Here is a 57,564-nt window from a genome sequence, read left to right on the forward strand (position 1 = left end):
ACAAACTGAGTCTCCTGAATTCTGAATCATTCCTATAATCAGAATAATCAGAGAGAAATCCAGTGATTTCGGGACTGTGTTAATCAATTTGTCTTGTTAGAGACATTTAGTGAACAATGGATGAAAGACTTTGGGAAAAAAGTAACTGAAAGGATAGAGGTAGAGAGAGAGAGAGAGAGAGAGAGAGAGAGAGAGAGAGAGAGAATGGTATGCAGTATTTTGTAAGCCACTGTTGTTAAAGAACAGAAATACACGTGACACACACACATTCAGCACAAGCCATTATTAAGCAATTATTACGCTTTGATTGATTCATTACGTGCCGCAAAGACACATGAGCATAAATGGCACACACACACACACACACACACACACACACACACACACACATTCATTTTTGTACAGTCCACACCCACAAAACTCCATAAAAGGAAAAGCTCTAAGTGTAAAATGAAAACTAAAAGGTGAAAAAAAGCCGACAAATATTTGATGTGTGTGTGTGTGTGTGTGTGTGTGTGTGTGTGTATGTCTATGAGTGTGTGTGCTCAATAGGTTTGTTATGCAAAGAGACGAAGGCAAATCTTTTAAACAAAATAACTGCATAAGTTGTGTGCTTGCATGTGTAAGAACTATATTGTGTGTATTTTTTATGAGAAGTTGTGTTCATCCATAGAAGTTGTGTATTTGCGTGTGTGTGTGTGCGTGTGCAGTTTCGCATTCCTTCAGCCATTGAAACTCAACCCCTGTGCATGTGTGTGTGTGTGTGTGTGTGTGTGTGTGTGTGTGTGTGCGTTCACCAGTATTCCCTTTTCGAGGCCTTTGTGTCGACCCTGAATAAAACTGGACACAAACACGCAGGAATGAGGAAGAAAAAAGACAGTAAACACACACACACACACACACACACACACACACTCACACACACACACACACACACACAAAGAGTAACTATGGGGTTATTCTGAAACAGACAAAGATGGCACGAAAGACTGAGAAGCGTAACAGAACCGAACAGAACAGAACCGAAGCGAATGTGTGATGTGGAAGAGAATCCAAGAGAAACAGAGTGAAGAAGAGAAATAAAGTGAAAAAGAGAAACAGAGTGAAGAAGAGAAATAAAGTGAAGAAGAGAAACAGAGTGAAGAAGAGAAATAAAGTGAAGAAGAGGAACAGAGTAAAGAAAAGGAACAGAGTGAAGAAGAGAAATAAAGTGAAGAAGAGGAACAGAGTGAAGAGGAACAGAGTGAAGAAGAGGAACAGAGTGAAGAAGAGGAACAGAGTGAAGAAGAGGAATAGAGTGAAGAAGAGAAACAGAGTGAAGAAGAGAAATAAAGTGAAGAAGAGGAACAGAGTGAAGAAGAGGAACAGAGTGAAGAAGAGGAACAGAGTGAAGAAGAGGAATAGAGTGAAGAAGAGAAATAAAGTGAAGAAGAGGAACAGAGTGAAGAAGAGGAATAGAGTGAAGAAGAGAAATAAAGTGAAGAAGAGGAACAGAGTGAAGAAGAGGAACAGAGTGAAGAAGAGGAACAGAGTGAAGAGAAACAGAGTGAAGAAGAGGAACAGAGTGAAGAGAAACAGAGTGAAGAAGAGGAACAGAGTGAAGAAGAGAAACAGAGTGAAGAAGAGGAACAGAGTGAAGAAGAGGAACAGAGTGAAGAAGAGAAACAGTGTGAAGCTCTAGTGCTGGTTCTGTAAAACAGGGATTTTATAGTGCAGATTCTGGTTTGGATGTTCAGTGTGACGTCTCAGCAAGTAAACTGCTCACTGGATGACTTTTCATTCCTGTGTTTTGGCCGCAGTTGCAGCACATTTAGGTCAGGAATGAAAACTAAATCCAGAATGAGTATCACATGCTGCTTCACGTGCTACATTCAATATCCTCCTCGTCAAATACTGTCAAAAAATACTATTTGTGTATGTATTTGTATGTATGTATGTGTAGCATAGAAAATATACAGAATCTCCATTAACCACAGAAACTAAAAGGTTTACAAAATCTGAAAGTAGAAATTCATGTTTTGGGGAGGCTTCACTTTTTATTTTGGGACAATTTTGACATAAAATAGCTAGCTATAAAACTTTAAACATTTATACCTCAAAAATCCCAACACACTACGTATGCATTGACATTAAAAACTAACAGATTTAAAGATCTTTCCAAAAATTTCCTGTAAAAGTCTTATTGGTTTTACAGCCTGTAGATTTTTAGCGCTGGCCAAATATCTGTATTTCCTAAGATGAAACTTTGACGAAGATGATTCCCATCTCCCCAAAAAAAAAAAAAAAAATGGGGAGTAGCATTCAATCATAAAAATGTGTAACTTACACTAGTATTGAGACACATTACATTTTCAGCCATATTTGGTTCTTCTCCACACTGGTAGTAGAAACTTTGAGGTATACAACTCTAATTGGACGTCTGGATGCAGTTTAAACTAGGAGACCCAAACCATCTCCTGCTATAGAGTTCCAACATTAATGAACACCTTTGTTCACAGTGACCAGGCCTCCTCACCTCACCTCACCTCCATCAGTACCTGACTTTACCAACACCATTGTGGATGAATGAATCTCCACAAAATCTAGTGGAACATCTTCCCAGAAGACTGAAGCTTATTATAAGAGCAAATGGGGACTTAACGTGGAATTAAGAGTGTTTAAAAAAAAACAGACCAATTGTATGGTCCTCAAACTTGTCCATATAGTGTAGTATGATAGCTAGCTAATGTTAATTATATGCACTCGTTAACCATTTTAAACTATTGTTATTGTTAAAACCGATCCGAAATCATCTGATTCTTACCGTCATAAAACCTTCTAGAGACAAAAACGGGTTGTACGTCCACCGTCAACACGACCTTCTCTATTCCTTGTTCCTGTGTCCCGATTTAAAATCCAGATTCTCCACGTTCACCTAGAACACAGAGAAGAAAAGCACAGGATGTGTCCAGCGTGTATGATTTCGACTCTAAACATTTATATCGAACAGTATAATTATACGAGACACCAGATTATATGATGCTCAGCCTGAGCGGCAGAATTCAAGAGATTCAGGATTTCTGGGATAAAGTCAGCGATTATAACATAAATCTCGACGAGGATTTGTCAGAATATTATCCATGTTGCGCTGATTGTTTCATGAAACGCGTTAAAAGTATTGTTAATAATTTGTAAAAAAAATAATTGTAAACCTGCGAATTATACAGTATATAGCTATTAACCTATTAAAAGCACCATATGCAATATTTCCATGCAGGAAATCTTGACTGATTTAGATTTTTCTTATTTCTGGCACTAAAATGAGCTCCACCCACAGTGGAAAATTGTTCTGCACAGTTTCACCTGTTTTCCCTTTATGAATTTATGATAAACTTAGGAGGTCGCAATTATTGCAAACATGCCAATTTAATTAAACAAAAATTAAACCAAAAATCAGTGCATGTGGTTCAATTTTTCCATTGAGTGAATTATATCAAAAATATTGTGTTTTCGTGTTTGAGACTCATTGTTGATGTAACACGTAATTCAGCGAGCGCTATCGCCGGTCCTCTGTCCTTATGAATCATCAGCAACTACTGTAAATATGACTGACACACACACACACACACACACACACAATAAGGATGTGCATCTCCATAACTGAGGCTGATGTAATTCGGATCATAGCCAATGATACGATCCATTAAAATTACATATTAAGTAGCGACCGATACGATACGATACGATACGATACGATACGATTCACTCCTATTACGATGCAGTGCGATCCGATTTCAATTCGATTCAACAAAAAAAATATGATGCTTTGCAATTCCATATGGTACAGATTGTTCACAGATTATTTCTTTTGGTTCATACAGACAGCAAAATTCTGACTTCTAACTCATCAAAAACACGTAAATGCAGACAGAGCAATGGGGACAAAGGCAAAAAAACACAGGCCGATAAACAGTCCTTAATCCAAATACCAGGAAAACAGAACGATTAGGGGCAGAGCAGAAGCACAAACTGAAAAACAAATCCAAAGTCCAAACCAGAAACAGGGATCAGGGTCAGGAACATGAACCAGAGCAGGCAGGGTGGCAAGAAACACCTCAGGGACTTGGTGAGGTAATCTGGCCCCCGTGTAAATGTAATTCTGTCCTTAAACACAGGGTGGCGCAAGAAAAACGGCAAGACGGCTGCGGACCTGGAAGATCCTGACAGCTATGTTAATCTGTATTCTATGTGACTCTCGGAAGTCTCGTCTCGGCCGCCTCGGTCTCCGCAGTCTACCTCATGTTCACGTAGGAGCAGCAGTGCTGACAGAACGCGCTCGAGAAACAGTTTAGCGAGAAAAAATCTAATCAAATATTGGTCGCAAATTCGTTAACCCCATACACAGATGTGATTCGGTGATTCGTTCTTATTATCCTTAACACACACTGGCAAAAAACAAACTCCAGGTTTCCGTGTGTACTGACTCAATAATAGCACATAAATTAAAGTCCTCGTTATGTTACATTTCAAATTCCAAACCGCTCCATCGTCCTCACACTACCCTGGACTGACGATAGAGCGTTTCCATTGGATGTTCTACTAGGAAAAGCTCTCAGCCCGGTGTTGAGTGTGGCATATGCTACGAAGCTGCGGCCGTCGTTTGAAGTGTCCGATCAAAAAGGTCAAGGTCCTTGTGAAGCCGCGCATGACTGGGCTATCATGCGCTGATGTAATGCTGGGAATATGTTCCTTCTGTGTAACGGTTGTTCGTAAAAGAGTGTAAAGTGTTTCAGGATTAGCGTCAAGTTTCACACGGTCATTAGTTGGGGGGTGTTTGCAATGCTAGTATAGAAAGAGTAGGCTAAACAAAAATTAGCTGTGGAAATGGAATCATGAAACGAGTTCATCTCATTCTTTCCAGTACTAAACTTCATGTTAGTTTGCACAAATCTCACTTACCATACGCTACAAACTAACCTTGTTTACTAGCGATAGGATTAGATTTCTCTGCTAGCTATCATTAGCTAGCTTTTCTTAATTAACTACCAAATCCGTTCCTTAGCATTAGATTTCCAGGTAAAATCCAAGTATGTATATTAGTGGGAGATGTTCATCAAGATCCAGAGGACATGAAGAGTCAGAAAAAAGATATTACACAAACACATGCTGATAAACTTTTCTGCCTGAAGACACAAACTCACAACATAAAATAATAACAAGGTATTAAGGCATGAACTTGAACTTGAATTGTGGGACATGAAAACAGACCTAGATTCTAGAATTTGCTTTACTTGGCCAATCAGAATTCAATAGACATGTAAATTCTAGATATATTTATTTTCATGGTCTCCGAATGAGAACCTGATGTCTGGTCACTTTTCTGGCAACGAGCTTCAGAATCCTGAAGGTTGCCATCTAATGTGGTTTTATCACATTAAATTGGTTTTATCTGATCTAGAATACTTTATTTATCCCCTAGGTTGTGGTTTCTCATTAAAAAAATTAATTCAAGTAAAGATTAAAGCCAAAAAACAAAAAAGACAATTTAAATAAATATACATATTAAGTTATATATTAAGTGAAATGAAATTCACAGCAGCAAATTCACAAAAAATAAACTGATGGTCGGAAAAGTCAGACTGCAATAATAGTTATAAAAGTTAATGCATGTGTAACTATTATTATTATTATTATTATTATTATTATTGCACTGATTATTGCATATACTTGCTCAAGATATTAACAATAGTGTGGCATGAAAATTAAAATATAACCACATCGGTTATCTATCTTGTTTTAGGAGTTATATGGGGGGTTTTGATCGATTGATCAAATGAACAAGACTTTTCCGAAACGGTGAAAAAAATGGATGGATTGCACATGATTAGAGATAAAGCAGGCTACTGAGGCAACCAGAGAGGTTTGTGAGATCAGTTTGTTCTCACAGTGTTCAGTTTTCATAACAGCCAACCGTGTGGAGCTCAAAAGGAAAAACCAATTAACCAAATAAGGCTTAACAGTAGCTCAGGCATCTCGTCATTAAAGTGCTTCGGAGTTATTTTTTGCGACGACAACACACACACACACATACACACACACACACACACACACACACACACACACAGGGAACGTGTCGACATGATTACTCCAGGTTCATCTCAACACCCAATCCATTACAAGAGTGAATATGAGCTAAGTGTTCCTGGCTCAAGGAGTGACAGGTTATAAAAAGTATCGGCAGTGTGTCAACGCATAAACGTGCTCTCAGACACACACACACACACACACACACACACACACACACACACACACACACACACACACACACACAAACCTTAATAACAATCACATATACAATAACATACAAGGCAGAATAATCCAGGACAGTGTAAACTACTATACACTTCTACACCCTATTATTTAATACTGCACTCCACTTTAATCCCTACTGTAAACTACGATAAACTCCAGTATCCTGTACTTTACTGATGCATACTAATGTTTATATCAGAGTAATCTTATGTACAATATACTGTATTACTCTATACTTTTCTTTGCTGGACTGTAACCTGTTGTTCTTTTCTCCCATAAATTCATTTACTATATTGTACTTTACTTCGTTACTCTTCTAAACTACGGTACTGTACACCATTCTCTTCTGTACACCACCGTAAACTACTGTATTACACTCCACTGTAACACATGTTCTATTACTGTCAATTCTTCTACCCTACTGGACTACACGCAAATCTAATCTAATATACTCTTCTACAAACTCTCTACACGCTATTGCACTATACTGTACTCCATACTGTACTGCAAACTACTGTACAACATAATACAGCATACATTTCTATACTCTAAACTACTGCACCATTCTATACTCCACTGTAAATAAAATGACTATACTGTACGGCAAACTACTGTACAATGCACAACTCCATACCTTTCTACACTTTAGACTATTGTACTTTACAGTAAAGTATTTTACCGTTAACTATTTTACAATACTGAAGACTGGTGTACTTTAATCTAAACTACCATACTATATGGCAAACTAGTGGACAATATAGTACTCCATATTTTCTACACTTTTTTGTAAACTATTCTCTGCTGTAAAGTACTTCACTGTAAAGTATTGTACATTTCTGTACTACTCCATGCAAACTACTGTACAGCATAGCATGTAGTATGGCATACTCTTCTGTACTCCACATCATAAGCTATTACACTATACTATACTCCACTGTAAAGTACCTTGCTATAAAATATTTAATTGTACTGTACTTCACTCTAAACTACCATACTATACTGCAAACTAATGTACACAATAGTACTCAAAAAAATGCTACACACTACTGTAAACTACTGTACTACACTCCACTGTACCTTATATCTAAATTATTTTACTTTACTACAGTGTACTTAACTCTAAACTACCATACTGAATGGCAAACTACTGTACAGCATAGTACTATCTACCTACCTTTTACCTACTGAACAGTGTAGCATATAGTATGCTATCTGACTATTGCACTATAATATACTAAACTGTATAAGTACTTTCAACTGTTTTACTGTAATGTACTATAGTGTACTTCAGTGTAAATTACCGTGCTATGCGGCAAACTACTGTACAACATAGTACTCAATCTTTCTGTAATCTAAACTATTGAACAATATGATACTTCACTAAACTATATCACTCAAAACTACCATATTACATGGCAAACTACTGTACAACATAGTATTCTGTACCGTTCTATACAATGTTATAGTACTATATGATACTACACAGTAAACTATATTACTTGATTCTAAACTACCATATTATACGGCTACAACTACTGTAGAACAATACTTTTTTATACTCTACTATAATCTATTGTACTCCACTGTAAAGTACTTTACTGTACAATAGTGTACTCTACTTTACAAAAGTGTACTTCACTCTAAACTACTAATGTTCTGCAAACTACTGTACAGTGTAGCATTAAGTATGCCAGACTCTTTTGTACTCCACTATAAACTATTCTACTGTACTATACTCCACTGTAAAGTTCTCTACTTTACAATACTGTACTGTACCGCACATCTCGCTCAATAGTACTGCATTGTACTATACAGTAATGTACTGTACTGTAGTTCACAATCTAAACAGCTTTACAACAGTACTAATACAAATAATTCTTTAAAAGTACTACAAAATAAACGAAATATCTGTGTGTGTGTGTGTGTGTGTGTGTGTGTGTGTGTGTGGCCTGCACATTGCATTTAATGAATCTGCAGTTTGTTCTGGCCCATTTACAACCGCTAAGAACAGATTTTTCTGACCTGGGACATTAGCCAACTGTATGCACAAACACACACACACACACACACACACAAACACACACACGGTTCTATCCTTGGGGATTGAAAGATTTCTGCACAAAAACAAACAAATCGATATGCACTGCTATACCCGGGTGTGTGAAAATTACTTTTGCATTTTTCTAAGCTACTGCTGTAACTGTGTGTGTGTGTGTGTGTGTGTGTGTGTGTGTGTGTGTGTGTGTGTGTGTGTCTGATCAAAAAACCTAAACTCCGCCCCTAATAACTTTAAAAGGATAGCACTGGATGTTTAGGTTGGGCAGCTTCGAAATGCAGAACCTGAATATCGACGTTTCAATAACGTCCGAGGCCACAAAAGTCTCCTAATGTCCTTATGTGTGTATGTGTATGTGTATGTGTGTGTGTGTGTGTGTGTGTGTGTGTGTGTGTGTGTGTGTGTATTTGTGTTTGCTCTTTAACTTTGAGTGCTACCTCTGCTCCAGACAGACGAGGTCAGCTTTTCTGCTCCTTCCCTGATTAACTCCATCCTGATCACACATCTACTTTTAAATATGGACTGAAATCATTCCAGCTGTGCGGAACGCCCACACACATGAGGCACAGCAGCAAACGACTGTTTAGAGATTGTAGTCACTGTTACAGACATGATTCAGGCGTATAAATTCTAGCTGCTATCACATAGACGACTCCAGCATATAGACTTATCTTATAGACTTTAGCCTATAGACTCTAACTGTTATAACACAAATGACTGGCTTAGAGACGCTATTTATATACTTTAGTTTATAAACTTTATCTTATAGATGACTCTAGTTTAGGCTTTAGCTTATAGACTCTGACTTATAAATGACTCTAGCTTATATACTGTGTCTCAGTAACTATAGCCGCTATCACATAAGCGACAACACAAACTTTTTTCATAGCAGTTCTACAAACTTAAACATCATTATGTCAACTTCTATTTTTTTAAACATGTAAATACAGTTGGAATTGTCGTGAATTTGGTGTGACATAAGCGCGATAATACACTGCACAGTTATATAGAAAATAATCAACTTCAAAATTACTGTGTTTTTCGGACTATAAGCCGCTACTTTTTTCCCATGTTTTGAACCCGCGGCTTAAACAATGAAGCGGCTTATTAATGAATTTTTCCTGGGTTTTTCCCGGTTTTACAAACTTCAAGCCAAAAAACTGAACCCCATAACATTAGACCAATGAAATTTCCGAACGGAAACAAAAAAACGCACTTCACCTGTGTTCTGAGCTGCACGGCATCGGGAGAAAAAATGCATGACGATGACAAAAGATAAACTCCCGAGAGAAATAGTTGTGAAAGGAAGGAGGAAGACAGTGAACAATGACTTTCTTGGTCGGCTACTGTTTAGATACAAGCCACTGTAACTCGTTGAGTCAGGGTGAAGGGAGAGCTCGCTAACTCCAGTTACAACAGAAATCATATAAGCACAGACAGGTTTCCAAAACTCGTGCTTTTTTATTATTCTTATCAACAGCGTTATGGGTTAGTCAAAGAAACTTAGAAATGAGCATCAGAAAATAATAAGGACATATTCCTCGTCTTACACACACGCAGTAATAGCGGAAAAAGCAGTGGCATGCTATTTTCTGTTAGATGCTAACGTGCTAATTTTATGCTATTTAGATCGATGGTTATTCTTGCGACTGCTGTTGGAATGCGTGCAGGCGAAGTTTAGCACGAGATACTTACTATTTCTTTTTTACTGAAGGAAACTTCAGCATCTGGCTAACGTGTAAAAGGTCAGTAAATAACAGGGATTATAAATGATCATTATCACACACTAATGCTTTAATCCTGTCTCGGGTTTTGGATTCAGAAAGGTTTTTAAACAAACAAAAAAAAACGAACAAAAGAAAAGAAAAGAGAAGAAAAAATGCTGACAGGATGGGTTTAGTCCCAAACCACATATATACAGGACTCATTAGTGTCAAAATACCCAAAGCACCGGTGAGTGAGAGCCAGCTGACGTGCAGAACTTCATTATAGGCTGGTTATAGGGGTCACTGAAATCAGTTTCAAGTCTTGAAACTGTTTCAGATTAAATCTGAGCCCCTGCTGCCAGTCAAACATGGCCAGGTTTGCCTGGTTACCATGGCAACCCACCACCACTAACACCACCACCACCACCACCACCACCACCACTACAACTTCTAGCACCACCACCATCACCATTTCACTAACACAACCAACAACACTATAACATTCTACTAACACCACCAGCACCACCAATACAACCACCACTAATACCATCACCACCACCATAAATACCATCACCACCACCATAAATACCATCACCACCACCACTACAACTTCAACCGCCAGTACCATCACTATCACCATCATCACTAAAACCACCACCACCAGCACCGACACCACTACAACATTCTATTACCACCACCAGCACTACCAATACAACCACCACTAATACCATCACCACCACCACTACAACTACCACCAGCACCATCACCATCATCACTAACACCACCACCTCAACAACTTCCAACGCCTCTACCATTACCACCAGCACCACCACTACCATTATCGTCATCGTCACCACCACCAAAACCATCACAACTTCCACTACCACCACCACCACCACCACAATCCTCAAATCCCAGCAGTTGGTGTTGGTGTTGATGTTGGTGTTGCTTCTTCCTCCATACAGTGCGGTTCCGCGGCTTCTCTATTTATTATCCCGGGTTCGGGATGGATGATGACGGACAGCTCCGCTTACCTCCGCTGGTTTTCTCCTCACTCCGGCGCGTGTCCCGGTTCTGCGCGCAGCCTGTTTAATACACGTGCACATACAGAGAGATATAAAGTCCTTATAAGACTAAAGGCTTCTGTCTATTTATATACATACTGTACATATACATATATACATATATGTATCCGGGTCCCGGTGCACCTGCCTGCGTCTCGCGCTCTTTAAATAAAGAAATAAAAGAAAGAAAGGAAGAAAGAAAGAAAGAAAGGAAGAAAGAATGCGGCCGCAGAAGGGTGAGCGCACACTGTGTGTCTGCGCGCGCGTCTGCTTTGCGGTCCTCTTTCTGTCTCTCTCTCTTTTCTTTTTGTTGCACTCGAGAGGAAACGCCTCTCTCTTTCAGCGGATAAAAAAAAAACCGAGAGAGAGAGAGAGAGAGAGAGAGAGAGAGAGACTCGCACGCGCCTTACCGGTCGAGACGGGATGCCGGCGAGCGCGCGGAGCGCAGCGAGGGAGGGATGAGGATGATGTTGATGATGATGATGATGATGATGCTGCTGATGATGATGATGAGGGTGTGATCATCATAGAGATAAGATGCGAAAGAAAGAAAGAACGAATGAAAGAAAGAGCGCACCGAGTTTGCGCACGTTTCTTTTCTTTCCCCGACAGCAGTCAACAACGAACCGCATTGCGATGCTGCTGATGACGTCACGATGCGAAATCAGGGGACCTGATTGGTTACATCAGCTCCACGAAATGCTGATCGATATCATCGATGACATCAATATCATAAAAATGATTTGTATAATCAGTATCACCAATTACATTAATATCATCAATAACATCACTATCATCAATATCATCCATAACAATAATATCAATAACATCATCATTATCATCATCAATAATATCACTATCATTAATATCATCAATAATATCAATATCATCAATATCATTAATAATATAAATATCATCGATATCATCAATAACATCATCATCATCAATATAATCAATATCATCAATATCATCAATATCATCAATATCATTATCATCATCAATATCATCAATTATATCAATATCATCGATATCATTGATAACATCATCAATATCATCAATTACATTAATATCAATAACATCATCATCATCATCAATAATATCACTATCATCAATATCATCAATGATATCAATAACATCACTATCATCGATAACATCATTAATATCATCAACAATATCAATACCATCTTCATCAATATCAACAATAATATTAATATCATCGATATCATCAATAACTATCATCATCATCATCATCATCATCATCAATAACAGCAACATCCTCAAAAACGTCATCAACATCATCAATACCATCTTCATCGATCAGAAAACGATATATTGTGCCATACATACACACACACACACACACACACACACACACACACACACACCCCCTCCAGCATGTTTCCAGAAGGAAGAAAGGAAACCTTTGTTCAGAGAAAACCAAAGAACCCTGGGGAAAACCCCTGAGAGAATCACTGCTCCATCTTTCAGAACTTTATTCTTCTTCATAATGGTAGTGAAGACGTATGGTGTATAACATTAGTCTTCTGATTTACAGCATCGATGCTAATTAGGGCCTAGTTGGTTAAGCGTTGCTTACTAGCATGGATGCTACTGTGTGTGTGTGTGTGTGTGTGTGTGTGTGTGTGTGTGTGTGTGTGTATGTGCTCCAGTAAATATTTTTCCGAGGCTACACACTGAAGAGGCTTCCCTCTCGCTGTGACCCACATAACACAAAGCCTGCATCAGCAACTGCTGCAGAATCTCCCATCATAGCAATAAAGCATGTCAGAAACACACACACACACACACACACACACACACACACACTCACACTTATCTGGTGATAAACACCTCAAAGAAACAATTATAGGGAATTATAGGGTATGTTGTTTTGCCCGGTTGCCAGATAGAAGAATATTCCTTTGCAATTAAACAGATTTAGATCAATTAAACAACAACTCACTCACACACACTTGCTCACGTTCACTATTTTGACCTTGGCAAGGTTGTGGTGAAACCAAAGTCTATCCCAGGAATGCTATTGTTTGGAAAAAAACGTTTCCACCCATCACGTCCCTCGTGCCACACAGGGTGGCGCGAAACACAAAAAACCTCCAGCGATGTTACTGGGGGAGAAAAAGGAAGGTGTCCGAATACTTTTGGTGGCACAAAGAGGTAGATCAGTGGTTCAGACTCCTGATCAGAAGGTCGTGAGTTTGAATCCTTCCACCATTAAGTTGACACAGCTGGGCCCTTAAGCAAGGCCCTTATCTCCCAAATGCTGTAAATGGATGGTGCAAAACACAAAAAACATCCAGTGATGCCAAAAGTATTGGGACGCCTGCCTTTTCCAGGCCGTATAAGCTTCATAACTACTATATGTACACACCTAATATAATGTTATGTCTCGGCCATTGGCGGTGAGAACAAAGGCAGCCAAATATAACCTTGCAGCTCGGCGACCTTTTCATTTTGGAACGCATCCACGTGTGAGGTGGGACGTCTGGTATGCGGGACTGATATCTGGAGGAGCAGGTCGAAGTGGACGAGGTGAGCTCTGAGAAGACCCAAGACAGACGAAAGCTAAAACAGGACGACCGATATGCTTCCGTTCGCCGAAAATCGTGACTCATGCCTACATGCTTAGACGAAATGTCACAACGTTCTCAAGCGGACATCAGCGGTGTTCAGGGTCTACACCACGGAGACTTATTACCAAATCTCAAGGTCTTTAGGACAATTTGGGACACATTAACTAACTACATATATTCGTTGAATAAATGTATTCGTACACACTATAGTGTCAAAAGTTTGTTAACACCTGAGCATGCGATTGCTATGTGGTTCTTTTGAACATCCCACAACGTCCACATCAAGTCTCTCCACTTTCTCTTCAGGTGAGATGTTCCACTAGAATTTGTGGAGGTATAAGTACTGATGTTAGTGAGGTGAGGAAGTTGCTGGGGTGCAGTGAGCGTGAGCAATGTTAAGGTCAGGTGTCCACATACTTATGGTATTTCTCTCTCTCTCACACACACACACACACACACACACACACACACACACACACACAGTGGCACAGGACTGGAAAAAATAACTCCCTTATCATCAGCTCCCGTCTACACACTACTCAGCGTGAGCACCAACAAGAAAATCAAAACCTGGAGCTTATCGGCGTCTGGTCAGCGTTAACCACCAAGCATTCCAGAGCACGCATTCGGCACAAGGTCATGACACACACACACACACACACGCACACCAGCACTTCAGAGCGTTAGCAGTTGAAGCTAAGGCTAATTAGGGCTAATTACACACAGACCGTTGTGACCAGGCAGATGCAGCGTGTAGCATGTTAGCTTGTTTTAGTCAGGGCCGTGTTAATAACATTTAAGGATGGACCCCTGGTGGGGGTATATGAGAATGGTGGACTCGGGTTCAAACCGGGTCATGTGATACTCTCATGTTACTTCCTGTTTCTGCATGTGGTGTTGAGGACAGGGTTAGCATGCGGTATAAAAAGACGATCCTACAGGCCCAGAAGTGCTGTAATTACCTCAGCTCATATGTGGCTAAGTTTGAAGCTTACACACACACACACACACACACACACACACACACACACACACACACACACACACACACACATAGAAGAGGTGCCATGCTGCAACACATTCCTTGCTAACATGTGTTAGAAAGAAAAGAGAGAAATTGAAAGCAACAGAAAGTGATAGATAGTGAGAAAGAGAGAAAGACATGATGAGACAGAAAGAAGGAGAGATACACAGATTAATGGAGAAAAGAAAAGAACAGAGAGAAAGCGAGAGAGAAATAGAGAGAGAAAAGTAGTGCGTGTGTGAGTGTGTGTGTGTGTGTGTGTTCCTTTATAGTAAACATTTTCCTGATTTCTTTATCATGGTTGTGTGATACGACGTGACATTCACGTGATAACTACGTGGATGCTTTTAGCTCCTGCCACACGTTTACCTCAGAGAGCTGTATTTTTATCCTGTCAGACCTCCGGGTTTAAACATAACGACCTGTGCGTCAAAGGTCAGTGTGTTAACGTTTGAAGTCTATTAATGCCGTTAAGACTAGCATTCAACACGGCACGTTTTTAAAACCCTACTAACTAACGCGACCGCCAGGTGTGCTACGCAGAGCGTCTAGCTAGCGCTCTGTCTGTCTTTGCTAACGCCAGGATTTTAACTTGTCCTTCAAACACGCTAGCGTCCGGTAAACATCCTGTTTTTTAGCTTCCACTTTTTGACCCTCGTTACATTAAATCTTGTCCTGCTGCAAGGGTGTCATGAGTTTGACCTTTGACCTCTCAGCGATGAAGCTAAAACTTCCTGGACGTTTCATAAAAACGACCCAGAAGAGCAGAAGAATGTGTGGGAAGACATTCCTGCATTAATGCTCTGCATTCTTCTCATTGCTCCTCTTTTTTTTTTCTTCTCCTATTTCTGGGCTGGAGTCTGAGGGTCATGTGGACCTGAGCAGAGACGAAGCTCGCTTCTGAAATACCGTAAAAGGGATGAAGCTACTGTGAGAGGAAGTGCTTCAGATTTCACGTTTTTTTGCAGAAGGATTCAGGACGAATACATAGCGCTAGCTGGGTTTAACAACATAATGTGGCTGATTGCCATGGAGATGGAGAGAGGGAACAATAAACACCTACACAGATCAATTACACACCAGCATGACTTCATTACTCACCTCAGGAAAAGCTCTAACCTTTCTGGGATTACTGTGTGTGTGTGTGTGTGTGTGTGTGTGTGTGTGTGTGTGTGTGTGTGTGTGTGGTATTTTAGCAAGATTGTATTCATGCAACCATGTGAGATGGGATTTGGGTTGTTTTTGTGATTGGTTGATAGATTCAGGCTGCAGGGTTCAGTGTTGGTTTTTGATGTTTGGTATTGTGATCCTTCTGCAATGTTCACTGTCAGGGTGAGGGTCTACTATTAGCCTTTGGTTCATCCTGTTTGATAAAACTGTGTTAAGTGTTTGGTTGTTCCTGATGTGTTAAGTGATGGGTTGCATATGATATATGTTTATTATTCTCCGGTGTTTGGTAAGGAGATGATCATTCCCTGATTACTCTAATGTGTTTGGTGTTGAGTTGATCCTGCTGTGGTTAGTGTTAGGATTATCTTAGCATGTTTGTTGGATCTGGTTTGTGTTCATTCTCTGTGTTTGGTGTTAAGTTGATCATGCAGTGGTAAAGTGTTAGATTGGTTCTAAAGTGTTTGGTGATACGTTTAATGATCAGTTGTTTGAAGTATGTGTTCATTTTCTATGTGTTTGGCGTTCTGTGTTTGGTGTTACTTTAATTGTGCTGTGATTGATGTTATGTGCTTGGTGTTGAGTTAATTATGCTGGGTTTGGTGTTTGGTGTTGAGTTAATTATGCTGTGTTTGGTGTTGGATTAATTATACTGTGTTTGGTGTTCTGTGTTTGGTGTTGAGTTAATTATGCTGTGTTTTGTGTTCTGTGTTTGGGTTAATTATACTGTGTTTGGTGTTCTGTGTTTGGTGTTGTGTTTGGCGCTGAGTTAATTATGCTGTGTTTGGTGTTGAGCTAATTATGCTGTCTTTGGTGTTAGGTTAATTATGCTATGTTTTGTGTTCTCTTTTGGTGTTGGGTTAATTAAACAGTGTTTGGTGTTCTGTGTTTGGTGTTCTGTGTTTGGCGCTGAGTTAATTATGCTGTGTTTGGTGTTCTGTGTTTGGTGTTGAGTTAATTATGCTGTCTTTGGTGTTAGGTTAATTATGCTGTGTTCTGTGTTCTGTGTTGGGTTAATTATACTGTGTTTGGTGTTCTGTGTTTGGTGTTCTGTGTTTGGCGCTGAGTTAATTATGTTGTGTTTGGTGTTGAGTTAATTATGCTGTGTTTGGTGTTCTGTGTTTGGTGTTGAGTTAATTATGCTGTCTTTGGTGTTGAGTTAATTATGCTGTGTTTGGTGTTCTGTGTTTGATGTTAAGTTGATTATGCTGTGGTTAGTGTGAGGTTGATCCTAACATGTTGAGTGCTGAGTGCTTCCTGTCACATTCAATGTGTATCAATTTTTCTTTGTTTTGTATTGATTTGATGTCATTGTTGGTGTTTGGATGATCCTAACACGTTTGGTGTTAAGTTCATCTTTGCATTGTTGCTTCTTGGGTTTTGGATTGACTATTGCACTAGATGCTTCCAGGTTCATTTTGGCTCAAATGTTTGGCTATCTGATCATTTGGTGCATCCTTGTATGTTGGGTTAATTCTACTGTGTTTGGTATTTGGTTCACCATCTAGTGTTTGGTGTTGAGTCCACCACAGTGTTTGTTTGGTTATTAGGTTCATCCTGTTGTGTTTGCTGTTGGGTGATTCTACTGTGTTTGGTGTTGGGTAAAGCAGCAATGTTTGGTGTGTGGTGGTTTATTCATGCTGTGCTAATCCAAGTATTGAAGTATTGATGCGTCACAGTGTGTGTCAGCAAGCAGATAAGGCTTAATGTATTCTTTTCTCTCTCTCTCTTTCATACACACACATACACATACACACACACACACACACACACACACACACACACACACACACACACACTCTGCAGTTCATATTGAACACGCCTGTTCCTCTCAATTTCCAGAAGTGGTCCAAATGACATTTCAGCCCAGCGATTAATGACTCGTGTGTAATTGGACAGGACAAAGTCGATGCTCAATAACGGACTGCTCGTTTCCCAACGCTATTACCAAACAGTTGTTCTGAAAACAGAGCCCTCTCCATAGAGAAGAGAACCTCCAATATATTATAGAACTGAAAGTAGTCATGAGGATGTGACCAGTCCAGGGACCCGGAGATGTTTTGTACACATCTTATTATTCCTTCACACAAAATATCAGCTGTCGTTGATTTTTTGCTGTTGATTTTCTGCGCCACAGTGAAGCCAGTACCTACACAGATCTATTAGCAAGAGGGACAACTGATTTATTATAGGCTAAAGGAGCACAAAAACGTGAACATTCTAGATGTTTGGTCAGGTATTGATTAGGAGCATGCAATTCAATTTGTTGTAAAGAGTATATATATATATATATATAGTACACCGATCAGAATAACATTATGACCATCTGCCTAATATTGTGTTGGTCCCCTTTTGCTGATAAAACAGTCGTGACCTGTTGAGTATTAACAACATGAACTTCTTCAGCAGTTTGAGCTACAGGAGCTCGTCTGTTGGATCGGACCACACGGACCAGCCTTCGCTCCTCACGTGCATCAATGATCCTCGATCACCCACGACCCTGTCGCCGGTTCACCACTGTTCCTTCCTTGGAGCACTTTTGATAGATTCTGAGCACTGCAGACCAGAACATTTCACAAGAGCTGCCGTTTTGGAGATGCTCCGACCCAGACGTCTAGACGTCACAATTTGTCAAACTGTTCAAATCCTTACGGCCATTTTTTGATGACAAAATTTTCACTTCCTGTCTGATAAATATATATATCATATATGCCTGATTGATGTAAATATGTATATTAATGGTGGGTTATAATTTTACCGTTAGGTCTTCAGTGGTGTTCTACCTGAATCAATCCACCTCCTAATACCATCATTATGACATCACGTCTATAAAAACCATCAATATTATAGAGAAACGCAGTATAACAGAGCAATTTAAATTTCTTGTCCTCTGTCAGTTGTTGTAAGATGAAAAAAGCAGCTAATAAATCCACATGAATGTATTTGAGTTTGTGCAGTTTGCTACAGATGCGGGTTGCGAGCTCTGACCCTTCAATCAAAGGACCTGAAAATGCCGACGTTATTGTACGCCTGCTAAATCAGCAACTCACAATCTGATTGGTTGAAGCAACACCTTTAAGCAACATGGATTTGAAGTTACTAAGAGCTGGTGTTTATTTCTGAAGGCTTTACGTGATGTGAGGCTGAAACCTGATTGTTATTGAAACTGCTTGAAGCAGCAATCTTGAGAGAAACAGTATGAGATGAAAAGAAGTCTAGACTATTGGAAATAATCGAATACATATTCATGGACAAAAATACAATAAAAAGGAAGTCAGTGATTGTGATAGAGTTTAGACAGGGAAGGCAGAGGAGGACTTGCTGAGAGGACAGTTCTAGCAGCTAATTACCCAGACAGCTAGCTACCGAGCCCTCAGGGGAATGCTAGCAGCTAGCTTTATTTATTAGCTGTATTTATTAATCATAATTGATCGCGGGTAGTTATTTATATACGTCTGAAACTATATTCCCTTTCAATTCAGCCAAATTTATGTATTAGCATTTTGTTTCATTGGATTGAATGTGTTTCATTCAGATTTTTATTACCCTTTCATTTCATTAGCAATTACTAACACACACACACACACACACACACACACACACACACACACACACACACACACACACTCAATATGACTTCCACACACAGTTTTATGAGTGTAGGACAAAAATGACGTGCTACTGCAGTAAATTCTAATCAAATACACACACACACACACACACACACAAGCCCCGGTATTGTTTATTCTGTGTGTGTATGTGTGTGTGTTTATATGTGTGTGTGTGTGTGTGTGTGTGTGTGTGTGTGTGTGTGTGTGTGTGTGTGCATGTGCACACTGAACACACCATAATGATTTTATACTGCTGCTGCACTGTGACTTGTTTAGTCTATCAATCTAAATATACCCCTTCCCTGCACTCCAACACAATCACAGGCCTCTGTGTGTGTGTGTGCGTGTGTGTGTGTGTGTGTGTGTGAGAGAGAGAGAGAGAGAGAGAGAGAGAGAGCCATTAAAAAAGCACAGAGCGACAGAAAAGAAAGAGCGGAAACATCGGATCTGACAATTAATCCCAAAAATGTTTTGCCACACACACACACACACACACACACACACACACACACACACACACACACACACAGTGAGATTGGAAGATGACTCACTAAACCCAATGTGCCATTCCAGTCTCACTTCCCGCTGCTGTTGCTAGGTGACAGCAGACAAGACCTGGAAATGTGTGTGTGTGTGTGTGTGTGTGTGTGTGTGTTTTAGAACTTTTAGACTTTATTATAACCACTCATTATGCCCTCTTGTGCACTTTATCTGTTTTTGTACCCTACTCTACCCCATGAGCACACAGATGGACAGTAGTCGTGTGGTCGTGTCCCAAATCGCACTTTATAAACGATATCATGATTTGAACAAGGCCATTTTTTTAGGTTTGTGGTGCATAAATACCAGTGTGTTTGCTCTGTGTTTTATAGCAAAACTGACACCCTCCCAAAAAGGGCCTAGAGAGTGTCATGTGGCGGACAACAGCGCCCTCTGCTGTTAATTTAATTAAATTCGATTCGATTAAATTTGTTTCAATTTAATTGATTAATTTTGATTTTTAGAGTGTGTTAACAATCAACATTGTCACAAAGCAGCTTCACAGAGATAAATAAGTTTTACAATTAGAATTCATACGTTTAAAGTGTATACGTTTGTCTATAATATGCAAGGAAAAACTCCCTGAGGCCTAATGAGAAAGAAACCTTGAGAGGAACCTGTCTGGATCTGGATGTCACCGAATTTCCATTCATTATCATTTTATCAAAATACAGATTCTTTCTTTGCATATTCCAGTAATGTTAGGAATCAGAGCTCAGAGTCAGGGTGAAGGGCCTTGAACCTCCAACCTTCAGCACTAAACTACCACCTGATCTTTATTTACATTTATGACTTTTAGCAGACGCCCTTATTGTTATCTCATTCATGAGTAACTGTCCTAAGAAGGTTCTTCAGAAGTATGTTTAACTTGATAAAGAGGTGGACAGGGTGAAGATGATGATGATGATGATGATGGATATAATGTCCAAGGACCATGGAATGTAATATAAAAAAATGTATTAAATGCAACATAAATGCCAAGAATCACTTTCACCCAGAAGATAGTGAGGACTGAGAAGGTGACCCTGGTGCTTTTATTGTTTGTTGTTTTTTTCTCCAGTGGAGAATGAGGAAGTGGAGGATGAGGAAAAGAAACCCGGCAGCAGCTGCCACGTTACTGCACAAACACGCGCAGAGGGACACGAAGAGACCAGGAGGAGAACTGATACACGTCGCGTCAACTTCCTTTTTTTGTGCTCATGGACTGAGACGGCGTTTCTGCACTCGTGGATCGCGCGTGCCCCGTTTGTCCACGCGGAAAACAGACCGAGCGCGCGCGTCATTGCGCGTCGTGAAGTTACGCGCACGCACGCACACACGCACACATACACACACGCACACACAGAGTGCATATGGCGATGTGGATCCTCCAGCTGCTGCCCCTCTGCCTGTGGGTCTCCATGCCCACGCCAGCTTACGGAAGAGAGTGCAGGCTTGAGCTCAAAAAGGCGGACTGCAGCCACATGAACTTGAAGACCATCCCTCAAGACCTGCCCGAGGACATCCGCGTCCTGGACGTGTCCCATAACCGGCTGGTGGAGCTCATACCCCAGTCTCTGACCCGATACCGAGATCTGGAGCAGCTCGATGGCAGCTACAACAGCCTGAAGTTGTTACCGGCGGCCCTGTGCCAGGTCGTGCCCGCGCTCTGGCGCCTCACGCTGCGTCACAACGAAGTGCGTCTGCTGCAAAACCTGCGGAACTGCACGCACCTCACACACCTGGACCTGTCCGACAACAGGCTCAGACTGGAGGGAGAACCCTTCTCAGGGACAGAGGTAAGTCAGGACTTAGTACTACTCTTAGTCAAGGGGGCGTGGCCTCTGCAGCTTTCTTAGAAAAGTAGTTGTGGCCTCTGTTTCTGTTTTAGTAAAGGATTGAAGGAGGTGTGGCCTCAATATATGGCATAATTGAGGAGGCGTGGCCTATGTATCTGTCTTATTAAAGGAGGTGTGGCCTCTATTTGTGTCTTAGTAAAGGATTGAAGGAGGTGTGGCCTCAATATATGGCTTAATTGAGGAGGCGTGGCCTATGTATCTGTCTTATTAAAGGAGGTGTGGCCTCTATTTTTGTCTTAGTAAAGGATTGAAGGAGGTGTGGCCTCAATATATGGCCTAATTGAGGGGACATGCCTTTGTAGTTGTCTTATTAAAGGAGGTATGGCCTCGGTTTCTGTCTTAGTGATGGATTGAAGGAGGTGTGGCCTCTGTATATGGCTTAGTGAAAGAGGTGTGGTTTTTGTAACTTTCCTAGTAAAAGAATAAAGGAGGTGTGGCCTCTGTATCTGTCTTTGAAAAGGAGGTGTGGCCTCTAAATCTGTCTTAGTAAAGGAGGTGTGGTTTCTGTATGTGTAATTGTAAAGAAGGTGTGGATTTGTTTGTCTTAGTGAAGTAGGTGAGGCCTCTATATCTGTCTTATAAAAGTGGGTGTGGCCTCTGTATGTGTCTTAGTGAAGGAATGAATGGAGGCATGGCCTCTGTATCTGCCCGATTTAATTAAGGAGGCGTGGCCTCTGTATGTCTTAGTGTAGAAGGTGTGGCATCTGGATTTGCCTTAGTAAAATAATGAAGGAGGCGTGGCCTCTGGATCTGCCTTAGTGAAGAAATGTAGGTGAAGAAGTAAAGGAGACATGATCTCTGATTCTCAGATACGCACAACTTTTTTCTTTGTATTGTCGATAAGGAACAAGTACAAACACAGAACAGGAAGTTCTCCTCCTCAGCTCTCTATGGTACAGCTGAGATCATGTGACCCTCACAGGAGAGTGTTGTTTTGGGGATCAGGTGACAGCTGGAATAAGTTTCAGTGGTTTTGAGTTTCTGCTGAAGTCGGAGGTGTGTGTGACTCACCAGGGCGGCGCATGTTCTACAGGAATCAGAGCAAGTCAGGACACTTCAGCTACTGTTATTGTTTACATTCATAATCCAGTGCTGTTTTAAGAAAACACAGAACAAGTCCGAATCCTGCGATAACCACAGAGTGGCTACATGTCTGCATGCGGTTCTAACTGAAACTCTAAACTGAGATGTGTCTTGTGTGCAGGGGGTCTGGCCTTAGTGCTTCGTTCCTTCACAGCTAGAACTGATGACCAATGTGCTACCATGAGCGTTAGAACAAGCATGATCTCATTTCTCCTTTGCATTTCTGTAGAATTTGACTTGGCTGGACATATCCCGAAACAAGCTGACCTCCGCTCGCCTGGGGTCCCGTCCACAGCTTCCCAGCCTGAAGACCCTCCTCCTCTCTGGCAACGACATCGCAGATCTGAAGAAGGACGACTTGAATTTTCTCAGCGAGTCCTCGTCGTTCCGGACGCTGGCTCTTTCTTTTCTGCCTCTGAAGAAGGTAAAGGAGGAAACGCAGCCGTGGTGAAGGTTCACTCTCACTGATCGGGTATTGGTGTGGAGGAATGAGGAACGGGGTAGCAGTGTATGGGGCATGTGAGAGGGTGGAGAGGGAAGTGCAGAACCTTTCACTCGAGCAGTCTAAAGCAGGAATTAAGGTTGGGTGAATGATGATGAATGGAGAAGATGGGAGGAGCTGTTGGAAGGGGTTTAGTGGTAATGAAGCTGCAGTAGATATGAGTTATTAACAGCTTATTATTACTTTCAAAGCAGAGCCACAGATACAGAAATAAAATAAATCGCACAGACTTCGATCCTGATTGTACTGTTTACTGACGTAATATCAAAACAAGATCTGACTGGACGTTAAAAGGTCAAAGGTCAATGTCTCATCGGTCCACAGAATATTTGCCCAAAGTCCTGTTGATAAGATTTTTTTAAGGGTTTTTTTGGCAGCTGCATTTCATTGGCCCTGTACTTGTACTTTGCACAATGACTATAAAGTTGAATCTGATCTAATCTAATCTAATCTAATCCAATCTAATGAGAACTTTGTGTCATAATTAATCAGATATTTATATTTAATTATAGACTATACTTTTATTTACTAACTCAAATTTTTTTTAAATATAACATTCATTTTTTATATATATATATATATATATATATATATATATATATATATATATATATATATATATATATATATATATATATAGTACTTGTGGAAAGTGTGGAAACACACAGTGTTTATGGTGTGTGAGAGACACATGCATGTTTCTTTTGTTTCTATGCATCAAACTTGGTTATGAAACGTTATGAAGATTTCCTCTGATCAAACAAATCCATAAATCTTCCGATGTTCCACTTTATTCCCATTGAAAATTCCTTCCTCAGCATGAAGAACAGCTTTCCACACTTTCACACCGTTCATTTCTCCAAAAATTCTTCGCCGTGCCTCTTGTAGATCTCACCAAAGATGTTCTTCACTAGTTTGAGATTTCTTGCTCATCCCAGAGCAGTTCAGTAGGATTGAGGTGAAATGTGACTGGGCAGGTTGTTTCATAGAGAGATAACACTCCAGACGACTGTTTACTTTCGCTTTCAGAGCGGTGTACGCTTCGGCTCGTCGTCTTGTTGTACGGTGAAGTCGGTTCACTGCAGTCCAGACAGAACTGCATGGTGGTGAAGTGTGGAATGGGAGCCATGTTGGTTCAGGACTCCTTCACTTTCTGGAATAAATCTCAAAACTTCCCCTAAACAAACCCAAACCATTAGACGTTCACCTGTGCGTCCTGTTCCAGATGTAACAGGACGCACACTGTCCAAAAAACTTTTGTGTCATCAGTCTATAGAATATTTGGCCCAAAGTGATAATCAAGATAAATTTTTTAAAAAGTATGTTGAAGTAAATATGTTAAAAAAGTCGACTTGTGTCCGATGCACACTTTTAAACACTGTGTCACAGCGTGAAATTTATGCTGAGGCACCAAGTGAATCTCTAAAGTTTTACATCCTTCATTTGTTGTTTGGTAACAAAAGTAGCTCAAACTGCACCCAGAACTCTGGCGCTAAGCCTAAGTGATATCTTATGCTACTGTGGTACGATATAAACAGTATCTATTGCTAGTAGTAATTGCAGCCTTTATCTCCAGGTGGAACACGGCTGCTTCAAGCCCATTGCTGGTTTGCAAGACCTCGTGCTGGACGGTTGTAAACTCAACCCCACCTTTATTTCCAACCTCTGCGAGGAGCTGTCAGACACCTCTTTGAGAAACCTGTCTATCCAAAATACTCAGCAGGTCATGCTGACTAACAGCACCTTCAAAGGCCTTGGAAAGACCAACCTCACTATTCTGGATCTCTCGAACAACAAGTTAGCCAGAATTAGAGATGGTTCCTTTCAGTGGTTTCCCATGCTGGAGTACCTGTCTTTAGAGCAAAACATCATAAAACAATTGACTAAAGGAACCTTCTTGGGACTGAAAAGTCTGAGGAAACTCAACCTACAGATGGCGCTAGTTAAAAGTCATACATCTCCACTTCCTGTCATAGACGACTTCTCTTTCCAGCCACTGGTCAAGCTGGAATATCTGAACATGGAGAGGACAGCGTTCAGAGAGATCCCCAAGAATATATTTGATGGTCTTTTGTGTCTCAGGGAGCTGAACATGGGTTGGAGCAGTACAGGAATAAAGATGATCAGCAATACCACCTTTGCATCCTTAAAAGGATCTCTGTTTCTTCAGACACTCAATCTTACAGGTATGGGCATCAAGAGCCTCGGCCCGGGAGCCTTTTCAAGCTTGGGCAACCTCAAGGTTCTTGTTCTAAGCCATAACTTCATCAAGCAGCAGCTGATGGGGGAGGAGTTTCAGGGTCTCAACAGTATCAGGGAAATCCATTTGTCATTCAACCAGCAGATGATCACTTTATTGTCTACGTCGTTCATCAACATACCCACACTAAGGATTCTGATGCTCGGGCATGCCCTGACCTCCAATTTGGACATGGAACCATCTCCATTTAGACCGCTAGCTAACCTGACGGTGTTGGATCTCAGTAATAATAACATCGCAAACATAGGACACGGCTTGCTGGATGGGCTACACCATCTCAGCGTGCTAAAAATGCAGCACAATAATTTAGCCAGAGTGTGGAAAAATGCTAATCCCGGGGGTCCCGTGCTGTTCTTTCGCGACGCTCAGAACCTCACACTTCTTCAGTTGGACTACAATGGTTTTGATGAGATTCCAACGTCAGCCTTCCGAAGCCTCTCGCAGTTAATATACTTGAGTCTTATTGGGAATCTTCTGAATTTCCTGCACAACTCTATTTTTGACGACCTGAAGTCTTTACGCTTTCTGTGGCTGCAGAAGAACCTTTTGACCTCGGTGCGTCGGGAGACGTTCGGTGTGCCGCTGTCCAACCTGTCCGAGCTTTTCATGGACCATAATCCCTTTGATTGCACGTGCGAGAGTATACTATGGTTTTACAACTGGCTCAATAGCACCAACACGAGCGTTCCCGACCGTGCCAAAAGCTACATCTGCAACACTCCGTCCATGTACTTCAACCGCTCTGTGTTGGACTTCAATCCAGAGTCTTGCAAGGACCTGGTACCCTTCGAGGTTTTATTTGTAATCACTACCACCTTAGTACTCTGTCTAATGGTTGTAGCATTTCTCCTGCACTTCCAGGGCTGGAGAATTAAATTCTACTGGAACATTGTAGTCAATCTCACCCTAGATATAAACGACTCCCCCTATAAAAGGTTAGCCGAGTGCAGATACGAATATAAAGCCTACATCGTCCATGCTCAGGAGGATAAACTTTGGGTGGAGCGAAGCTTGCTTCCTCTGGAGGACAAGGAGTTTAAGTTCTACTTGGAGGACCGGGACGCATTGGCAGGCAGTTCTACCTTAGAAAGCATTGTAGGCAACATGAGAATGTCCCGGAAAATAATTTTTGTTGTCACAGAGGCGCTTTTGAATGACCCCTGGTGTAGACAGTAAGTCATTACCACATATACAGATCTTTGAAACTAGAACACGTCTTGAATTAAATTTCACGTCTGCTTTTCCTTTCTGTCACGTAGATTTAAAGTCCACCACGCCCTTCACCAGGTCATAGAAGAAAACCGAGACTCGCTGGTTCTGATCTTCCTGGAGGATGTTGCAGATTACCGCTTGACTCAGTCGCTCATGTTGCGCAAAGGCATGCTAAAGCGCCGCTGCATTGTCCAGTGGCCTTTGCAAAAAGAGCGCATCCCGGCTTTCCGCCAGGAGCTGCAGCTAGCGTTAGCCTCAAGCAACCGGGTCAACTGAAGCCTGCTATCTGGAAAAACAGAGCCTGGATTACTTAATGCTAGCCTCAAGAAAGACTTTATTAAAGCTTGAAGCTTAAAGGTTTGTTAGCTTGACGTTGAATTGTTAAGCTAGCAGGCTACAGAGTGTTCGCAGATACCAATAGCTAGTTTTTGACGAATGCTAGTTTCTAAAAAAAAGTGGTAAGCTAAGCCGTTTTAAACTGACAGGACCACGTCGAGTCAAATTTGAAGACTGTGTTAGAGCAAGCTAGCGATAATTAGGAACATTCAGGACATACCATTAGCAATTATCTTGATTTAATGGAAGCTACGCTTCTGAGAGACTCGCGTATGAACAGACGAAAGTTTTGCACTATGAAGAGCTGAATATTTGTAACTGATGATATTTTTTTTGTGGTGTTCAACTTTTATCAAAACCTTTCATTACTAATCTGTGTGTAAATTAGTGAGTCGTTCATGAACCATTTGTTCATTTTTGAACGAGTCTTTAATGTGACTCAGATGAACGAGTCGTCTTAAAGAGTGATTCATTCAAATCTCCATAGTTATGAACAGGAAAAATAATTCTTCCTGGTCTTTCAATACGTGACTCCCAGAGACGCTATGAAGTTTATTACACAGGAAACAGAATTGAGTCATTGATCTCATGAGTCTTCTGGTCCGAGTCATTTGTTCTTTTGTCACGTGACTCCCATATACGCTACCACACAAATCAATAGATCAGGTTTTTCTGATTTTCATCATTATTGTTACAATAATTATCACGTGATGAAAGAACTAACGACACAAACCAGAGGATATGAGAGGAGAGGCTTCTCATTGTGTTTATCATCTTCTTCTTTCGGCTTCTCCCATTAGGGGGCGCCACAGCGGATCATCTGTCTCCATACCCCCCTGTCCTCTACATCTGCCTCTTTCAACCCAACTACCTGCATGTCTTCCTTCACCACATTCATAAACCTCCTCCATGATCTTCCTCTTTCCCTCCTTCCTGGTGGTTCTATCCTCAGCATTCTCCTACTGATATACCCCATGTCCCTCCTCTGCACATGTCCAAACCTTCTCAATCACACCTCCCTCACCTTGTCTCCAAAAACGTCGTCTCAACATCTCATTCTGTTTATCATCATTTGTCTTTATTATTGTCACATTTTTATTATTAGATTATTACATGATTAACGGTTATGCACTGCCCCCTAGTGGCTGGATTTGGGGTTACAGATTCGAAGGAATAAAAATTCAACATTTCCACATTTGATGTCTCATTATTATTAATTACGGGGGACTAGAGAGACATTAAGAGAACATTTGAGACTTTGTGCATCCCCCGTATGTTTAGTTTGTAATTTTATCACTCAAATGAGTATGAGGTTTTAAATTCAGGGGTGTAAATGTACTTCGATACTGACATTTCTTGGCTATTTTTTTTGTTCTACTGAGTATTAAAGATATATTTAATCATAAATGTAGTAGAGAGTTGTTTATATGTACTGCTTGTTTATTCTGCAGAAGAGTATCTAAATGGTACTCCAGGTACTAGATGCGATTTGTCTTTTTGTGCCAAATGTAGCTCGAATTAGCATCTTGCTGAACACCAGATGTTTCACATGCACTGTGATTGTATTTGTTAATTGATAATACTTTTTTAGAAGATACTTCTTTGTGTTGTTATTTTTGCTTTTACACTCTGATTTGTGGGACATAAAACCTTTTTTGGTTTTCGCCAACGTGTTTCTGTGCATCGTTGAGCCTCCGTTCAATCGGAGTCAAATACTCAAATACATTAAATCAGATGCTTGGTGACTCGAGTCATATTGGAGTTTGTGACTGTTGAACTTTAGGTAAAGTTTTATGAAAGGAGGATTTTCAGGTTTATACTGTACCTCTGGGTAAACTGTATTTAACTCCTATATGTTGTGTAGTTACATTACTGTCTGATTTGGATTTTTGCTGATCATCTGAAGTTCATATATCATGAAATTCAACTGGTTGTTGCACTCAAATAGATGATGGAGTCGTAGTTTCTTGTGAATCCCTTCACAGATATACGGGCGAAAGAAGAAAGGATGGAAAGAAATACAGGAAAAAGTGAGGGAACACCCCAAAGTTCAGGTCAAAGTTCAAGTCAAACATGCTCCTGATGATTGGTCATTTTCTGCACTTTGGTTCTGCAGAAATCCACTGAATGCCGATGAGCATGGTTCTACATGACCAGCCCAAAGAGCCATGAGCAACTCGAGAGCTTTGAGGGTGGATTCGTCCTGCAACAGTTCTGCATTTAAGCGTCAATGAACATCTCAGACAATCATGATGATGTAATGAATGGACATTGAGGATGAGGATGGCTCCTCTCAAGTCTTCTTCTTCATGAAGTCTCATGGAGGTTTGGATCTCCACCATCCAAAGTCCATACCTTCTTTTCACCTGCCCACTGAAGCGCTCAGCTGATTGGCTGCTTGTGGTGGGCGTGTTGTGTGGTGGGCATGTTGTGTGGTGGGCGTGTTGGACTCCTGTGTACTGGACCGTGAAGAGAAGTGTAGTGCAGCAGATCTTCTGCAGCTCGCGCTCTCTTGGTACTCATGGCTCTGGGTTCGGTGGCCGCGGGCGCGTGCGTCCTCGCGCTGGTGGCGGCCTGGTTCTCGTACCGGCTGCTCCGGAACTTCGCGCGCATGTGGACCGAGCTGAAGCCGGTACCGAGTATCGGGGTGGCCTACCCTCTCCTCGGGCACGCGCTCCAGCTCAAGAGCAAAGCCGGAGGTAAGAAAACAGGGGGCAGTTTATCTGAACATAAATATACACGAGGAGAGAAAACATCTAAACATCTAAACATCCTACACTTAAACACATAAATAAACAAGCCGAAATATGTTTACAAGCAAATCAACAAGAAGAAACAGAAACGAAATAAATACATCATCCAATTATTATTAACTCATTCAAAAATAAATAAATAGTGCAGAATGTACACAAACAAATAAACAAGTAAACAACTGTACATTTAAATAAATATACAAATAAATAAATAGCGTAAAAATTATACAGATAAATTGCTGAAATAAACAGACACTTAATTAATAAAGAAATAAATAAACACATTCAATAAATAAATAACTTAAATAAGCATACACTTAAAATACTAAATAAATAAACATAAAATAGATAAATAGCTTAAATAAGCATACGCTTACAATAAATAAATACATAAATAGTTGAAATACGCATTAAAATAGTTTTATAGTCTGAGGGTAAATAAATGAGAGTAAACAAGTAAACAAATGAATAAATAAATACTGAAATAAGTGTAGAGATAAATTACAACATAAAACTCGACAGACAGACAGACAGATAGATAGATAGATAAAAGATGGATAGATAGATAGATAGATAGATAGATAGATAGATAGATAGATAGATGAAAAGATGGATAGATAGATAGATAGATAGATAGATAGATAGATAGATAGATAGATAGATAGATAGATAGATGAAAAGATGGATAGATGGATAGATAGATAGATAGATAGATAGATAGATAGATAGATAGATGAAAAGATAGTTAGATAGATAGATAGATAGATAGATAGACAGACAGACAGATGAAAAGATAGTTAGATAGATAGATAGATAGACAGACAGACAGACAGACAGACAGACAGATAGATAGATAGATAGATAGATACATAGATAGATAGATGAAAAGATGGATAGATAGATAGACAGACAGACAGATAGATAGATAGATAGATAGATAGATAGATAGATAGATGAAAAGATGGATAGATGGATAGATAGATAGATGAAAAGATAGATAGATAGATAGACAGACAGACAGACAGACAGACAGACAGACAGACAGACAGATAGATAGATAGATAGACAGATAGATAGATTAATTAAATCTGTGTGTTAGAGTTTTTTTCTCAGGTGGTTGAATACACAGACGTGTATCGGGACGCGCCGCTGCTCATGGCGTGGATTGGACCCGTTCCCTTCCTCTTCCTCTACCACTCTGAGACGGTTGAGGTACACACACACACACACACACACACACACACACACACACACACACACACATAAAAACAAGACACACAGTTAATATTTTAAGCTTGTTAAGTGTCAAAGAACGTTTATTAGGACAGACTACAGAACTGTGCATAAGTATACACACCCGTGTTGAACATTTCTATATATATATATTTTTTTTGCCACAATCTGTAACTTTCCTTTTATTATTTAGAAAGTGACCAATTTTTACCAATATTTGATATGTAGATCGATTTCTCCTCGTTTCTCAAACGCGTTCTCTCAGCACCGCTGCTGCTGCGTGAATATGACGCATCGCAACACTACGGAGACCGAGGCATGTCCTGAGAGTCACATAGAATACAGATTAACATGGCAGAGGTAGAGCTGCATCTTCCTGCACACACACAACAGGAAAAACTACATGTATCTGCTTCATATCTGCTTCATATGGATCTTTAATGTATCGTTGACTATGCATGGAGATGTAAACTGCATCGGCCTCTGTTATGGAGATGCACATCCCTAATCTATATTATATACACACCCAAACTTTAATGACCCCCAGAAATGGGTTCCCGAGCTTCACATCAGGGATGGAGATAATCCTAGTTCCGAGTTGTAAGCACTAGAAAAGTTAAAGACTTATGTAAGTTTTTATTAGTGGTGGACAAAGTACATAAAGCATGTAGCTGAGTTAAAGTAGTGATACAATCCGTAAAATGTGACTCCAGTAAAAGTAAAAGTTTTCCTTTAAACTTATACGTGAGCAAAAGTACAAACGTTTTTGCCTTTAAATTTACTTAAGTATCCAAAATACTATTTTCTATAATGTTCCATTATCATTTTTATCACAAGACTCTTTACTTAATCACCTCAGTTTATGTGTAAAGACTCGAATGTGACTCTCAGCACACTGATCTATTAGTAGAATGATATTAGAGTCAAACACTGATTGATTTCTATTACAATGATCATGAACACTTCGACCCTGATTGGTGACTCGCTGCGTGTTTGACCGGGTACGTTTTTATCCTCGTAAATAAAAAGAAACGACTGATTTCACAAAATGTTAAGTAAAAAGTTATTTGACTTTGAAATGTAGTGAAGTTAAAATAAAAGTCTCCCGAAATGGAAATTGTAAAGTAAAGTAAAGACCAGACATGTGATGAAGCTGCTTAAGTTCAGTAAATAATTACATGTACTTTATTACTGTCCACCGCTGGTTTTTATTAATAGCGACGTTGCACTTTTAACCGGAATACTTGCATAATTTTACATCATTTACACGACTGTAATCTCTCATCCTGATATCATTCACTCCACCCTGGTTAATGTGTACCCTGTGCGCTCGCTCGCTCTCTCTCTCTCTCTCTCTCTCTCTCTCTCTCTCTCTCTCTCTCTCTCTCTCTCTCTCTCTCTCTTTATTTACAGCCAGTTCTGAATAACTCATTGCACATGGACAAAGCGTACGCTTATACATTTTTGCATTCCTGGCTCGGAACCGGTCTTCTGACGAGGTACAAAAAAAAAAAATAACAACAAAAAAACCGCATTAATTACTTTTTATCTATTATCTTTTATCTAAAAGCTTCAAGACACATTTGTTCACGTTATTATACACTCACTGCAAACCAACACTCACATCATTAGAAACCACTGCAATACCAGGAGATGAGGAACAGCACCAGTCTCACTCTCCCCCTCTCTCTCTCTCTCTCTCTCTCACTCTTTCTTTCTCTCTCTCTCTCTCTCTCTGTCCCCCCTCTCTCTCTCTCTCTCTCTCTCTCTCTCTGTCTGTCCCTCCCTCTCTCTCTCTCTCTCTCTCTCTCTCTCTCTCTCTCTCTCTCTGTCTCGTTCTCAGTACAGGGGATAAATGGCGGAGCAGACGGAAGCTCATCACGCCCACCTTCCATTTCTCCATCCTGAACGAATTCCTGGAGGTGATGAACGAGCAGGCTGAGGTCCTCGTCCACAAACTTCACAAACACGTGGGAAAAGGAGCCTTCAACTGCTTCAGCCACATCACACTCTGCGCTCTCGACATCATCTGTGGTGTGTGTGTGTGTGTGTGTGTGTGTGTGTGTGTGTGTGTGTGTGTGTGTGTGTGGTATAACTTTCATACCAACAACGATAAACTAATGCACAAAATAGACACAACCTATTTCTTAATTTGTTCATCCTATAGAAATATAGGCATTTGCCCCCCATTGTAACCAATGGATACTAACTTGCACATTAGCAACAGTTGGCTAACAGCTAAAGCTGCTCCAAGTGTGGTTTAAATTAGTGAAGAAAAACTAATTTACGTTTGCTTTGGAGGATTTGTTCATTAGAAAACACCTCATCTGCACATTTTATTTTATTAAAATCTTCCACTCGTTTGTGTATTTTATCAAAACACTGCATATTGTAAAAATATTTGGACTGGAAAAGTGGAATAAACTGTAGACTGATTGAAAAATAAAGCGGGATAAAAAGATGAGGCATAATGCTTCTCATGTTGGTCCACAGAAACAGCCATGGGGAAAAAGATCTACGCTCAGAGCAACCACGACTCCGAGTACGTCCGCGCTGTCTACAGGTAAGCGTCCAGGTTTTGTCTAGTGGTTTATCTGGGTAATAAAGTCTCCCTTGCTGTGGCACATCCTGACTGTCTTTTATAAAGAATTAAGGAAACAAACAAGCTTAAACACTGTAATTTAGCTAATAAATGGACACATGCTAGCTTTTTTTCAGGCATAGCTATCTCAGGCTAGCAATAAACAAGGTCTGAACTGATGTTCATTTGTCACAACTATCACAAGGTCTGAATGGAGGCAGAAGCTCTGAATTGAGGCTGCTAGGAAGCTTGGAAACTGTTAAATGAGCAAACATGACTAATAATTGCTCGGACAGTTAACTTTTACCTCAGAAACGCAGATTAGCAGGCAGTTATAGATTAGCTTGATAATTGTGGGTTAGCAATAAGGTACCATGTAAAAAGTGACAACACGTAAACTAGATAAATAGATGCATTAATTTGTCACATGTACATTTTAGGAAGCTGGGGTCAGAACACAGAGTCAGCTAAGATGCATCACTTCTGGAGGTGAGAGGGTTTGGGGCCTTGCTCAAGGGCCCAACGATGGCAGCTTGGTGAACCCCTAAGCTTAGGACCAGTAACCCAGAGCTTTAGCTGTTGAGCCACTATCTCCCCCTTACGTACGCCAATTATTACATTTTTTCTAACGTATTTGTAATTTACAACCAATTACCTTAAGCCCCGCCCCTTGTTGATACAGAAATCGGTACAAACTAGTGACGGGTCGTTCATGAATGATTTGTTCATTTTGAATGAGTCTTAAATGTGACTCAAAAGAACTAGTCGTCTCAAAGAGTGATTCGTTCATTTTCTACTAGGAGCAAATCAAATGAGGTGATTAAAGAAACGAAATGACAATCAAAATCGATCAAAAATCAATCAATCAATCAAGTCATCAAAAGGATTCAATCTTCTACAAAGTTACTAACATTTGTTGGGTAAAAGCTATAAATAAAAATCTCCCAAACTAACTGAATTCTGATTGGTCCAGGATGAGTGACCTAATCAGTAAGCGCCAGAGGATGCCGTGGTACTGGCCGGACTTTGCGTTCAATTACTTCGGCGATGGCAAAGAGCACAATCGCTGCCTGAAGATCCTGCATTCCTTCACTGAGAGCGTACGTGGTTTTTGTTTGTACAATAGTTATGACATTACAAACGCCATCCATCCAATCAGCTTCAAGGCATTTGGTAGACGCTCTTAACCAGAACGACTTACCACTGAGCAGTTGAGGGTGAAGGGCCTTGTTTAATGGCCCAGCAGTCGCAACTTAGTGGTGCTGGGATGTGAACTCACAACCTCACAAATTGTCTCCTTCCAAATTGATTGTAGGTCATTCGTGAGAGGGAGGAACACGGGCGCTGCGTGGAGTCCGACAGCGAATCGGATCAGGGAAAGAAGAAGAGGCAGGCGTTTCTAGACATGCTTCTGAAGACGACGGACGAGAATGGGAACAAGCTGATGCATCAAGACATCCGAGAAGAAGTGGACACGTTTATGTTTGAGGTTTTCTAATGGTTTATACTGTAATCCTGTATCTAGTGCTATAACAAGCTGAGAATTTGAATTGTAGTGGCTTACTGCCCCCTTGTGGTAGGGGCATGACACTACAGCGGCTGGAATGAACTGGGCCGTTCACCTGCTTGGGGCTCATCCTGATATACAGAGGAAGGTTCAGCAGGAACTGGATGAAGTATTTGGTGAGCTCACACACACACACGCACACACACACACACAAAACTTGGTTTTAAACATTTATTGGCTGTTTGCTGAGCATATATTTTGTGTGTGTGTGTGTGTGTGTGTGTGTGTGTGTGTGTGTGTGTGTCAGGTGTCTCTGACAGACCCATTACCGCAGAGGACCTGAAGAAGCTGCGTTACCTGGATTGTGTAATCAAAGAGGCACTGCGTATCTTCCCCTCCGTGCCGTTCTTCGGTCGCACCATCTGTAAGGACACACAGATCAGTGAGTCTTACACACACACACACACACACACACACTGTTATTAATGCATTGATTGACCGAGTCTTTTGTCCAGTAGTTCATCCATCTATCTGTCGATTGTTTCATGAATACATTTAATTACCTTCTCATTAATATACAGATGAGTAACAGTGTTGGATACCTTTCTTCATTTATGCAGTTATTCATTCATTCATTCATCCATCCATCCAACCTTCCATCTATACATCTGTCCATCCATCCATCCTTCCATCAGTCAGTCTATCTATGCATCCATCCATTCATCCATCCATCCATCCATCCATCCATTCCTTTATTCATCCATCCATCCATTTTTTTTATCCATTTAACAAATGTATACTAATCAAAAATTCCGATATACTGCTGACCTGTGTGTTTGTGTATATGTGTGTGTATGTGTGTGTGTTCTTAGAGGGCTACAAGGTGCCTAAGGGTGTAACGGCGATGATTATGACCTACTCGCTGCACCGTGACCCGCGAGTTTTCCCTGAACCCGAGGAATTTCGTCCTGAGCGTTTCCTGCCTGAGAACACGGTGGGACGAAACCCGTACTGCTACATCCCTTTCTCTGCTGGCCTGCGCAACTGCATCGGTCTCACACACACACACACACACACACACACACACACACACACACACACACACACACACACATTAACTGTATTACCACAGCCATGTTTAACTAGCACATTCACATTTGGCTCATTGTGTGCGTGTGTGTGTGTGTGTGTGTGTGTGTAGGTCAGCGTTTTGCTCTGATGGAGGAGAAGGTGATTCTGGCCTCCATCTTTCGCTCCTTCAATGTTGTGTCATGTCAGAAGAGAGAGGACCTGAAGCCAATGGGAGAACTCGTCCTCAGACCTGAGCAGGGCATCTGGATCACGCTGGAGAGGAGATGTCGCTGACACACACATCATAGGTGCTCTCAAGAGATCATTCGCTGCTTAGATAGTGGCAATAATAATAATAATAATAATAATTGTTGATCAATATTTTTAAAAGTTAATATGCAATCTAATGAAAGGATGGGGGCGGAGTCATGTGATACAGGCCACACCCATCAGAATGGACTCGTTGCATTCACATTTATACGACCGTCTTCTCCAGAGAGATTTACAACTGGGTTGCTCAGTGGTCCAGATTGGCGATGCTCGGATTTGAATTCACAACCTTCTGATCCAAAGTCCAACAAAGTTTGATCATATGATGAGCGCGAATTATCTGAAGAACTTCCAGTGATATCTATGATTACGTTTTTTTAGATCGATTTTTTTGCATTTTGCTGTTAAATGTTCTTTCCAATGAAAGTGATCAGTGTCTGTTACATTAATGATTTACTGACAACAATTACTTACAAATATTCTTAATTCATGAATTAATGATTCCAGATAAAAAAATAAAACCTTAAAGCAAATAAAGAGAGATCTCATTCTTCTCCTTCTTCTTCTCATGCTTTTTGAGAAATTCTGATGATGCAGCTTTCTGTTGAACAAACCAATAACATGCTGAATATCAGGTTTTTGGGGTGAACGATTATATTTGTGGAAAACAAAATATAAAACTGTTCACTGTATCAGGTCGTGTATTTATTTTACCACAGGACCTTCAGTGGTGTCCTGCCTGAATCAATCCACCTCTTAATACCATCATTATGATGCCATGGTTATAGAAATCATCAGTATTATAGAGAAGAGTAGTAGAACAGAGCGCTGCATCGCACACAGGATCTCATACAGTGAGAATAAACGTCATTACTAAAGAAAGAAACCCAATAAACACAATTTAACACAAGTCTCCTTTCACTGGAGCCGCAACTGCATCAAGATTCACCTCAGAAAATCACCCTGGGGTTTTTCACTGCATTTTTTCCAGTGCATTACAGTTTCAATTGCAATTTAAAATATATTGAAAAGCCTGAAAATGTCTGATATAACATTATATAATAACATTTCTGAGATATTTTGCTCCGATATATTCAGTATATTATAGTCTCCCCTAATTCTCGCACATATTAACATCTTCCTTCCGCCAAGCTGCCACTGTTGGGCCCTTGAGCAAGGCCCTTAACCCTCTCTCGCTCTATGGGCTCCATCAGCTGTCTAACATGCTGGGTGTGCAAAGAAGAATTTGCTGTAATGTCCATGTGACAAGTAAAACCTTCGATCCTGGTGTACTTCTTCCTGGATTACCGGATATTTACTCAGATTTGGAAAGTTCAATCATGAAAAAAGACAAAAGCAACAAGCAAATTGTAGCATTGGAATAAATATATAGAAAGAAAAATCAGGAAGCCTGGACAGAATGTTCCAGAAATCTGTATTGCATGAATTAATGGATTGTTGATCTCGGGGTGTTGTGTATTATCCGGACCCTTCAGAACAGTGTATCACCGCATTGCTGGACCTCGGCTTCGGGGTCAACAAACACTGTCCTTGGCATGCTCTGTTTCTGTGTGTGAACGTGTATGAGTGTGTGTGAGCGTGTATGAGTGTGTGTGCTTGTGCAAGGCAAAATCCTGGCTCGCGGACATGGCCAGATAGCCTCGTAATCATCTCATCCTGCAGAAGGTTTAGTCACATCCACTCTCTCATGCTCTTTCTCAGTGTCCCCATCTGTTCTTAATGAAAACGGCTATAAAAAAATGCCAGCTTGGAAAATGTTTAATGTCGAATCATAGTTTTAAAATAAAAGCGGTCCAAATATAAGCACAGGGGAACTTTATTAAAGATAAACAACTAGATTTTACGCTGGACGAGACGAGATTAACGCTGCAGTTCTCTCGCTTCTTCAGGATGGGAATGCTGAGAGGGCAAAAAATGTCCTGAATGCAGAGAACAATCTCTGAGCTCGAGAGTGATTTTTGTTTTTTTATTCCACGTTTGACATTTCAGACGTTGCTCAGGAACTCCGTTTTACAAGCCTGTAGTTTTTATATTGGACATTCTCATGAGCCTCAATCCTCCCCAATGACCTCGGATTCATCTCAGCCAAAGGTCCTTTACACTCCACTCATCTCCTCTCCTCTCCATTCCTCTCCTCTCCATTCCTCTCCTCTCTGCTCCTCTCCATTCCTCTCCTCTCCTCTCCTTTCCACTCCACTCCACTCCACTCCTCTCCTCTCCACTCCACTCCACTCCTCTCCTCCCTCACCTCGCTTCCCCACTTCTCTTTTCTTCTCTCATCTCCACTCCAGTCTACTTCTTACTCTCCTCATTTCTCTATTCTCTCCTCTCCCCACATCTCTACTCTTTTTCTCTTAAACAAGTTTGCATTCCATGGCTGAAGGCTTGAAGGCCAGTAGACTGGACTGGACATGAGTGTTTGGCTGAGCCACCATGACTCTGATCAGCTCTATTTAAAACAGCATTGACATGATTGGCTGAAGAACTGAGGTGTCCCCAACACTGACAGGCTTTAGATCTGATTGGGGTTTGATAAGGTCCTGATTATTCCAAGGCTTCATGGATTCATGGAAACATTACTAGTTGTTCTAACTGACGGATGGTCTGAGACTCCATGTGGTCTCCAAAATGTAAGATGGAAAATGGAATAGTGGTCTTGAAGCAACAATGGTTCTTACAAACTTACCACCCAATATCCAATGGGCTTTCTGGTTGGACCCCCCAAAATACAAAACACTCGAAGAGGATTGGTGGAAATCTCAAAGCACTGTAGAAACGTAGTATTGCCATTGGTACTGATTGGTTGAACACCTGTAGCTCTGTGAAATCTGGTTAGCCTGAACAACATGAGCTGAGCATACTGTAGGTTCTAGCTGACAAAGGGTCGGCTTGACGAGCAAAAGACAGCTGGAGGTCTGACTACTGCTGAAGATGTGGTTGGATGGTTTTACTGTCTGAATTTGACTGACTGAATGCCATCATGGGTTCTAAATGACTGAGGATGAGATGTCATGGATTCTGACTGGCAAAAGACCCGAGGCACTGACTTGCTCATCAGCGCTCAGAATCCCAGGGGCTTCGAGTGACAGCAGGGGACACACTAATGCATTAGCTTATCATTCATGCTTGTCTCTGCAGGCAAACAAGTCTCAAATGAAAAACAGATATCTGCCATATTTCGAAGTGTCCTTCATATCAATAACATTCTTCCCCACGGTGATCATCACAGAGTGTCTTATTACAGATTACAACAATCCTCCTTCTCTTGCTGCTGCTCTCCTCCCAGATCTTCATAACACCATGCTACGTGGCCATGCTACGCCAACTCGGCCGCGTGTATTATTATGGGATGTGTCATGCTAAAGAGATTTTGGTGGATTTGAAAAAGGCCGGAGTTCAGTCGTCCCATGACGAATCACTCGTAGGCTTTTAGAAACCATGTCAAAGGTCAGGCAGCTTGAAATGTGTGTGTGTGTGTGTGTGTGTGTGTGTGTGTGTGTGTGTGTGTAAGTGTGTGTGGAGGCGCTGGAAGTCTGTGGGTGGCTTTGAAGCCGTGGATGGTAGTCAGATTGCATTAGACCATCTATAAAATGAAAGCCAAAGGCCATGTTTGACCTCTTTATGACCCTTTTCCCCTCCCACAAGCCTCATACCATAATCAAGTTTATCCGACACCCTGAGAGCTGCACAGTCCTATTTGGAACTAATCTGTCGATCAGGCACCTCCACATACATACCCACAAAGCCAGACCCTGGAGATCTTCTCAAAAATCTCAGACTTGTCCATTATTTTCACTGTTGGTAGACGTGTCCCAATTCCAAATATTTCTAATAAAACAAGATTCATCAATGCCTCCAAGGCCATTAAATCTTCCTCTTTCTTTCGTCTTTGTGTTCTGTATCCTGAAGCAGACAAAAAAAGTAGGTTGAAAGACAATCAGAGGCCTAAGATGACGTACATGTCCACGTTAGTGATTTGCAACACAGCCGTGCGCCGTATAGAGGCTTTTTGTGAACCCTAACGACCCTAATGATCATAATAAAGACGATGATGGCGCAGCCTTTAATACAAAGGCACGCTGAGATTATTCACTGTGATCAGACTCATCAGATTTGATGGTGATGATGGGCGTAATAACACAGCAATTTGAATGATCTTATTATGATCGGCGTGTGCGATGCGACGATGCTGAAGCTAGCGGAACGAGGCGTAATAGCACATGATGTGAGACTTTGTGTTCTTTTACCAGGTGAATATTGGTGATAAGGTGGTCATTAGTGGTGATTAGTGCTGAGAATGCTGTAGACATTATTTGTTTTTGGGATGCGACAGGAACAAGAGCCCACTTCAATCTGAAATGGAGCCCGGTTTCTTATTTCTTACACAGCAGTTTAGTCCATTGTGGCTGTGTCTCAAACCACTATATAGGCCACATAAACACAATCATTAATTCACAGAAGCTACAGAAACACTATTAGGGCTTTATTTCGGACGTGTGATTTGGGACACACCATCATCGTTCCACTCTGGAACCACTAGTCATATACACTGTGCATGTGCAAGTTTACTAAAACTACACATCCAAATCGCTATAAAGACCACAATTAAGGGTCCATTTTGGGACTTGTCCCAAATCACACATCAACACCATCACACATGTCTTGCCTATCCATCATCATTCCACTATGGGCGTGTTTCAAAACCGAAACCTTTCCTTAACCTGTATATACACCATCAAGCTATTGTGGGTGTGTCCCAAACCACACTTCCTAGTCACTACACTGACCACATAAACACCCTCAGGGCCTCGTTTTAGATGTGTCCCAAATTACACATCAACACTATGACAAACCTTTTGTCTCTCTATCATCATTCCAATTAGGCCGTGCCCCAAACCTTAAGCTTTGTACACAATACAGGTCACAAAAACACAATCAATCCACTGTGGGCGTGTCCCAATCTTCACGCCTAATACACAATACAGGTCACATAAACACCATCAATACATTTAGGATGTGTCCCAAACCTCAAGCCTTGTAGGCCACATAAACACAATCTCCGGTACACTCACACATGTGACTGTCATAAACCACACAATCTATTCACCCGAGATCTCCTACAAAATGGTGATACGGCAGTTGGTGGTTCACAAATACTATCAGAATCGATTAGTATGAGTGTGTGTGCATGTGTGTGTGTGTGTGTGTGTGTGTGTGTGTGTGTGAATTCCTCTATCTAGTTTGTGTTTGACATATAATCCCCAAACGTATTTTGCAATTTATTATATATATTGATCCAAATATACACACACACACACACACAGCAGTACTAACACGCTATTAGCTAGCGAACTAGCAAGTCGTGTCCTCATGTCAGTTTTAAAACAGAGGGATGGAGTAACAAAAAAAATGACCTGAATCTACTAAATTGTTATATATCTTTTTAAATATTATGTTGCCATGTCAACCAGCTAGCATTCCAGCACCAATCTAGCAACAGGACAGGCATTCTGTCCTCACATCCCCACCAGAAGTGGTCTCTTCCTTTTTTTTTTTAAATCTTACAAAAAAATTATTCTAATAATAATTTGACCACCAAAGTTTTCCAATCACCATTTCCCTGCATTTGAAACTTTAATGGAAACAATAAGCCATATCACCCTGTAGCCCAAGACAGCTTGCCCACTGAAGCTAAGCAGGGTTGAGCCTGGCCAGTACTTGGATGGGAGACCACCTGGGAAAAACCAGGTTGCTGCTGGTAGAGGTGTTAGTGAGACCAGCAGGGGGTGCTCACCCTGTGGTCTGTGTGGGTCCTAACACCCCAGTATAGTGACGGGGACACTATACTGTAAAAAAAAAGCACCGTCCTTCAGATGAGACGTTAAACCGAGGTCCTGACTCTCTGTGGTCATTAAAAAAAAAAAATCCCAGGATGTCTTTCGAAAACGAGTAGGGGTGTGCCCCGGCATCCTGGCCAAAACTTGCCCGCTGGCCTACTAATCATCCCCTCATATTAATTGGCTATATCCCTCTATCTCCTCTCCACTAATATGCTGGTGTGTGGTGGGCGTTCTGGCGCAATATGGCTGCCGTCGCATCATCCAGGTGGATGCTGCACATTGGTGGTGGTTGAGGAGAATCCCCCTTTCATATGTAAAGCGCTTTGAGTGCTGCAGAAAAGCGCTATATAAATGTAACGAATTATTATTATTATAAATAATAATTTGCATAATTTGTGTATTCTGAGGCTTTGTTGATGCGAATAGGGTACTGTGCTGAAGCTCAGAATGCTAATTAGGACAAATTAAATTTCATGCCTTAAATAAAATGAAAAAAGAAAAAGGTGGGGGAGGCTGGGCGGTTGTCCTGGGGAATGCTTCAGAATGACCCGGACAGAAAAACACACACAGAACATTCCACAAACATTTCAGTCGGATACCAGAAATATAAATACATGCTATATGACTAGGTGTGAGACCTTCCACCATTATCATGCTCTCCGCTTCACCTCAGGTTGTTCTTCACCTCCACATCCTGCACTAACATCATGTAACACCTCACACTGAGCTTTGGATTATCACTTTATACCCTGGTCACTTTATTACCTGCATGTTCGACCACTCATACACATGGCGTATGCACATAAACCAAGTCATGATCCTTTCACCTCCAAATAATAAAAAGCTCTATATCGCTAATGCGAGGTTAAAAAGTATGCTCATATCCCCCAAAGCTATGCTCTACAAGTAGCTGTGACAGTGTCAGTATTAGCTTCATTTTTATCTTAATTATATAAAAAATTAAAATTCAGTTACTCTAGCTGACAGCATGACCCACTGTTAGCATACACTTTTCCACCATATTTGCTCAGCTGGCTTTTCCCCCTGAAAGTCTGTTATCCTCCATTTTTACCCTTCACTCCAAGCTTTCTACACTGTAAAGGAAATGACTCCGGAGCTCATTTGTCTTCACTGAAAATGGAGCTCGAGTCTCTCAGCGGGAGTCCACGCCGCAGAGGTTTGAAAAGCGTGCGCCTGGAGTTCATTCAACGATTTCGTTCAGTCAATCACCGCAGGGGGCCGTCGGCTCGGCTCTGGGCCTGAAACAACACACTCGCCAAAATCAGATAGCAAACGCACTCAAGGCAGTTTGACATTGAAAAGAGCAGCAGTTAGGCTTATTCTTTAATCCCATGCAATCAAATGTAGCCTCCTCAATGGGCTTTCTAAACTTTCCAGCTTAGTTTGATAAAAATTTCTGTCAGATTTACCTCACGATTTGAGGCACACTCATTCGGCGAGTGGCTAATTTGAGGGGAACTCCTGAGGTTAATTGTTTTTTCAAGACACACAATAAACCCGAAAAGCAAACAATTTCTAGCAGATTTCCAACTGTATAAGCACATCTCTGCTCATTTAGCAAAGCGATCTTTCTCCTTTATATCCTCGCCAGCGACTTTATTAGCTAACAAGCTTGCATGTAAGCATGTAACGTACATTTTACAATCAAAAAAAGAAAACACTGATAAAAATAGTATGTCAGGACCGCCGACATTTGCGTCCAAAGATACCACTGTGCATCCAGTATAATAATACAGTATTACAGAAAGCTTTAGCATGAGGTGTAGCTTTGGGGTCAGGATTGTAGCTGTGGTTTATAGTTTAGCGTTCAGATTTGTGAAGAGAGATTACAGTAAAAGATTAGCAACAGAGAGGAAAAAAGTGCTAAAAGACAAAGGGAGAGAAAATGACAACATGATTAGCATGAAGCAGTTAGCAAATAAAATGTATGGTCTATAAAACACTAGTTCTGGTTTCAGGTTATTTAGGTTATTAGCTGCTTAATGCTTTCTATTATTAATTCTTAATTTTATTTTGTTATGTGCTAACTGACAGCCTGCTTTACTGTGTACAGAGTGGAATATTTAGCCAATACAGCCTGATATAACTCAGTATGACAGGAAATTTGACAGGATGTTTGTTAGATTTAGCAGTTTTAGTGATTAGTATAGCTTTGTATTAAAATAATAATAATAATAATAATAATAATAATAATAATAATAATAATAATAATAGCTGTAAAAATAAAGTTCTGTTGTAAGAGTTCATGTTATAGTCTGGGTTTTACCTCATAAACACACACACACACACACACACACACACACACACACACACACACACACACACACACACAGAGTAACAAAGCCAAAACTCTTCTAATTAAAAATGAATGAAAGTTTGGATGTGGATTAAAAAGAATAATTAGCAGTAAAAAAAAAAGTTCAAAGTTTGTGTTTTTCATTTCACAAGTTCATTTGAAAAGTTTAAACGTACACAATTGTGTGTGTGTGTGTGTGTGTTTGTCTCTCACATATACACATACTCCTACACACATACACATGCTCTTACATACGCACATTATCACACTTTTATATATACATACACTCTCTCGCTCTCACACACACACACACACACACACACACACACACACACACACACACACACACACACACATTTTAAATTATTTTGTATACATATATTAATATGATGTGAGGTCCAGTTACCAGCGTGACACTAAAATAGGTAGTAATAATGACAATTTTTTACTTAAATACATGTCAGAGCCCACACTTTTTACTGAAAGAGTGCAGTCCAGTGTAGACCAGAGTCTTTCAAAAAATGAGTATCTGTACTTAAGTGAAGGATGTATGTACTTTTGCCATTTCTGTCAGTAATCATCCTCTCTTTATCCTCCTCTTTTCATCCCTCTCTCCATCTCTGTTTCTTTCCCTGACCTCATTCTTGTCTTCTGCCTGTATACATCTGGGAACTACAGAGATCAGTTGCTGAAGTTTTTGGAGAGAAATGTTGTCCCATATGTGTCCGACAGGATTCTAACTGCTCAACAGTTCGGGGTGTCCTTTGTTGTATTTTTCATTTCATGATGTGCCAAATGGATATAAGTCCAGCACCGAGCACCCGTACTCTTTTACTATGAAGTCATGCTATTGTAATAATGCTATATGCGGTAAGCTTTGCTGTGCTCAAATATGCAAGGTCTTACATGAAAAAGACATTTAAAACAAAGAAATTAAAGCATTTGTTGCTCTAAAACCTGTATATATTGTTCAGCATTGGTGGACCCTTTTTAAATATGTGTGCTGCCCATTTCACAGCGACTAATGCTCTCCTACACCATCAGAGATGCTGCTTTTTGAACTGAGCAAGTCCCTCTCCTCTTTAGTCCGGAGGATGTGGTGTCCATGGTTTATAAAAAGATAAAAATTTCAATTCGTCTAAACAAAGAACAGTTTTCCACACAATTTTTTAAAATCACGTATCCACCGTATAATATATGAGATATAATGGGGTGTGACTTACATCCTAATGGCCTGATTGATGAACCCCCTGTGTGTGAGACACACACAGGTGGTCTTTTTAAAGCTATAAGATATAATGGGATGTGACTCACATTCTGATGGCCTGATTGATGAATTACAGAGACACCTTGAAGATGCTGTGGCTCTCTATACACATGCCTTCAGTGGAATTGGAAGAAAAAAAACACACTTTGAACTGCAAATGGGGCATTAAAGCAAACACTTTACTTTTCACAGCTGGGGGCCGAAAGAAATACAATTCCAGGGACAGTAAAGAAATCTTCATGCATGTCAAGTTGGGGAGAGATAGACAGAACAAGTTTAACTTTTCTCCCCTGTTTTTTGTTCGCTTGATTTGATCTTGGACATTTAAATAACATTTATGGTTTATGGGAGATGACTTATGTTTATCTCATTTATTCAAGTGAGAAGTCATGGATTAAGGGTCCTGATCACGGGGCTAGCCTTGGCTCAGCATGTGTGGCGACACCCTGGATAGGACTACCCTAGCATCATGTTCTCAGGCTGCATGAGTGCTGCTTGTACTGGGAAACTGTGGTTCGTTGAGGGAAACATCGATTCCAACAGGGGCTGTGACATTGCGAACCAAAACACGATGCCTTCCTTTCAGAAACTGGGCCAAACGGCAGTTTTCATACATAATAACAACCCCAAACATACTGCCAAGATGACAACTGCCTTGTTGAGGAAGCTGAAGGTAAAGTATTTCTTCAGACTTGAACCTTATTAAGCAGCTGTGGGGATCCTCAAGCGGAAGGTGGAGAAGTGCCATGTGTCTGACATCCAGCAGCTCCGTGATGTCATTATGGAGGCGTGGATCCCAGCAACAACCTGTGCAGCTCTGGTGAATTCCATACCCAGGAGGATTAGGGCAGTGCTAAATATCAATGGTGCTCATACAAAATATACACACTGTGGACACAGATTTAATGTTTATGTACTCACGTTTGATGCCAGTTATACATTTTTTGCCAGCTCACTTTTGTCGCCAGTGTTTGTTTGTGTTTGTTAGGTTTCTCGCTTTAATAATGACATTCATTCTCACTGTATGATTGTGGATTGTTTTTGGTAGGACACCACTGAAGGTCTGGGGATGAAACACACGACCCGCACCTGGTGAAGGAACCTCCTGAAAGACAGCCTCAGCCAAAACAGTCTGTGGAATGTGCTATCTGCTCTCTTCCACATTCATGAGCTTGCATCTCATGGCTGCTTGTGATTGGCTGGTGTTGCTTGAATTATTACTGCAAATCTAACGCATTTTTGTTGCATCACTCGTTATGTTTTGGTGACAGTTTTGTAAAAAATAAACGGTCTGAACATGACAGTGAGATCATTTGCTGCGAAAATTTTAGTTATTATTTAATTATTTTAATTAGTTATTACAAAAATTCTTTTTGGAGGATGAATCAGGAAAGTCTTGTGATTCTCTGTGAAACTAACCATCAGTGAGAAGGAAAAAGAAAGTTCAAAATATATACAAGATGGATGAAGATATTGAGAATTAGCGACATATAAGCTAGCTGCTAGCATGCACCTAGCAGAGTTAGCCGTGTACTGACAAAAGTTATCAACCTCGAATGACTTTCTAAATCTTTCCTGTTCCGTGTCAGCACAAGTGTCTCTCACCATTCAAGCTTTGCTGATGTGACGGTTCAGCTCGGATTTATCTCGCGGCTACACTACGCTGAATGACACACACATAAACACACACACACACACACACACACATAAACACACACATCCTCATACTCTAGAAGAGCACCACCAGTTTTTACTAGATATGAATTCAAGGGCATACTTCAGCTAAAGGAAGAAAAAACGCACAAGTCAAGCAGCAATCGCAGGCCTCGAGAGGCTCTTGCCTGCTGGATGTATCGAGCATCGTTGATAAAAACTTGTGAATAAATCATCATAAGACTCGGACTGAAGATTGAACTCGAAACGATTTTTTAACTTCTTCGATAACGCCAAAAGTCTTCAGAAAGTGCTAGAAAATTTTTTTTAAAAAATGGAAAATTTTAAAAAATTGCTCTTAGCTACAATAATCTGTTTGTTCTCGGCTTTTCTTTGTGTGTGTGTGTGTGTGTGTGTGTGTGTGTGTGTGTGTGTGTGTGTGTGTGTGATTGCTTGGTCCTCCATGGCATGCTCTCGATTCTGATTGGACAAAACGTCCTGCTTCAATTTCTCTCACATTACAGATGCCCAAAATCACAAGTTCATGCAACTGTTAATCGAGGAGGCACCTGTTTTGCTCCAGGTAGTAGGTTTTCCACCACAGGAAAGTCTTCAGGATACTAATGATTAGAAGATAATTTTAGTGAATTGGTTCTTTGAAAATCGTTCATCAAAATGAATGGGTCTTTTATTGTAAATACTGTAAATATTGTAAATGGTGGCTTCATGTTACCGAAAGAAAGAAAGAAAGAAAGAAAGAAAGAAAGAAAGAAAGAAAGAAAGAAAGAAAGAAAGATATATCCGACAGTATGTAGACAAAAAGTCTACACACCTGACCATAAGATTGGTCTGGGCGCCTTTTTAAACATGCCACATTGAGTCCCCATTTGCTCTTATAATTACCTCCAATCTTCTGGGAAGATGTTCCTCTAGATGTTTTGCAGGTTTTGGATGAGATTTCATTCAGCAACAAGGGTGTTAGTAAAGTCAAGTACTGATGTAGGTGAGGTGAGAAGGTTCCTGGGGTGTAGTCAGTGTTCCAATTCATCGAAATAGAGTTGGAGCTCAATAGCAGGAGGTCTTCTACATCTTTTAACCCATGGAAAGCAGAACCTCATGGATCTGGCTTTGTGCACAGGGGTTCGTCATGGATCAGGTTTGAGTCTCCTAGTGCAAGTAAAAGTGAAAATTTCATTCTACATCATCTAAAGATCTAAAGATGTAGAATGAAACTTTCACTTGAACTTGGAGACTTTATATATATGTTTTATTTTTTTCTACCTTCACATTACCCCAATTCAACCTCTCCAGAAACCTTGGATGTATGTATGTATGTCCTCATTTTTTTATTCTTTCATGCTTTGAGGTTGCCATATCAACCATGAGCTGAGAGTGTCAAGGTTCAGCTAATTAAGGGCTGAGTGGCAGATTCGCCGTTTTGTTGTTCCTTTTCTCTTTCTCTGCCTACTTCTCCTTCCTCATCTCACACCCCATTGTCCTCTCAGAGAGCAGGTGAAGAAGGGAAATTGCTTTTTTTCAGCACTTGGCGCTATTATGGGGAAATGATGCACGTGACGAACACACACACTTCTTGTTATCTGAGGGGGTTGTGCGTTAAAACATCCTCCACTTGAGTCGAACCTGACCTGCTAACCCCCAAACCCTCAGGAGTATAACACAGAGAAAACAAAGAAGTAAACGCTCATTTTATATTATTACATACGTACACTCTATCAGTAAAAGTATGTGGACACCTGAGCATAAGATTTGAGATGTGCTTTGTTTTCAAAAATCCACATTTAGTCTTCATTTGCGATTATAATAAGACTCTGGGTTTGAGTGTTGGAGTCCTGGTGTTGCCAAGCTGCCACTCTTGGGGCTCTTGAGCAAGACCCTTAAACCTCAGTGCTCCAGGTGTGATGTAACATGGCTGACCCTGCACTCTGACTCCAGCTTCCTAACATCACTAGGAAATGTGAAGAAAGAATTTCACATATGAAATTAGTATAAAGCATATTTTCTTTTCATTTCTTTTCTTTTCAAAGATGTTTTGAGGTGTCCCAATACTTTTGTTTAAAACAATGGTGACCAGTGATTGGTTGTTAGGGATAATTGTGATCAGTGATTGATTGGGAAAATGGTGATTAGTAATTACTTGATAGGATCAATGCTAATCAGTGATTGGTCATTAAAGACAATTGTGATCAGAGGTTGGATCAGTGCTGATCAATGTTTGGTCAATAGGAAAAATGCTGAATTAGTGATTGATGGGAAAGATGATTAGTCATTGGGTACAAAGGTTGATGGGTAATTGGTTATTAGAAATGATGGTGGTCTGTAATTGTAATGGTGATTATTGATAAATTGTTGAGAACAATGGCAATTAGGAATTAGTTATTAGGGCAACGGTGATCAGTGATTGGTCGATAATAACAATAGGGATATTGATAGTTGTTGGGAAGATTGGTAATTAGTGATTAGCTGTTGAGGAAAACAGTAATCAGTGATTGGTTGATTGATGGGGAAAATATGGATTAGTGATTGGTCATTGGTGACAATGGTGATCAGAGATTGTTATTTAAAAACAATGGTGATTAGTGATTTGTCGTTTTAGACAATGGTGGTTAGTGATTGGTTGTTGGAACTGTGCTGATTGGTTATTGATTGCTGGGAGCAGTTTGATTAGTAATAGTTTTGTTGAAACAGGGGTAATCAGTGATTGGTTGTTGGGAAAAGTGGTGATTAGTGATTGTTTTTTTTGGAACAGTGGTGATTAGTGGTTATTTGGAATAGTGATGAAGGGGTTTGGAAGAACCTTATTGAAAAAGCAAGACAAAATGTTCTGATTTTATGTGACAAAGAGGGAAACTGTCTGAGTTGTAGCTTTCTGGGGTAAAATCCTACACTCAAAGGCTTTTTATTACTGTGTATAAATCAGTGGGCGACATTCTGAATGCTGACATGAGTGCACTTAACCATCAGTACATTAACTCTAACCTCACAATGAAGACAATAAGGGCTTCTTGGCGAGAGATGACATCTTCACACATCCTGTTTCTAAGTGTCTTCGTCTCCAGAACCTGAAAGTGTGTCAACGGATGATGATTATGCCCCGATAATAAGGGTTTCTGGAAAATTCCAGTCGTTTCAGTTTTCCTTCATGAGTACACCTTTAATTATGACATGCCACATCCTGAGAGAATCCCCACATACCTGTTATTTTCCGTCTACACAATGTACTGATCTGAGAATGTAATATATGTTAATAAAATGAAGCAGGATTGCAAATGGGAAATCTCCACTTTTATTAAAGGTCATCACTTGCAGTAAACTCTGCGATGTGATGATTGGGTTATTGGCATGTGAGTTATGAAGTATGCAGTATACAGTGTTTTTAAGTCAGAAATGAATAAATGATGATGAGTATGTTTGAGCTGTAGATTAGCATTTTTCATGTTGCTAAGCAGATGGTTGGGGTCAAACCAACAGATGTTTGGTTGTGAAAACAGTCCAATGTTCTTTGGCATTTAAAGGCATTGTGGGTAATTAGTGGAGAAGAAAGATAAAGAAGCTGTGGAAGATATAAATATGTGCGAGAATTGGGCAATTGAGGCAAATTATTTCAAAATTTTCTGTTTATTTCAGACAATTTTTGGTTTTTTTTATATATTTAAAACGTTACACTGCAAACAATTATGAACAGTGGCGATCAGTGAACAGTGGTGATCAGTGATTGGTCATTGAGGACAATGTTGCTCAGTGATTCTTTGTTGGAAAAAGAGTGATCAGTGATTTGTCATTTGGAACAATGGAGATGGGTGATTGGTTGGTATGGAAAACTGTGATTGGTCAGTGGGAACTATGGTGAATTTTGATTGGTCGGTGGAAATAATGGGTATTAGTGATTAGTCAATAAGAACAATAAAGATCAGTGATTGGTGAATGGTGATTCATGACCGGTCAGTGGGAAAAATGGAGACCAGTGATTGCACAATGGGAACAATCAGGATCAATGATTGCCCAATTGGAACAATGGCAATAAGTGATTTGTACATGGAGCACTGGCGATCAGTGGTTTGTGTTTGGGAACATTGGGGATCCGTGATTGGTATTTGGGGACAATTGTGATCAGTGAGTGGTCAATGGGAACAATGGTAGTCAGTGACTGGGCAATAGGAGAAATACAGTCAGTGATTGGGCAATGGGAACAATGGGGATCAGTGATTGGTCTTTTGGAATAATAGGAATCAGTAATTGGTCAGTCTGAAAAACGGGGTCAGCGATTGGCCAATGCGGATTAGTGATTGTTTTTTGTTGAAAAGTGATTGGAAATATTGGTTTGTTAGAAAGCAACTCATTCACAAACTGATTCGAGTCCGGGGCAATCACCAAATCTCTGTTTAGAAAGTCTCCAGATGTGTCATAGGGCACGCTTTTTGGAATAAATTATGGAAAGGTCTGTGAAGTCATCAAACAGAGAAAATTTTTTAACATTTTCCAATGACTCATTCCAGTTCCACACTGTAGGATCCATGCCAGACCTCAGCAGACTTTTCATCCAGCTCCAATTCCACGACTAAAGCATTGTGGTTACAGAACCTCACCGTGGCTCTGTTTATATCCTCTGCTTCCTGATCCTCTGATAACAAGGACAATAGCAAAGCACGTGGGCCTTGTGTGTAGTGGGAAATATGAGGTCATGTGATCAGAGATATAGCAGGTTTTCCTCCATGATCTTATGAACATGAACATATTCATATTTAATTGAGCCATGAATGTGTATGGTGTGGAAGTCAGATATCAATCTGAAGTGTGTGTGTGTGTGCCAGAGATGAGTTTAGCCAGGTTTGTGCTGGGATCTGAACCCATGACCTTCTGATTAGAAGTCCAACGTCTTGATGAAAGGTCAAAAATAGTTATGTTGTAATCATGTTAGTTAGCTGAGTTAGCTGACCTGAGTGTTAGCATAACAATCGCTTGGTTTGCTATTGAATAGCAATGTGGTGAAACTTTATTTCAGCGAGCCTCCTACTTTCTCTAAAACACACACACACACACACACACACACACACACACACACACACACACACACTTTGAAAAAGCTTAATTTCTTCTCTCCCACAGTCCCATAATGATTCCTTTAAGATGTTTAATTCACATGCTCCACTTCCACTCGTCCTCCTCTGGTTTTCTGAAGGAAGGAAAAAAAACGAGGGAAGAAACAACAGAGAGATGGAGTGGAGAAGAGAAAGAAAGAATGTGGCTAAGAAAAAGAAAGGAGTATAGATGAAAAGAAAGAGACAGAGAGAAAATGCAAAAGGGAGAAAGAGAGAGAGAGAGATGGCAACGTGGAAACATGACATGATGGAGTATGTGTAGAACATGGCATGATGGTCAATTCAGCGTGGCAGGTTAAGGACACGTGCCGTGTGTGTGTGTGTGTGTGTGTGTGTGTGTGTGTGTGTGTGTGTTTGTGTGCGAGCCCAACAAAATCTGAATGTGCACAGAAGCTTAAATGTGCATATCATCTGCATGACTGCACACTCTCTGTTCCTGTGTGTGTGTGTGTGTGTGTGTGTGTGTGTGTGTGTGTGTGTGTGTGTCTGTATATACCAAAAGGGATATGTGAATCAGAGAGACAGCCTGTGTGTGTGTGTGTGTGTGTGTGTGTGTGTGTATGTGTGTGTGTGTGTGTGTGTGTGTGTACAAGAAAATATATTTTGAATCTGACATTTTTTGTTTGAGAGAGAGAGAGAGAGAGAGAGAGAGAGAGAGAGAGAGAGAGAGAATGAAAGTGCATCTGAGTGTGTGTGTGTGTGTGTGTGTGTGTGTGTGTGTGTGTGTGTGTGTGTGTGTGAATGAAAGTGCATGAGTATATATAAGTGTGAGTGTGGAGTAAAGGAGCAAAAAATAGTGTGCAGCCATGCAGATGATGTGCACGTTTAAGCTCTGTTACACACACACACACACACACACACACACACACACACACACACACACTCTTTCTTACCTCACTTATTCACTCCTTTTTTTTAACCTCACTCATTCACTGTCTCTTTACCCCACTCATTTACTCCTTTTTTTTTTACCCTACTCGTTCACCGTTTCTTTCCACCATCAGCATTAGCATGAATAATAAATATAATTAGTAGATGGTCACTGTATGTATCAGCTCCACTTCAGGTTTTATGAGATTGTATGCATTTGGTGAGTGATTGTACTAGAGCTTGGATTGATTTGGACTAAAATCCCACCCAGTCACCCATGTCCACACTCTAATCCGGTTTATAATCTAGTTTTATCAGTCACTTTTTAACTGCACACATTGACCCCAAAATGCCCCAATTCTTATTTATAATAAACCCCTCTCTCACCTTGTTTTTGCCCCGGGGTCCTAGCGTGCCAAGCATGCTTTTAAAAAAAACTACTCTTTTATTATTCAGCCCTTCTGCCAGGCACCGCCATGTTTTTTCCCACAACTGTACCCAAGCGAAAGCCTTTTTTTTTTTCTTCTCTCTGAAATATTAACACTGGATGCTGAAATGATCCATCAAGCAGTCTAAAGATAGACTCAGGCCTGGAGGCTGCTGTCACTGCACATGAGTGATACACAAATGGGAGGTTTGTTTTACAAGTTATGCAAAAAAATCCTAAACTTTCTGTCGTGCGAGTTTCTCATAAATAATAGAAAGAAAAAATGAAAGAAAGAGTGAGAGGTTTCCCATGAAACAGTCAGATCTCAAAATCAAGACTCTTTCACTCCCTGATTAACTCACTCATTCGCTCCCTCTCATTAAATCAATTACTACCTCACCCATTCAATCACTTGACAAAAGTTTCGAGACACCTGCCCTTTCCACCCAGATGTGGTTCTTCTCCAAATTGTTACCGCACATTTGGAGGCACACATTTGTCCTTGGAGCATTAAATTTCCCCATTCAGTTTAACTAGGAGACCCAATCCTGATGCTGACTGCACTCCAGGAACCTTCTCACCTCATCTACTGAACATCAGTACCTGATTTTACTAACACCTTTGAAGCTACATGAGCAGAAATATCCATAAAATGTAGTGGGACATCTTTCCAGAAGAGTGGAGCTTTTCATAACAGCAAATGGAGACTCAATGTGGAATGATCAAATAGCACATAATCTTAGGCTCAGGGGTCCACAAACTTCTGGCAAGATGTCTAAGGGAATCATTAATACAGCAATATCAATGATGTATTAACCCTTAAATACATCATTGATATTGCTGTATTAATGATTCCCTGACAGTTTAGGGAAAGAAACAGGAAGTCAGAGTGAAAAAAGTATTATTATGTTTTAATGAGTGAATTTTTTCCCTCATCACCTGAACGGAAACGAACCTCCTGGCAGCCGTCAGCGTTAATGCGTGACCTCTCCTCCTACGATGGCAACGCTTCATCTAAATAGTCTGGTGAAAGAAAATAAACGTAAAAGGTGTTTTCAGGGAAAGTTCCAGAAAATGAATAAACATCAGAAGCAGTTCTGATTTAAGTGTTGAAGTTTTATATTGTTTAAGTTGGATTTAGTTTTTTAATGAGCTTCTTGATGAATTAATTAGACTGACTAGCTTCCTAACTAGCGAGCAGTTTGTCAGCTGTTGAATTCATCAGCATCTATATTTATAGAAATAAACTCATTTGAATGTGATATTGAATACTTCAGAAGTTCCAGAGTTGCTTCTTCTACCACGTATGGCAAACAAGTATTCCCAGCAACTATGCTTCTGAGGTACCAGTGACCAGTGTTACTGTCTCTTTCTTCTCTTCTGCCCGATCCATCCATAATTCTGGTTAGAGTTTTGTTTTAAATGATGATCCATAAAGTTACTGAGCAACTCAAGAACTTTACTTATGGATTTGGACTGTAATTAATACCAACAGTCTGCTACAAAGGCTCAGGACCACCTCAAGGTTGCGCCTTAAGAATGATGGAACTGTAATGAATAGACATTTGATGTTGAGGGTGAGGACATGTTTTTCTTTTGAGTCTGTTTTCTCTTAAGGTTACTTCCTCATGTTTTAGGGAGTTTTTCCTTTCCACAGTCGCCACTGGCTCATACATTAGGCAAAGTTCTAATGATTATAACTTATAGTTTACACACCATCTCAGCGTTCCTGCCTCTTCTGGAACGTGTCCTGGAAGTCTTATTTTCAAAGCATGTCATGAACCATCTGCTATTCGCATGAAGTCTGCAGGAGCCGAAACTGGCAATAGGTTGGGTGTGGAAGTGAGATCATGTAGATTTTCGCAGACGATCATCATGCACAAGTTGCTAAATGGTTTCAATATTTTCAGGGGGTTGAGCTTGTTGAAGGTCTTTCTGATCTCTCATCGTCTTCCACTGATGATTTTCTGCTCTTCAAGCGTGTGTGCCACTCAAAACACCTTGAAACGACTCATTGCAGCATCGTCGTAGGTCAAACGTATGTCATGTCAAACGTTTTTGTCGCAGATTTGACCAGTTTCATGCAGAATTTGTTCATGTAATGCTTTTTTAGAGGAAATCTGGTGGTAAAAGCACGTGGTCAGAATAGCACCAGTTGCACTATTAGTCTCGAAAATGTTTTATATCAACTTGTAATGCCTCATCACAGGGAGGTGTAACACACTCAGAGGATATGTGACAGGCACGTGTCGTTGTGATTAACAGAGCAGAGTGTTTACCCCTGAACGTGGTCAGTTTCGCACTCTTTGGCTCTTGGCCACATGACAGCAACTCTGATCATTTTACTGACATGTTTTTCTTTCAAATGGAGTTTTCTGTCATCAAATAGATATTCGTTGGACATCTCTGATCCCCCCTTCACATCTTACCTTTGACCCATATTTTCCTCAGGTTTTTCCTCCTGACACAAGGCTCAACCTTCAAACTTAAATCATATTTTTGCACCAGTTATTTGTTATTATTTTCATTTCGTTTTCTGATTGCTGCCGATCAGCAGAGTTTCCTGTATTTCGACCTTTCCCTGCCTGTTTGGATTGCAATCATGGACGCCCTTCGGCTAACTGTGAATGTTGTTCGAATTTGATGTCGAACTTCCTGTCAGCTAGGAAAAAGCCCAACATCTCCAAACTCCACCTTGTTTTGTCATGAGGAAGGTTTTTCCCAGCCTTTACAGTACATCATACATGAGAGACAAATCGCAGGGACAGTAAAGGCTTATTGTGTACAGTTACACTGGAAAACCATGTGTGTGTGTGTGTGTGTGTGTGTGTGTGTGTGTGTAAACCCTTTCAGACCTTCACCAGGCACCGTTTTAAAAGTGAACCTGGATCTCATTTCAGCACCGAGTCAGAATAATTCCGGTTTTCTTTGCGGTGCCTTAATTGCCGGTGACATATTGGGTTCATACATCGATACTCAACACTAGCGCTTTTTCCTAACAGAATCTGGTACTTCTCTTGACATTGCCTCGAGTTACGCTTTTCTGCTAACACACGCTGAATAACAAACTAGGGGAAAAAAGAAACATAAGAAAATCTTTATTCTTATTCTCATATTCAAGTCTCTGGAGACTTTCTGTAAAATTTGTAATATGATGACATTATTTGATTGGAAAGGAGTCTTCAGTGTCAGCGCTTTCCAACAAATTATATTAAAGATTGAATTACCTCACAACTTCCATTTAATTCCAGAGCTGTCATGGTCAGGTTGGGTAATTCCCCTCCAGGCCACTAGAGAGCCACCATTTCTGTTTGTCACACTATTTCAATTCTGGGTTTCCTTTTCCTCATTGTTGG

The 57,564-nt window shown here is 40.5% G+C and overlaps 3 protein-coding genes across 17 annotated transcripts in view; 2 read left to right on the forward strand and 1 right to left on the reverse strand.

The window, feature by feature from the left end:
• Nucleotides 1-11,684, reverse strand: part of sorbs2a (sorbin and SH3 domain containing 2a) — a 49,563-nt gene extending 37,879 nt beyond the window's left edge. For 6 of the 15 annotated variants that reach the window (XM_046843088.1, XM_046843096.1, XM_046843094.1 and 3 more), the window contains exons 1-3: nt 11,236-11,440; nt 11,088-11,138; nt 2,804-2,914 (exon numbers count right to left, since the gene is read on the reverse strand). The gene's annotated coding sequence lies outside the window, so the exon portion shown is untranslated. Of the gene's footprint in view, nt 1-2,803; nt 2,915-11,087; nt 11,139-11,235; nt 11,447-11,527 lie in introns of those variants that run through there. The other 9 variants (XM_046843100.1, XM_046843099.1, XM_046843089.1 and 6 more) reach the window with 7 other exon arrangements.
• Nucleotides 11,685-20,544: 8,860 nt separating this feature from the next.
• Nucleotides 20,545-28,175, forward strand: tlr3 (toll-like receptor 3). Its single transcript, XM_046843392.1, has 4 exons — nt 20,545-21,828; nt 23,201-23,395; nt 25,050-26,905; nt 26,993-28,175. The coding sequence occupies exons 1-4, from the start codon at nt 21,403-21,405 to the stop codon at nt 27,219-27,221; spliced, it is 2,706 nt and encodes a 901-aa protein (XP_046699348.1). The 5' UTR covers nt 20,545-21,402; the 3' UTR covers nt 27,222-28,175.
• A 1,545-nt stretch (nt 28,176-29,720) lies between these two features.
• Nucleotides 29,721-37,227, forward strand: LOC124381082 (cytochrome P450 4V2). Its single transcript, XM_046842458.1, has 11 exons — nt 29,721-29,980; nt 31,134-31,246; nt 32,681-32,766; nt 33,111-33,301; nt 33,761-33,830; nt 34,822-34,948; nt 35,164-35,337; nt 35,429-35,531; nt 35,663-35,797; nt 36,228-36,407; nt 36,557-37,227. The coding sequence occupies exons 1-11, from the start codon at nt 29,803-29,805 to the stop codon at nt 36,718-36,720; spliced, it is 1,521 nt and encodes a 506-aa protein (XP_046698414.1). The 5' UTR covers nt 29,721-29,802; the 3' UTR covers nt 36,721-37,227.
• Nucleotides 37,228-57,564: the final 20,337 nt, after the last annotated feature.

The sequence above is a fragment of the Silurus meridionalis genome, chromosome 28 (assembly GCF_014805685.1).
Source record: "Silurus meridionalis isolate SWU-2019-XX chromosome 28, ASM1480568v1, whole genome shotgun sequence".
Taxonomy (NCBI): domain Eukaryota; kingdom Metazoa; phylum Chordata; class Actinopteri; order Siluriformes; family Siluridae; genus Silurus; species Silurus meridionalis.

Bases quoted from the DNA above. Each gene is read 5' to 3' on its own strand.
- tlr3 (XM_046843392.1), top strand. From the start codon at position 21,403: ATGGCGATGTGGATCCTCCAGCTGCTGCCCCTCTGCCTGTGGGTCTCC. The intron at 21,829-23,200 runs GTAAGTCAGGAC...GCATTTCTGTAG, and splicing joins AACCCTTCTCAGGGACAGAG to AATTTGACTTGGCTGGACAT. The intron at 26,906-26,992 runs GTAAGTCATTAC...TCTGTCACGTAG, and splicing joins AATGACCCCTGGTGTAGACA to ATTTAAAGTCCACCACGCCC.
- LOC124381082 (XM_046842458.1), top strand. From the start codon at position 29,803: ATGGCTCTGGGTTCGGTGGCCGCGGGCGCGTGCGTCCTCGCGCTGGTG. The intron at 35,532-35,662 runs GTGAGCTCACAC...TGTGTGTGTCAG, and splicing joins GGAACTGGATGAAGTATTTG to GTGTCTCTGACAGACCCATT. The intron at 35,798-36,227 runs GTGAGTCTTACA...GTGTGTTCTTAG, and splicing joins CTGTAAGGACACACAGATCA to AGGGCTACAAGGTGCCTAAG.